This window comes from Coffea arabica, chromosome 3c, assembly GCF_036785885.1.
Source record: "Coffea arabica cultivar ET-39 chromosome 3c, Coffea Arabica ET-39 HiFi, whole genome shotgun sequence".
Classification (NCBI taxonomy): Eukaryota; Viridiplantae; Streptophyta; class Magnoliopsida; order Gentianales; family Rubiaceae; genus Coffea; species Coffea arabica.
Genome location: NC_092314.1, coordinates 6935810 through 6994603, shown reverse-complemented (window position 1 = coordinate 6994603; position 58794 = coordinate 6935810). Strand labels below are relative to the sequence as shown.

Here is a 58794-nt window from a genome sequence, read left to right as displayed (position 1 = left end):
AACCATACCAAGAAGAATTGGGACCAAGGTGGGTCTTAAAGAACCTATTTCGATTGTACATTGTAGGCGGGGGTTTAAATTTTATCTACAGTAAAAATATCTAAGAGTTGTGTCCAAGCACTTTCTTAGTTTAGTAAATTTTGTGTACCTGCTAGCCCCTAATACAAAACGTTTTTAACTTCCCCTTTCCTGTAGCTTAGAATAGATAAATTATACAATAGTTATCGTTTCTGAAAAAAAAAAATTAAACGAGTAGTCTCCACTTTTAAATTAAAGGGTGTACTATTGCACGCATTTGAATTTTACTGCAAGAACAGAGGTTTGAAGCCCTAACCTACAATCAACGAGCCTGCATTTTAAATTTCACCTGGCGGCTAATACACGGTTGATTTCCTGGCATTTTCCTGGCTAGCTGGTTGACACTAACACACACTGGGGGTGAACAGTCCAATGACAAGTCCTTTGTCTTTGAGGAACTGTTCAACGACATGTTAATTCAACAAACTACGGCGTCATGGTCCTTTCTTTATACCTTTCCATTCCACCTAACTTCTAGAATTGGATGGGGGTGGAAAAAGTGCAAAACAATGCAAATGGACTCCGAGCTAAAGAGTGAAGACTAATCAAACACTTGCACCTAAGTTGTTGAAGAAGCCAACAGGTATTGGTGTATTTCTCATCTTTTCCCTTGTATTTTTGCTGACACCAACTTGGTTAAGCAAACAGTTAATTAGGCTTAGATACTCAAAGCTGGTGAGATTACTTACCTGTTTCTGTTTCTAACATATGTACTGAATGAAAGTTTGAGTTAAATGAAATATTCAGTTTTGTGTGAAAAAATAATAATAATTTCGCTCTGTTTGGATTTTAAATTATTTGAGATATTTTTACTGTAACACTTTTTGTGATGTGATGTATGTGAGATAAACAGGTAATTGGAAAGATAAAAAGGTGTATTGAAAATTGTAATGATGATGTAAACAAATAAATTTTGACAAATAATCCTCTATCCAAACAAACATTGATAAAGGGCTAAGCGAGTTAGAAACCAAAATTACTTCGTGGAAGTATTTGAGCTTGATTCAATTTCTTTTTTTCGTAGAAAAGAAAAATAATTACACTCTTCTACATCCAATATGCTTGGCAAGACCTAATTTTCCACCCTGGTTTGATTAGGCGTGCATGGTAGGACTAGGATCCCATAAGATATCCTTGTGGTGCAAGAGGGAAATATTTCTAGTTTTTGGGGCGGAAAAGAAGTGGAAGTAGATGAAGTCAACTTTTTTGACCCCGCGGATAGTTCGACTGGTTCCGTAGTCTAGCAGTTACCAGCAGTTCCGTAATCGATCTTCGTGTGCTACCTCACTGTGTATTTTTATGACAAAACTCTACACAGTTTTAAAAAATTCGTTTAGTGGAAAGGTTGGGATACTCTTAAGTGAAAAAAAAAAAAAAAAAATTCGACTGTTTTTGTGTGCTCTTGAAACTTGAATGGTGTGAAATTGTTTTTCTTTGTGCTTTTATCAACTTGCGTGCAATTCACATCCACTGAAAATATCCCAATGGTCCATCTTCCTCGACCATGCACACTGCCCCAATTGCTACTCCGACTTTTCTAACCAACTTGCAACTGAATGAAGCTCACTGATTTCAATTATTCCAACCACAGATGTTTCAGTTGTACAATCTTGGAATGCTGATGATGAAGATAAGCATGAATGGCTTCTTGGTTTTCTCTTCTTCCTTATCTCTTCGGTTTTTTTTTTTTCCCTGATTTTCACCATTTCCGAAATTACTGCAACTGATAAAATGAACAAATTTCTTAGATAAAATCTTCAGACAAGTTTCGGGATATACACGACCATAAATGTGGCTCATATAACAATCTTTGCGTGTGGGATGGTTAAGATCGATTAATGACAGCTTTCATATGAGGTCTTTTCTATTATGTGCTTTTAAGGGCATAGGATAAACACAAAAAATATAGGGTTTGTAGTCCAAATATAACATTTAAATATTGAGTGTATTTGGATAGTAGATTTTTTTTAAAAAAAAATTTTGAGAAAAATATCGTAGCATTTTTTTAATAAAATATATATAAGATAAAAAAGTGATTGAAAAATATGTTTACGATACAAACAAATAAATTTGTGCAAATAATCTAATATCCAAACTATCATCCACCCCTCAATTGCGTTATCTGTTGCCTACTAAATTTTAACTTTTTTAGACAACTAAACACTAAACTCATCTCTTATCTTAAGCCTTAAGGGGACATACTAGAAGAACGTTTCGTGTAATAGTAATTTAATTTACCCATTTTCTCACACAAAAAGAACTAAAAAAAAAAAAGAAGCTATTACCTTTTGTTGAGAAAAAGGGAATGGAAATAGGGTTATATGTGTTGCATACACCATAATTCTTCTGTCACCACATGCATACAACTGAATACTGAAGCACGTAAACAAGATATTTGCGGCAAGAAATTAAGATATTTTTATGAGTAAATCTTTCTTACATGTTATCTTCGCCTTGATAAAATTTCTTGCAATATAAAATTTCATTTTGTTTTTCTTAATGGCTATGGGTTATTTTTCAAGTTAGGGCTCTCATTATTGCAATGGTAGAAAATCATTATTGTAATATCAGTTCATCATCATTGTATAATGGATGATGGCTACTTAAGAGTTTTGCTTGCAAGTGATTACAAGCAAACATTCGAAAAGCCTGATGTGATTAGAATACAAATCAAAAAGCTTACAAAGCAAAGGCTGCCTTGTCCCACCAGTTAAGTGAAATGATTGAAGCAATCATGATCCATTAGGAGCAAAACCCACTTTTGTCATGTTTTTATAGACCTAATTGATGGTATGAACTTGGAAGGCAAATTTTCTTGACGGAAAGATCTTATTCTAAACTGCATACGACATCTTTAATTTTTAATTAAAACATGGAAAGGAGAGCAAGATTCTTTTGTGGAGCAAGTAAAACTTTTTTATGTTTATCTTAATTAGCTGGCCAGGCTGACTAAATTTTTGGTATGTGAGGAGGAGAAATTTTTAATTGCTACAAGACTTAAATTTAAAAAATTCTATCCTTATTACATCGAAACGAATTAAAATATTGGAGAGGAAGGTGCCCTGGGGGTCACTGGCTGCTCAACAAAATCAAGTAACAACAAACAGAAGTTGTGAAGCATCTCTCAAGTGATTGGATTAAGTTACTTGATGACATCTGCTTAAGCAATCTGTCAAATAATCCACTTATTTTTCCTCAATAATAATAATAAAAAAAAGATATCTATCTTTTTTTTTTTTTTGGGATATACAATATTTTTATCATACCAAATACCAAATACCAAATACAAACCATTAATTGTGGCCGATTTGGCTGAGCAATCTTGCAAAAATACAAATGATGCTTGCCTTTGGGATATCATACCCTTACCTCTTTGCATACATAAAATGTAGTTGATAATTTGGTACATGTAAATCACTTGCGGGCCATATATAGAATTTTTTTTTTTTTGAAGGATATCAAAGTAGATGCAAAAAGATAAGAATGCAAAAGTGTAGGCATTTCTTCCCATGAAGGGCCCTATGAACGTGTTCCCCTTGAGCACCCGCTAGATGATTTCTTTAACTTTTGTGGTATTATTTATCAAAACTTATGCATCATCGAATACATCATATATATATATATGTCTTTTGATTCATATAATTAAGTTAAAACGTGAAATCAAACAGAACCCATTTAATTTTTTTTATGCATTAATTAACTAATTAAGAATGGAATAAATTAGCAGCCCCACCCTTATGATGGGAACATTATCGCCATTCGAATGGAAGTGGTTAATGATGATTGTCTAGTGGAATGTGGATTTCTCTATTTCTAGACATATACACACTAGGTTATGCACTTATGTTTAGTTGGATGTTTCTTATATCCTTTCGTTCACTTTAAAAGCAGAAATTGTTGGCCAAAGAAAATATAAAGGAAGTTAAATTCCAACAATTTAGGCTTTAGCTGTCCTAACACGTCAGTTGTTATTTTTTTTTTCAGTATTTTGATGATGGTGACGGGAGGGATAAATTGGATGGTATAAGAGGAGGAAGTGTAAATGAGAGATCTTGAATATGTATAAAAAAAAAAAAAAAAGAAGATGGTTGAAACTTGAAATTCCATTGGCTACGGATGACACAAAAGTATCGAATTCTTATGACTCTTTAAGGATCCGTTTCATTGGATTCATATTTTTTTTTTTTGGATTTTTCTGTTTTTTGTGAGTGAATCTTAAAAGACAGAAATCCATTGAATCTATCATTTTCTACTATATTTTATGGTCCATATTTTTGGTCTTCCTTGGCCTCTTGTCTTGAATCTTAAAACATAGAAATCCATTTAAAGTCCTTTTCTCTCTTTCTATAGCTTGCTATCTACTTACTTCTGGTAAATGCTAAAAGAACCATAATTTCAACTTACCATATTTCACTTTTCAGAAAGAATTAAACTGATAATTAAGTACTTTTTAGTTGCATCAACTATTCAAACTGATCAGTAAAAACAGGTAATTTTTTCATCAAATGTTGACTTGTCAACATTTATAACCTTTGTTTCCCATCTTTTGAAGCTCCATATTTCTCAGCAATTTCAATCCTATTCTTGCTTCTTTCTTTCCCCTTCCCCATCGGACACCTACTTCTTAGCCTACCAAAGTAAACACTATTTAAGTATTTGTCGAAAAATGAACAGATAAAAAATAAATGATCAAGTATTCTATTAGCAAGATATAAAACAAAAAAAAAAAACCAAAAAGGTTGACACAATGAAATGATTCTTGAATCATGTCTGTAGAAGTACAATAATGAGGAACATCCAACTAATTTTTGTTGTGCAAGAAAAATAGTTTTCTGACAGTAGAGATGTCAGAAGAGATGGGATGGGGATGTCCACTAATGCCCTTTCCTTGTCATCCCGTGAGAAAAGCCAAGAGCCCTTTTGCAGTTCTCAATTTAAATGGATAATAATAATTGGACTGAATTTCATGGCTTGGAAAGTATTCTCCGCTGCAATCCAAACAACAAGATTTGTTACATGGTCCCAATGCCACTCGTCAAAAGTACCATGCTTCTACAGCAAAAATTGACGACGTCCAAGATTCATAGCAAACTTATTTATTAGTGGTTCGAGGCTTAGTTCTGTTTTTAAGGTTCACGGATGATCAGTTTAATTATTAATTGGCTAAATTTGATTGCTTTGTGGATTCCCATTAAATTGTTCATTTAGATCGTTCTTTCGACTCCCACTGAGTATTTAATTTAATTGTGCGTGTGTTATTTTTTCTTGGCTCGAGGGGAAAAAAAAAAAAGAGAAAGAGTAATAAGAAGATTCATTCAAAGAGGAGAAATGGTCAATTCTTTTTACAACAGCTGAAATAAGTGTCCCTCTCAAGACCGTTTGTAGCTATTACTGCAAGATGTACAAAATATGATGTCTTGTCAATAGACTGAACAGCACTAAGACTCTTGACCATGAAAGTATGACATTTATGCTCATGGGTACGTACGATACCACTACAGAAACACGGAAAAATTTAGCACCCGGTTGCCAAATGAAAGGTCAAGTGGTAAACTTTAAAAAAAATTTTGACGGTATCTATTACGCACTTGTTAATATATTTTAAGCACATACTGACGATTAAGAATTCGTTAGATAAATCCAATATCTAATTACAGAAGAAATTATTCATTTATAAGAATTGACAAGTTCTTAATCGTTTATGGTTGATCAGTTACGAATCATAGGATACGATTGATATATCACTTTTTTTTAAAAAAAGATTTTTTTAGCATGAAATTACAACTTATTCGTCATGATAAGATTATTAATGACGAATAAGAAGTCCATAACCGTATAATTAGACTAAACTCACAATCACAATCAGTTCAAATGCACAAACTCAATCCACATTCCACAACGACTTTCAACCGGCCACCACCACCAATATGACAATTTGGTTGGATAAGGAATGAATGATGGCTAAAGCACACCAACAATATATATATATATATATATATATATATATATATATATATATATATATATATATTTTATAGTCTTGCCCAATCACAACCACTTCAGTTAGATTCCATCCAAATGACAATAAGAAGAAAAGCTTTAGATGCCAAAGTGCAATTCAATCATCCCATTCTAAAGTCTGTCAGTATAAAATTCAAATCACCTGTATGACCAAAACCTTCTAATCCCATTAGATTATGGAGCTTAACAAACTTCATTTATTAGCACCTTCTCAAGATTAAACTTACTACACAAAGCACTGAGTTTGAACGATCGATTTTTCTAACGGGTGTCTAACACACCTACATTCTACCCAACCTATCATATATATATATATATATATATATATATATATATATATATACATATACACTAATAATTACTACTTTCTCTTACATTTATACACTTTTCCTAATTTATCTCCTTGCATTTATATATTTTTTCTAATTAATTTTATATTTTTAAAAATTTAACACCTAAAATATATATTAACGAGTGTCCACTTGAAATGGAGCGTTGAATTATTAAATGTCAATCCACTGAGGTGCAAGGTCTTGCTATAATAATTTCATTGATCATCTTGTGCAGGAGTTTGCCATATATTTTATTCTGTCTTTTGTAATTCACTACGAGCCACGTATCGTTTAAGCTTGAGGTCCAGGTGGTGCTATGGACAGTGGATTTCTCTGCTGGAATGGGCTCATTAATGTCGGTTCATCGTTCAAAAATGTGTTTGGACTGAAAACAAGGCGGGCACTTTTTATTTTATTTATTTTTTGGTCAAAAAACATCAAAGGTGTAATTATCGGCGTTGTTTGGCAGGCAAGTTTTTTACTAAGTTTGTCTGCTATAAGTTTTTTAAAAACTTTAATTACAGTAACTTTAAAAAATTTTTCAAAAGTTTTAAACTATACATTTCAAAATATTCAAAAATTTACATACTTGAAAATTTTTTTTAAAAATATCTACAGTAAATTGCAGTAAAATTTTAGACAAACACCAAAAAAACTCACTTGCCAAACGGTAACTAAGTAATATTTATTTATTCAAAATAACTAGATAATATTTAATGGATTTGTCTAATGAGTGCTCAGTGAGTGCACGTTAATACATAATTACATTTTTTAAGAAAATGAAGTTAAATTAAAGAGTAGGCAATAATTATTAGCATATGCATTCACACTATATGTTTTTTATAATTATGTGTACTGACAAATTCTGATAAAAAATACCCTATACTTCGTTGTTTAATAGGATGCTCGTTATGCTTTTGTTAACTATTCGGTATTGCAACAGGCAACCAACAAATTAAATTCTCCCATTTAATGATTCAAAATAAATACTACCAATCAATTCATTTAATACTCCACCAAATACTCAACCGACCCACTTTCTCTTCTTACCTGTTCAAATTAAATACCCATTAAAGCCCTCCACCGACCCCCGCTTCTTCAAACATATACAGCCTTCTTCCACCTGAACATTCACTCTCATTTTTCTCTAAAATCTATCACCAGTAAAAAATTCTCAACAGTTAAAACACAGCTAAATTTCCTACTTCACTTGCACAACAGGTACGCTTCCATCAATTTCCACTATATTTTGCAGCTGATAACTGAATAATTTACTTTCAACATATTTAATCCTTTCATTGTTTTTACGTCTATAATTCTTCAAACATAAAACAGACCTAACTCATAACTAATATGATTCACTGTTTGGTAGATTATTTTGCTTCATTTTACATTCCGTTTCGTTAAACATTTCGTTTTCCATTCACCGAATCCATATACAATTTAATAACCAACAGTTTCATAAACTCTCTACAGTTAGATGGACAATGATATCTTTGTTTCTTGGACACTAACCGTCCACATTACACCCCAAAGACAGAAATTATACAAATACTATTTAGTTACGCCCACTGGCCATAAAACACTTGCTGCTACAGCTTTGCATAAAGATCCCAAACACTATACCTACAAATACAGCGAAACATTCATTGAACAACATTTTGCCCTCGTTGAAGACGTTGGCCTTTTTGAGCTTAAAAATGCTATTTCCATTGCTAAGTGGTTGGAACGCGTCCTTATGTTTGTTTCTCCGCACCCACCAGGTAATTGTAAATTGTTATCATTTACTTACTATCTTACAAAAATCCTATATTTCTGAGTATTTGCTAAAACAATTCTTGTTTTTCCAGATGCTCCTCTTCCTCACTTCATACCTGATATATATGGCCCCCTACCATGCTGTTTCACAATTCGTTTTACAAAAACTCAAACACTGGTACTTCTCTGATAATATAATACAAATTCCTTTTTTCCCTCCACAAATTTCTAACAACCACAACCTAACATATTCTTAACTGAACAGCGATTGCCGCATGATCTTATTCCAATGATACAACACTGCAGACAACCATTCCTAACCATCAAAGGAAAAAATGCACATTGGCTGATTGCCTTGAGAAACTTTCAATTTGCTGAAGGCTGGAATCAATTTGCAGCAGACCATAAACTAACCACAGGTGACATCATTCTATTTAAATATTTAGCAAACATGGAGTTCAACGTAGCCATCTTTAAAAAAAAATTGCCAGCAACAAATATTTCCTTGGACAACACAATTAACCCAAAAACTCCACCCAGATCCATTCTCGCAAATGCATTTTGATAGAACTAACTGTGTTTACCAGCAAGTTATCACAGGCTTATCGGATGACTTCACACAAGATTTAAGTTTTCCGGCATTTTTCCATCACCTCACTGATGATGACGCTTTTCGCCTGGTACCTTTTATCTTTATACAATTACTATGATAAATTATTACCCAAACACCCTAACTTATAATATATTTTCACAGAAACCACCATTTAATATCATCGCTCCAAATTGGCAAAATAACCGTCCTTTCCTCATTCATGTCCACCGACAACAAATACATGCTTACCTGCAATACACAGACATTAATGTTACTCAGCATTGGATTCAATTTCTGGACCAAATTCATGCGGAGCCAAATGAACTCCTGTTCTTCCTGCCAACAACAATGCTCACCTATCAGGTCATCGTGTTTGCTGAAGACGGCATCGAAAAATATGCTGCAGAAGACACGAGGAGGGTACTTCAATCATATCAATTTGAGCCACCACACCCAATCTGATCCACAAACTGTTTTATCTTCCACTTTGATGCACACGCTTCCAGAAACTGTTTTATCTTTGTATTGTATCCACCAATATATATATGTTCTACATTTCTATCTACTATGTAAGGCACAACCAACAAACAATATTTTTGGCTACAGTCCGGACAACCTTTTAATTTCCTTGAGTTCTTGTGGTAGCTTCCCTTGGCACCACGTGGCACCTCCACAGCTGAAGTCTAGCTTCTTTCTTTTTCCTGCCGTTGTTTGTTTCATTGGAGCCTGTTTTGTGAGCTGCAAAGGTTTAGCACTTTTGGTCAAATGCAAGGTACCGTCGAATGCAAGGCATGTCAGAGTCCCTCAATGTATATCATTACCACGTTGCCTGATAACTTTAAAAGTAGATTCTTTTCTGTCAAAAAAAAAAAACCATTACATTGTAGTACTTTGTACTTTTATCATCTATTCACCGTTAGATTTATAGAATGCCCAACATACCTGATGAATATATAATGAATACCCAGAAAACTCCATTTACCGCTCTACTATTTATCCCTGCCCAATTCATGACTGTCTTACTATCAAGCCTGACACCACCCACAATATCTTCGCTATTACCGACATCACTCTCCGTCTATATCAATCGCTATAATATCTAATTTACAAATTCCTGCTTTCACACTCATCATTTCCCAAACCAAACTTCCTTCCCACCACCACACTGCCATTGTTCCTAAGGTAATCGTCGTTCTCCTCTTCTTTCTTGTTTTCCACTCTCCAATCCTTCTGCACTTTTTCATACCATATATCTAAAATTTTTTGTTTCGGCTAATTCTTCTTCAACTATTCCTATATGTTTTTTTATCACCATTCTATGCTATCATATGCACTAACAATTTATAAATTACCGCTTCTTATTTATAGTTTTAATTTCACATCCACTGCAGTTTTAATTAATGCTCCACATTCATAATTTCCATTTTTGGGTGCTCTTGAAACTTGAATGATGTGAAATTGTTTTTCTTTGCGCTTTTATCAACTTGCGTGCAATTCAAATCCACTGAAAATATCCCATCGCTTTTATTCCTGCTACCTGCCTCCATCGCTTTCAATTCTTCTTCCACCCACTCCACTATTTTCTTTCTTATTTTTCAACAGCCACGCATACGCAAACAAACATATAGCAACCCAATATACCACAGAATCCTTTCCCTTACTAAAACAAATTAAATTCTCCCATTAAACGGTTCAAAATAAATACTACCAATCAATTTATTTAATACTCCACCAAATACTCAACCGACCCACTTTCTCTTCTTACCTGTTCAAATTAAATACCCATTAAAGCCCTCCACCGACCCCCGCTTCTTCAAACATATACAGCCTTCTTCCACCTGAACATTCACTTTCATTTTCCTCTAAAATCTATCATCAGTAAAAAATCCTCAACAGTTAAAACACAGCTAAATTTCCTATTTCACTTGCACACCAGGTACGCTTCCATCAATTTCCACTATATTTTGCAGCTGATAACTGAATAATTTACTTTCAACATATTTAATCCTTTCATTGTTTTTACGTCTATAATTTTTCAAACATAAAACAGACCTAACTCATAACTAATATGATTCACTGTTTGGTAGATTATTTTGCTTCATTTTACATTCCGTTTAGTTAAACATTTCGTTTTCCATTCACCGAATCCATATACAATTTAATAACCAACAGTTTCATAAACTCTCTACAGTTAGATGGACAATGATATCTTTGTTTCTTGGACACTAACCGTCCACATTACACCCCAAAGACAGAAATTATACACATACTATTTAGTTACGCCCACTGGCCATAAAACACATGCTGCTACAGCTTTGCATAAAGATCCCAAACACTATACCCAGGGACGGAGCCAGAAATTTATTTTTTGGGGGGCTGAAGTGTATTAAAATTTTTTTTTTGTGACGAAATAAATATATTTAATAAGTAAAATTTAGAATCAATAATTATAAAAATAATAAAAACATATAATTGTACATACCCAAAAATTTGTTATTGATTAACACTTGAAGTATTGGTAGTTGTTGCACTCGAATAACGAAGAGGAGGCAATTGCATTCTGCGAGTCTTCATCCGTTGAAAACGCTGCAATATTTGCTCATTTTCAATTGTTGCAAAAATATCCTTCTCGATGTAATACCTACAAATACAGCGAAGCATTCATTGAACAACATTTTGCCCTCGTTGAAGACGTTGGCCTTCTTGAGCCTAAAAATGCTATTTCCATTGCTAAGTGGTTGGAACGCGTCCTCATGTTTGTTTCTCCGCACCCACCAGGTAATTGTAAATTGTTATCATTTACTTGCTATCTTACAAAAATCCTATATTTCTGAGTATTTGCTAAAACAATTCTTGTTTTTCCAGATGCTCCTCTTCCTCACTTCATACCTGATATATATGGCCCCCTACCATGCTGTTTCACAATTCGTTTTACAAAAACTCAAACACTGGTACTTCTCTGATAATATAATACAAATTCCTTTTTTCTCTCCACAAATTTCTAACAACCACAACCTAACATATTCTTAACTGAACAGCGATTGCCGCATGATCTTATTCCAATGATACAACACTGCAGACAGCCATTCCTAACCATCAATTTGCAGTAGACCATAAACTAACCACAGGTGACATCATTCTATTTAAATATTTAGCAAACATGGAGTTCAACGTAGCCATCTTTAAAAAAAACTGCCAGCAACAAATATTTCCTTGGACAACACAATTAACCCAAAAACTCCACCCAGATCCATTCTCGCAAATGCATTTTGATAGAACTAACTGTGTTTACCAGCAAGTTATCACAGGCTTATCGGATGACTTCACACAAGATTTAAGTTTTCCGGTATTTTTTCATCACCTCACTGATGATGACGCTTTTCGCCTGGTACCTTTTATCTTTATACAATTACTGTGATAAATTATTACCCAAACACCCTAACTTATAATATATTTTGACAGAAATCACCATTTAATATCATCGCTCCAAATTGGCAAAATAACCGTTCTTTCCTCATTCATGTCCACCGACAACAAATACATGCTTACCTGCAATACACAGACATTAATGTTACTCAGCATTGGATTCAATTTCTGGACCAAATTCATGCGGAGCCAAATGAACTCCTGTTCTTCCTGCCAACAACAATGCTCACCTATCAGGTCATCGTGTTTGCTGAAGACGGCATCGAAAAATATGCTGCAGAAGACACGAGGAGGGTACTTCAATCATATCAATTTGAGCCACCACACCCAATCTGATCCACAAACTGTTTTATCTTCCACTTTGATGCACACGCTTCCAGAAACTGTTTTATCTTTGTATTGTTTCCACCTATATATATATGTTCTACATTTCTATCTACTATGTAAGGCACAACCAACAAACAATATTTTTGGCTACAGTCCGGACAACCTTTTAATTTCCTTGAGTTCCTGTGGTAGCTTCCCTTGGCACCACGTGGCACCTCCACAGCTGAAGTCTAGCTTCTTTCTTTTTTCCTGCCGTTGTTTGTTTCATTGGAGCCTGTTTTGTGAGCTGCAAAGGTTTAGCACTTTTGGTCAAATGCAAGGTACCGTCGAATGCAAGGCATGTCAGAGTCCCTCAATGTATATCATTACCACGTTGCCTGATAACTTTAAAAGTAGATTCTTTTCTGTCAAAAAAAAAACCATTACATTGTAGTACTTTGTACTTTTATCATCTATTCACCGTTAGATTTATAGAATGCCCAACATACCTGATGAATATATAATGAATACCCAGAAAACTCCATTTACCGCTGCCCAATTCATGACTGTCTTACTATAAAGCCTGACACCACCCACAATATCTTCGCTATTACCGACATCACTCTCCGTCTATATCAATCGCTATAATATCTAATTTACAAATTCCTGCTTTCACACTCATCATTTCCCAAACCAAACTTCCTTCCCACCACCACACTGCCATTGTTCCTAAGGTAATCGTCGTTCTCCTCTTCTTTCTTGTTTTCCACTCTCCAATCCTTCTGCACTTTTTCATACCATATATCTAAAATTTTTTGTTTCGGCTAATTGTTCTTCAACTATTCCTATATGTTTTTTTATCACCTTTCTATGTTATCATATGCACTAACCATTTATAAATTACCGCTCCTTATTTATAGTTTCAATTTCACATCCACTGCAGTTTTAATTAATGCTCCACATTCATAGTTTCCATTTTTGGGTGCTCTTGAAACTTGAATGATGTGAAATTGTTTTTCTTTGCGCTTTTATCAACTTGCGTGCAATTCAAATCCACTGAAAATATCCCATCGCTTTTATTCCTGCTACCTGCCTCCATCGCTTTCAATTCTTCTTCCACCCACTCCACTATTTTCTTTCTTATTTTTCAACAGCCACGCATACGCAAACAAACATATAGCAACCCAATATACCACAGAATCCTTTCCCTTACTAAAACAAATTAAATTCTCCCATTAAACGGTTCAAAATAAATACTACCAATCAATTCATTTAATACTCCACCAAATACTCAACCGACCCACTTTCTCTTCTTACCTGTTCAAATTAAATACCCATTAAAGCCCTCCACCGACCCCCGCATCTTCAAACATATACAGCCTTCTTCCACCTGAACATTCACTCTCATTTTCCTATAAAATCTATCACCAGTAAAAAATCCTCAACAGTTAAAACACAGCTAAATTTCCTACTTCACTTGCACACCAGGTACGCTTCCATCAATTTCCACTATATTTTGCAGCTGATAACTGAATAATTTACTTTCAACATATTTAATTCTTTCATTGTTTTTACGTCTATAATTCTTCAAACATAAAACAGACCTAACTCATAACTAATATGATTCACTGTTTGGTAGATTATTTTGCTTCATTTTACATTCCGTTTAGTTAAACATTTCGTTTTCCATTCACCGAATCCATATACAATTTAATAACCAACAGTTTCATAAACTCTCTACAGTTAGATGGACAATGATATCTTTGTTTCTTGGACACTAACCGTCCACATTACACCCCAAAGACAGAAATTATACAAATACTATTTAGTTACGCCCGCTGGCCATAAAACACTTGCTGCTACAGCTTTGCATAAAGATCCCAAACACGATACCTACAAATACAGCGAAGCATTCATTGAACAACATTTTGCCCTCGTTGAAGACGTTGGCCTTCTTGAGCTTAAATATGCTATTTCCATTGCTAAGTGGTTGGAACGCGTCCTCATGTTTGTTTCTCCGCACCCACCAGGTAATTGTAAATTGTTATCATTTACTTGCTATCTTACAAAAATCCTATATTTCTGAGTATTTGCTAAAACAATTCTTGTTTTTCCAGATGCTCCTCTTCCTCACTTCATACCTGATATATATGGCCCCCTACCATGCTGTTTCACAATTCGTTTTACAAAAACTCAAACACTGGTACTTCTCTGATAATATAATACAAATTTCTTTTTTCCCTCCACAAATTTCTAACAACCATAACCTAACATATTCGTAACTGAACAGCGATTGCCGCATGATCTTATTCCAATGATACAACACTGCAGACAGCCATTCCTAACCATCAAAGGAAAAAATGCACATTGGCTGATTGCCTTGAGAAACTTTCAATTTGCTGAAGGATGGAATCAATTTGCAGCAGACCATAAACTAACCACAGGTGACATCATTCTATTTAAATATTTAGCAAACATGGAGTTCAACGTAGCCATCTTTAAAAAAAACTGCCAGCAATAAATATTTCCTTGGACAACACAATTAACCCAAAAACTCCACCCAGATCCATTCTCGCAAATGCATTTTGATAGAACTAACTTTGTTTACCAGCAAGTTATCACAGGCTTATCGGATGACTTCACACAAGATTTAAGTTTTCTGTCATTTTTCCATCACCTCACTGATGATGACGCTTTTCGCCTGGTACCTTTTATCTTTATACAATTACAATGATAAATTATTACCCAAACACCCTAACTTATAATATATTTTCACAGAAACCACCATTTAATATCATCGCTCCAAATTGGCAAAATAACCGTCCTTTCCTCATTCATGTCAACCGACAACAAATACATGCTTACCTGCAATACACAAACATTAATGTTACTCAGCATTGGATTCAATTTCTGGACCAAATTCATGCGGAGCCAAATGAACTCCTGTTCTTCCTGCCAACAACAATGCTCACCTATCAGGTCATCGTGTTTGCTGAAGACGGCATCGAAAAATATGCTGCAGAAGACACGAGGAGGGTACTTCAATCATATCAATTTGAGCCACCACACCCAATCTGATCCACAAACTGTTTTATCTTCCACTTTGATGCACACGCTTCTAGAAACTGTTTTATCATTGTATTGTATCCACCTATATATATATGTTCTACATTTCTATCTACTATGTAAGGCACAACCAACAAACAGTATTTTTGGCTACAGTCCGGACAACCTTTTAATTTCCTTGAGTTCCTGTGGTAGCTTCCCTTGGCACCACGTGGCATCTCCACAGCTGAAGTCTAGCTTCTTTCTTTTTTCCTGCCGTTGTTTGTTTCATTGGAGCCTGTTTTGTGAGCTGCAAAGGTTTAGCACTTTTGGTCAAATGCAAGGTACCGTCGAATGCAAGGCATGTCAGAGTCCCTCAATGTATATCATTACCACGTTGCCTGATAACTTTAAAAGTAGATTCTTTTCTGTCAAAAGAAAAAAACATTACATTGTAGTACTTCGTACTTTTATCATCTATTCACCGTTAGATTTATAAGAATGCCCAACATACCTGATGAATATATAATGAATACCCAAAAAACTCCATTTACCGCTCTACTATTTATCCCTGCCCAATTAATGACTGTCTTACTATAAAGCCTGACACCACCCACAATATCTTCGCTATTACCGACATCACTCTCCGTCTATATCAATCGCTATAATATCTAATTTACAAATTCCTGCTTTCACACTCATCATTTCCCAAACCAAACTTCCTTCCCACCACCACACTGCCATTGTTCCTAAGGTAATCGTCGTTCTCCTCTTCTTTCTTGTTTTCCACTCTCCAATCCTTCTGCACTTTTTCATACCATATATCTAAAATTTTTTGTTTCGGCTAATTCTTCTTCAACTATTCCTATATGTTTTTTTATCACCTTTCTATGCTATCATATGCACTAACCATTTATAAATTACCGCTCCTTATTTATAGTTTCAATTTCACATCCACTGCAGTTTTAATTAATGCTCCACATTCATAGTTTCCATTTTTGGGTGCTCTTGAAACTTGAATGATGTGAAATTGTTTTTCTTTGCGCTTTTATCAACTTGCGTGCAATTCAAATCCACTGAAAATATCCCATCGCTTTTATTCCTGCTACCTGCCTCCATCGCTTTCAATTCTTCTTCCACCCACTCCACTATTTTCTTTCTTATTTTTCAACAGCCACGCATACGCAAACAAACATATAGCAACCCAATATACCACAGAATCCTTTCCCTTACTAAAACAAATTAAATTCTCCCATTAAACGGTTCAAAATAAATACTACCAATCAATTCATTTAATACTCCACCAAATACTCAACCGACCCACTTTCTCTTCTTACCTGTTCAAATTAAATACCCATTAAAGCCCTCCACCGACCCCCGCATCTTCAAACATATACAGCCTTCTTCCACCTGAACATTCACTCTCATTTTCCTATAAAATCTATCACCAGTAAAAAATCCTCAACAGTTAAAACACAGCTAAATTTCCTACTTCACTTGCACACCAGGTACGCTTCCATCAATTTCCACTATATTTTGCAGCTGATAACTGAATAATTTACTTTCAACATATTTAATCCTCTCATTGTTTTTACGTCTATAATTCTTCAAACATAAAACAGACCTAACTCATAACTAATATGATTCACTGTTTGGTAGATTATTTTGCTTCATTTTACATTCCGTTTAGTTAAACATTTCGTTTTCCATTCACCGAATCCATATACAATTTAATAACCAACAGTTTCATAAACTCTCTACAGTTAGATGGACAATGATATCTTTGTTTCTTGGACACTAACCGTCCACATTACACCCCAAAGACAGAAATTATACAAATACTATTTAGTTACGCCCGCTGGCCATAAAACACTTGCTGCTACAGCTTTGCATAAAGATCCCAAACACGATACCTACAAATACAGCGAAGCATTCATTGAACAACATTTTGCCCTCATTGAAGACGTTGGCCTTCTTGAGCTTAAATATGCTATTTCCATTGCTAAGTGGCTGGAACGCGTCCTCATGTTTGTTTCTTCGCACCCACCAGGTAATTGTAAATTGTTATCATTTACTTGCTATCTTACAAAAATCCTATATTTCTGAGTATTTGCTAAAACAATTCTTGTTTTTCCAGATGCTCCTCTTCCTCACTTCATACCTGATATATATGGCCCCCTACCATGCTGTTTCACAATTCGTTTTACAAAAACTCAAACACTGGTACTTCTCTGATAATATAATACAAATTCCTTTTTTCCCTCCACAAATTTCTAACAACCATAACCTAACATATTCTTAACTGAACAGCGATTGCCGCATGATCTTATTCCAATGATACAACACTGCAGACAGCCATTCCTAACCATCAAAGGAAAAAATGCACATTGGCTGATTGCCTTGAGAAACTTTCAATTTGCTGAAGGCTGGAATCAATTTGCAGCAGACCATAAACTAACCACAGGTGACATCATTCTATTTAAATATTTAGCAAACATGGAGTTCAACGTAGCCATCTTTAAAAAAAAACTGCCAGCAACAAATATTTCCTTGGACAACACAATTAACCCAAAAACTCCACCCAGATCCATTCTCGCAAATGCATTTTGATAGAACTAACTGTGTTTACCAGCAAGTTATCACAGGCTTATCGGATGACTTCACACAAGATTTAAGTTTTCCGGTATTTTTTCATCACCTCACTGATGATGACGCTTTTCGCCTGGTACCTTTTATCTTTATACAATTACTGTGATAAATTATTACCCAAACACCCTAACTTATAATATATTTTGACAGAAATCACCATTTAATATCATCGCTCCAAATTGGCAAAATAACCGTTCTTTCCTCATTCATGTCCACCGACAACAAATACATGCTTACCTGCAATACACAGACATTAATGTTACTCAGCATTGGATTCAATTTCTGGACCAAATTCATGCGGAGGCAAATGAACTCCTGTTCTTCCTGCCAACAACAATGCTCACCTATCAGGTCATCGTGTTTGCTGAAGACGGCATCGAAAAATATGCTGCAGAAGACACGAGGAGGGTACTTCAATCATATCAATTTGAGCCACCACACCCAATCCGATCCACAAACTGTTTTATCTTCCACTTTGATGCACACGCTTCCAGAAACTGTTTTATCTTTGTCTTGTTTCCACCTATATATATATGTTCTACATTTCTATCTACTATGTAAGGCACAACCAACAAACAATATTTTTGGCTACAGTCCGGACAACCTTTTAATTTCCTTGAGTTCCTGTGGTAGCTTCCCTTGGCACCACGTGGCACCTCCACAGCTGAAGTCTAGCTTCTTTCTTTTTTCCTGCCGTTGTTTGTTTCATTGGAGCCTGTTTTGTGAGCTGCAAAGGTTTAGCACTTTTGGTCAAATGCAAGGTACCGTCGAATGCAAGGCATGTCAGAGTCCCTCAATGTATATCATTACCACGTTGCCTGATAACTTTAAAAGTAGATTCTTTTCTGTCAAAAAAAAAACCATTACATTGTAGTACTTTGTACTTTTATCATCTATTCACCGTTAGATTTATAGAATGCCCAACATACCTGATGAATATATAATGAATACCCAGAAAACTCCATTTACCGCTGCCCAATTCATGACTGTCTTACTATAAAGCCTGACACCACCCACAATATCTTCGCTATTACCGACATCACTCTCCGTCTATATCAATCGCTATAATATCTAATTTACAAATTCCTGCTTTCACACTCATCATTTCCCAAACCAAACTTCCTTCCCACCACCACACTGCCATTGTTCCTAAGGTAATCGTCGTTCTCCTCTTCTTTCTTGTTTTCCACTCTCCAATCCTTCTGCACTTTTTCATACCATATATCTAAAATTTTTTGTTTCGGCTAATTGTTCTTCAACTATTCCTATATGTTTTTTTATCACCTTTCTATGTTATCATATGCACTAACCATTTATAAATTACCGCTCCTTATTTATAGTTTCAATTTCACATCCACTGCAGTTTTAATTAATGCTCCACATTCATAGTTTCCATTTTTGGGTGCTCTTGAAACTTGAATGATGTGAAATTGTTTTTCTTTGCGCTTTTATCAACTTGCGTGCAATTCAAATCCACTGAAAATATCCCATCGCTTTTATTCCTGCTACCTGCCTCCATCGCTTTCAATTCTTCTTCCACCCACTCCACTATTTTCTTTCTTATTTTTCAACAGCCACGCATACGCAAACAAACATATAGCAACCCAATATACCACAGAATCCTTTCCCTTACTAAAACAAATTAAATTCTCCCATTAAACGGTTCAAAATAAATACTACCAATCAATTCATTTAATACTCCACCAAATACTCAACCGACCCACTTTCTCTTCTTACCTGTTCAAATTAAATACCCATTAAAGCCCTCCACCGACCCCCGCATCTTCAAACATATACAGCCTTCTTCCACCTGAACATTCACTCTCATTTTCCTATAAAATCTATCACCAGTAAAAAATCCTCAACAGTTAAAACACAGCTAAATTTCCTACTTCACTTGCACACCAGGTACGCTTCCATCAATTTCCACTATATTTTGCAGCTGATAACTGAATAATTTACTTTCAACATATTTAATTCTTTCATTGTTTTTACGTCTATAATTCTTCAAACATAAAACAGACCTAACTCATAACTAATATGATTCACTGTTTGGTAGATTATTTTGCTTCATTTTACATTCCGTTTAGTTAAACATTTCGTTTTCCATTCACCGAATCCATATACAATTTAATAACCAACAGTTTCATAAACTCTCTACAGTTAGATGGACAATGATATCTTTGTTTCTTGGACACTAACCGTCCACATTACACCCCAAAGACAGAAATTATACAAATACTATTTAGTTACGCCCGCTGGCCATAAAACACTTGCTGCTACAGCTTTGCATAAAGATCCCAAACACGATACCTACAAATACAGCGAAGCATTCATTGAACAACATTTTGCCCTCGTTGAAGACGTTGGCCTTCTTGAGCTTAAATATGCTATTTCCATTGCTAAGTGGTTGGAACGCGTCCTCATGTTTGTTTCTCCGCACCCACCAGGTAATTGTAAATTGTTATCATTTACTTGCTATCTTACAAAAATCCTATATTTCTGAGTATTTGCTAAAACAATTCTTGTTTTTCCAGATGCTCCTCTTCCTCACTTCATACCTGATATATATGGCCCCCTACCATGCTGTTTCACAATTCGTTTTACAAAAACTCAAACACTGGTACTTCTCTGATAATATAATACAAATTTCTTTTTTCCCTCCACAAATTTCTAACAACCATAACCTAACATATTCGTAACTGAACAGCGATTGCCGCATGATCTTATTCCAATGATACAACACTGCAGACAGCCATTCCTAACCATCAAAGGAAAAAATGCACATTGGCTGATTGCCTTGAGAAACTTTCAATTTGCTGAAGGATGGAATCAATTTGCAGCAGACCATAAACTAACCACAGGTGACATCATTCTATTTAAATATTTAGCAAACATGGAGTTCAACGTAGCCATCTTTAAAAAAAACTGCCAGCAATAAATATTTCCTTGGACAACACAATTAACCCAAAAACTCCACCCAGATCCATTCTCGCAAATGCATTTTGATAGAACTAACTTTGTTTACCAGCAAGTTATCACAGGCTTATCGGATGACTTCACACAAGATTTAAGTTTTCTGTCATTTTTCCATCACCTCACTGATGATGACGCTTTTCGCCTGGTACCTTTTATCTTTATACAATTACAATGATAAATTATTACCCAAACACCCTAACTTATAATATATTTTCACAGAAACCACCATTTAATATCATCGCTCCAAATTGGCAAAATAACCGTCCTTTCCTCATTCATGTCAACCGACAACAAATACATGCTTACCTGCAATACACAAACATTAATGTTACTCAGCATTGGATTCAATTTCTGGACCAAATTCATGCGGAGCCAAATGAACTCCTGTTCTTCCTGCCAACAACAATGCTCACCTATCAGGTCATCGTGTTTGCTGAAGACGGCATCGAAAAATATGCTGCAGAAGACACGAGGAGGGTACTTCAATCATATCAATTTGAGCCACCACACCCAATCTGATCCACAAACTGTTTTATCTTCCACTTTGATGCACACGCTTCTAGAAACTGTTTTATCATTGTATTGTATCCACCTATATATATATGTTCTACATTTCTATCTACTATGTAAGGCACAACCAACAAACAGTATTTTTGGCTACAGTCCGGACAACCTTTTAATTTCCTTGAGTTCCTGTGGTAGCTTCCCTTGGCACCACGTGGCATCTCCACAGCTGAAGTCTAGCTTCTTTCTTTTTTCCTGCCGTTGTTTGTTTCATTGGAGCCTGTTTTGTGAGCTGCAAAGGTTTAGCACTTTTGGTCAAATGCAAGGTACCGTCGAATGCAAGGCATGTCAGAGTCCCTCAATGTATATCATTACCACGTTGCCTGATAACTTTAAAAGTAGATTCTTTTCTGTCAAAAGAAAAAAACATTACATTGTAGTACTTCGTACTTTTATCATCTATTCACCGTTAGATTTATAAGAATGCCCAACATACCTGATGAATATATAATGAATACCCAAAAAACTCCATTTACCGCTCTACTATTTATCCCTGCCCAATTAATGACTGTCTTACTATAAAGCCTGACACCACCCACAATATCTTCGCTATTACCGACATCACTCTCCGTCTATATCAATCGCTATAATATCTAATTTACAAATTCCTGCTTTCACACTCATCATTTCCCAAACCAAACTTCCTTCCCACCACCACACTGCCATTGTTCCTAAGGTAATCGTCGTTCTCCTCTTCTTTCTTGTTTTCCACTCTCCAATCCTTCTGCACTTTTTCATACCATATATCTAAAATTTTTTGTTTCGGCTAATTGTTCTTCAACTATTCCTATATGTTTTTTTATCACCTTTCTATGCTATCATATGCACTAACCATTTATAAATTACCGCTCCTTATTTATAGTTTCAATTTCACATCCACTGCAGTTTTAATTAATGCTCCACATTCATAGTTTCCATTTTTGGGTGCTCTTGAAACTTGAATGATGTGAAATTGTTTTTCTTTGCGCTTTTATCAACTTGCGTGCAATTCAAATCCACTGAAAATATCCCATCGCTTTTATTCCTGCTACCTGCCTCCATCGCTTTCAATTCTTCTTCCACCCACTCCACTATTTTCTTTCTTATTTTTCAACAGCCACGCATACGCAAACAAACATATAGCAACCCAATATACCACAGAATCCTTTCCCTTACTAAAACAAATTAAATTCTCCCATTAAACGGTTCAAAATAAATACTACCAATCAATTCATTTAATACTCCACCAAATACTCAACCGACCCACTTTCTCTTCTTACCTGTTCAAATTAAATACCCATTAAAGCCCTCCACCGACCCCCGCATCTTCAAACATATACAGCCTTCTTCCACCTGAACATTCACTCTCATTTTCCTATAAAATCTATCACCAGTAAAAAATCCTCAACAGTTAAAACACAGCTAAATTTCCTACTTCACTTGCACACCAGGTACGCTTCCATCAATTTCCACTATATTTTGCAGCTGATAACTGAATAATTTACTTTCAACATATTTAATCCTCTCATTGTTTTTACGTCTATAATTCTTCAAACATAAAACAGACCTAACTCATAACTAATATGATTCACTGTTTGGTAGATTATTTTGCTTCATTTTACATTCCGTTTAGTTAAACATTTCGTTTTCCATTCACCGAATCCATATACAATTTAATAACCAACAGTTTCATAAACTCTCTACAGTTAGATGGACAATGATATCTTTGTTTCTTGGACACTAACCGTCCACATTACACCCCAAAGACAGAAATTATACAAATACTATTTAGTTACGCCCGCTGGCCATAAAACACTTGCTGCTACAGCTTTGCATAAAGATCCCAAACACGATACCTACAAATACAGCGAAGCATTCATTGAACAACATTTTGCCCTCGTTGAAGACGTTGGCCTTCTTGAGCTTAAATATGCTATTTCCATTGCTAAGTGGTTGGAACGCGTCCTCATGTTTGTTTCTCCGCACCCACCAGGTAATTGTAAATTGTTATCATTTACTTGCTATCTTACAAAAATCCTATATTTCTGAGTATTTGCTAAAACAATTCTTGTTTTTCCAGATGCTCCTCTTCCTCACTTCATACCTGATATATATGGCCCCCTACCATGCTGTTTCACAATTCGTTTTACAAAAACTCAAACACTGGTACTTCTCTGATAATATAATACAAATTTCTTTTTTCCCTCCACAAATTTCTAACAACCATAACCTAACATATTCGTAACTGAACAGCGATTGCCGCATGATCTTATTCCAATGATACAACACTGCAGACAGCCATTCCTAACCATCAAAGGAAAAAATGCACATTGGCTGATTGCCTTGAGAAACTTTCAATTTGCTGAAGGATGGAATCAATTTGCAGCAGACCATAAACTAACCACAGGTGACATCATTCTATTTAAATATTTAGCAAACATGGAGTTCAACGTAGCCATCTTTAAAAAAAACTGCCAGCAATAAATATTTCCTTGGACAACACAATTAACCCAAAAACTCCACCCAGATCCATTCTCGCAAATGCATTTTGATAGAACTAACTTTGTTTACCAGCAAGTTATCACAGGCTTATCGGATGACTTCACACAAGATTTAAGTTTTCTGTCATTTTTCCATCACCTCACTGATGATGACGCTTTTCGCCTGGTACCTTTTATCTTTATACAATTACAATGATAAATTATTACCCAAACACCCTAACTTATAATATATTTTCACAGAAACCACCATTTAATATCATCGCTCCAAATTGGCAAAATAACCGTCCTTTCCTCATTCATGTCAACCGACAACAAATACATGCTTACCTGCAATACACAAACATTAATGTTACTCAGCATTGGATTCAATTTCTGGACCAAATTCATGCGGAGCCAAATGAACTCCTGTTCTTCCTGCCAACAACAATGCTCACCTATCAGGTCATCGTGTTTGCTGAAGACGGCATCGAAAAATATGCTGCAGAAGACACGAGGAGGGTACTTCAATCATATCAATTTGAGCCACCACACCCAATCTGATCCACAAACTGTTTTATCTTCCACTTTGATGCACACGCTTCTAGAAACTGTTTTATCATTGTATTGTATCCACCTATATATATATGTTCTACATTTCTATCTACTATGTAAGGCACAACCAACAAACAGTATTTTTGGCTACAGTCCGGACAACCTTTTAATTTCCTTGAGTTCCTGTGGTAGCTTCCCTTGGCACCACGTGGCATCTCCACAGCTGAAGTCTAGCTTCTTTCTTTTTTCCTGCCGTTGTTTGTTTCATTGGAGCCTGTTTTGTGAGCTGCAAAGGTTTAGCACTTTTGGTCAAATGCAAGGTACCGTCGAATGCAAGGCATGTCAGAGTCCCTCAATGTATATCATTACCACGTTGCCTGATAACTTTAAAAGTAGATTCTTTTCTGTCAAAAGAAAAAAACATTACATTGTAGTACTTCGTACTTTTATCATCTATTCACCGTTAGATTTATAAGAATGCCCAACATACCTGATGAATATATAATGAATACCCAAAAAACTCCATTTACCGCTCTACTATTTATCCCTGCCCAATTAATGACTGTCTTACTATAAAGCCTGACACCACCCACAATATCTTCGCTATTACCGACATCACTCTCCGTCTATATCAATCGCTATAATATCTAATTTACAAATTCCTGCTTTCACACTCATCATTTCCCAAACCAAACTTCCTTCCCACCACCACACTGCCATTGTTCCTAAGGTAATCGTCGTTCTCCTCTTCTTTCTTGTTTTCCACTCTCCAATCCTTCTGCACTTTTTCATACCATATATCTAAAATTTTTTGTTTCGGCTAATTGTTCTTCAACTATTCCTATATGTTTTTTTATCACCTTTCTATGCTATCATATGCACTAACCATTTATAAATTACCGCTCCTTATTTATAGTTTCAATTTCACATCCACTGCAGTTTTAATTAATGCTCCACATTCATAGTTTCCATTTTTGGGTGCTCTTGAAACTTGAATGATGTGAAATTGTTTTTCTTTGCGCTTTTATCAACTTGCGTGCAATTCAAATCCACTGAAAATATCCCATCGCTTTTATTCCTGCTACCTGCCTCCATCGCTTTCAATTCTTCTTCCACCCACTCCACTATTTTCTTTCTTATTTTTCAACAGCCACGCATACGCAAACAAACATATAGCAACCCAATATACCACAGAATCCTTTCCCTTACTAAAACAAATTAAATTCTCCCATTAAACGGTTCAAAATAAATACTACCAATCAATTCATTTAATACTCCACCAAATACTCAACCGACCCACTTTCTCTTCTTACCTGTTCAAATTAAATACCCATTAAAGCCCTCCACCGACCCCCGCATCTTCAAACATATACAGCCTTCTTCCACCTGAACATTCACTCTCATTTTCCTATAAAATCTATCACCAGTAAAAAATCCTCAACAGTTAAAACACAGCTAAATTTCCTACTTCACTTGCACACCAGGTACGCTTCCATCAATTTCCACTATATTTTGCAGCTGATAACTGAATAATTTACTTTCAACATATTTAATCCTCTCATTGTTTTTACGTCTATAATTCTTCAAACATAAAACAGACCTAACTCATAACTAATATGATTCACTGTTTGGTAGATTATTTTGCTTCATTTTACATTCCGTTTAGTTAAACATTTCGTTTTCCATTCACCGAATCCATATACAATTTAATAACCAACAGTTTCATAAACTCTCTACAGTTAGATGGACAATGATATCTTTGTTTCTTGGACACTAACCGTCCACATTACACCCCAAAGACAGAAATTATACAAATACTATTTAGTTACGCCCGCTGGCCATAAAACACTTGCTGCTACAGCTTTGCATAAAGATCCCAAACACGATACCTACAAATACAGCGAAGCATTCATTGAACAACATTTTGCCCTCGTTGAAGACGTTGGCCTTCTTGAGCTTAAATATGCTATTTCCATTGCTAAGTGGCTGGAACGCGTCCTCATGTTTGTTTCTTCGCACCCACCAGGTAATTGTAAATTGTTATCATTTACTTGCTATCTTACAAAAATCCTATATTTCTGAGTATTTGCTAAAACAATTCTTGTTTTTCCAGATGCTCCTCTTCCTCACTTCATACCTGATATATATGGCCCCCTACCATGCTGTTTCACAATTCGTTTTACAAAAACTCAAACACTGGTACTTCTCTGATAATATAATACAAATTCCTTTTTTCCCTCCACAAATTTCTAACAACCATAACCTAACATATTCTTAACTGAACAGCGATTGCCGCATGATCTTATTCCAATGATACAACACTGCAGACAGCCATTCCTAACCATCAAAGGAAAAAATGCACATTGGCTGATTGCCTTGAGAAACTTTCAATTTGCTGAAGGCTGGAATCAATTTGCAGCAGACCATAAACTAACCACAGGTGACATCATTCTATTTAAATATTTAGCAAACATGGAGTTCAACGTAGCCATCTTTAAAAAAAAACTGCCAGCAACAAATATTTCCTTGGACAACACAATTAACCCAAAAACTCCACCCAGATCCATTCTCGCAAATGCATTTTGATAGAACTAACTGTGTTTACCAGCAAGTTATCACAGGCTTATCGGATGACTTCACACAAGATTTAAGTTTTCCGGTATTTTTTCATCACCTCACTGATGATGACGCTTTTCGCCTGGTACCTTTTATCTTTATACAATTACTGTGATAAATTATTACCCAAACACCCTAACTTATAATATATTTTGACAGAAATCACCATTTAATATCATCGCTCCAAATTGGCAAAATAACCGTTCTTTCCTCATTCATGTCCACCGACAACAAATACATGCTTACCTGCAATACACAGACATTAATGTTACTCAGCATTGGATTCAATTTCTGGACCAAATTCATGCGGAGGCAAATGAACTCCTGTTCTTCCTGCCAACAACAATGCTCACCTATCAGGTCATCGTGTTTGCTGAAGACGGCATCGAAAAATATGCTGCAGAAGACACGAGGAGGGTACTTCAATCATATCAATTTGAGCCACCACACCCAATCCGATCCACAAACTGTTTTATCTTCCACTTTGATGCACACGCTTCCAGAAACTGTTTTATCTTTGTCTTGTTTCCACCTATATATATATGTTCTACATTTCTATCTACTATGTAAGGCACAACCAACAAACAATATTTTTGGCTACAGTCCGGACAACCTTTTAATTTCCTTGAGTTCCTGTGGTAGCTTCCCTTGGCACCACGTGGCACCTCCACAGCTGAAGTCTAGCTTCTTTCTTTTTTCCTGCCGTTGTTTGTTTCATTGGAGCCTGTTTTGTGAGCTGCAAAGGTTTAGCACTTTTGGTCAAATGCAAGGTACCGTCGAATGCAAGGCATGTCAGAGTCCCTCAATGTATATCATTACCACGTTGCCTGATAACTTTAAAAGTAGATTCTTTTCTGTCAAAAAAAAAAAACATTACATTGTAGTACTTTGTACTTTTATCATCTATTCACCGTTAGATTTATAGAATGCCCAACATACCTGATGAATATATAATGAATACCCAGAAAACTCCATTTACCGCTCTACTATTTATCCCTGCCCAATTCATGACTGTCTTACTATAAAGCCTGACACCACCCACAATATCTTCGCTATTACCGACATCACTCTCCGTCTATATCAATCGCTATAATATCTAATTTACAAATTCCTGCTTTCACACTCATCATTTCCCAAACCAAACTTCCTTCCCACCACCACACTGCCATTGTTCCTAAGGTAATCGTCGTTCTCCTCTTCTTTCTTGTTTTCCACTCTCCAATCCTTCTGCACTTTTTCATACCATATATCTAAAATTTTTTGTTTCGGCTAATTCTTCTTCAACTATTCCTATATGTTTTTTTATCACCTTTCTATGCTATCATATGCACTAACCATTTATAAATTACCGCTCCTTATTTATAGTTTCAATTTCACATCCACTGCAGTTTTAATTAATGCTCCACATTCATAGTTTCCATTTTTGGGTGCTCTTGAAACTTGAATGATGTGAAATTGTTTTTCTTTGCGCTTTTATCAACTTGCGTGCAATTCAAATCCACTGAAAATATCCCATCGCTTTTATTCCTGCTACCTGCCTCCATCGCTTTCAATTCTTCTTCCACCCACTCCACTATTTTCTTTCTTATTTTTCAACAGCCACGCATACGCAAACAAACATATAGCAACCCAATATACCACAGAATCCTTTCCCTTACTAAAACAAATTAAATTCTCCCATTAAACGGTTCAAAATAAATACTACCAATCAATTCATTTAATACTCCACCAAATACTCAACCGACCCACTTTCTCTTCTTACCTGTTCAAATTAAATACCCATTAAAGCCCTCCACCGACCCCCGCATCTTCAAACATATACAGCCTTCTTCCACCTGAACATTCACTCTCATTTTCCTATAAAATCTATCACCAGTAAAAAATCCTCAACAGTTAAAACACAGCTAAATTTCCTACTTCACTTGCACACCAGGTACGCTTCCATCAATTTCCACTATATTTTGCAGCTGATAACTGAATAATTTACTTTCAACATATTTAATCCTTTCATTGTTTTTACGTCTATAATTCTTCAAACATAAAACAGACCTAACTCATAACTAATATGATTCACTGTTTGGTAGATTATTTTGCTTCATTTTACATTCCGTTTAGTTAAACATTTCGTTTTCCATTCACCGAATCCATATACAATTTAATAACCAACAGTTTCATAAACTCTCTACAGTTAGATGGACAATGATATCTTTGTTTCTTGGACACTAACCGTCCACATTACACCCCAAAGACAGAAATTATACAAATACTATTTAGTTACGCCCACTGGCCATAAAACACTTGCTGCTACAGCTTTGCATAAAGATCCCAAACACGATACCTACAAATACAGCGAAGCATTCATTGAACAACATTTTGCCCTCGTTGAAGACGTTGGCCTTCTTGAGCTTAAATATGCTATTTCCATTGCTAAGTGGCTGGAACGCGTCCTCATGTTTGTTTCTTCGCACCCACCAGGTAATTGTAAATTGTTATCATTTACTTGCTATCTTACAAAAATCCTATATTTCTGAGTATTTGCTAAAACAATTCTTGTTTTTCCAGATGCTCCTCTTCCTCACTTCATACCTGATATATATGGCCCCCTACCATGCTGTTTCACAATTCGTTTTACAAAAACTCAAACACTGGTACTTCTCTGATAATATAATACAAATTCCTTTTTTCCCTCCACAAATTTCTAACAACCATAACCTAACATATTCTTAACTGAACAGCGATTGCCGCATGATCTTATTCCAATGATACAACACTGCAGACAGCCATTCCTAACCATCAAAGGAAAAAATGCACATTGGCTGATTGCCTTGAGAAACTTTCAATTTGCTGAAGGCTGGAATCAATTTGCACCAGACCATAAACTAACCACTGGTGACATCATTCTATTTAAATATTTAGCAAACATGGAGTTCAACGTAGCCATCTTTAAAAAAACTGCCAGCAACAAATATTTCCTTGGACAACACAATTAACCCAAAAACTCCACCCAGATCCATTCTCGCAAATGCATTTTGATAGAACTAACTGTGTTTACCAGCAAGTTATCACAGGCTTATCGGATGACTTCACACAAGATTTAAGTTTTTCGGCATTTTTCCATCACCTCACTGATGATGACGCTTTTCGCCTGGTACCTTTTATCTTTATACAATTACAGTGATAAATTATTACCCAAACACCCTAACTTATAATATATTTTGACAGAAATCACCATTTAATATCATCGCTCCAAATTGGCAAAATAACCGTTCTTTCCTCATTCATGTCCACCGACAACAAATACATGCTTACCTGCAATACACAGACATTAATGTTACTCAGCATTGGATTCAATTTCTGGACCAAATTCATGCGGAGCCAAATGAACTCCTGTTCTTCCTGCCAACAACAATGCTCACCTATCAGGTCATCGTGTTTGCTAAAGACGGCATCGAAAAATATGCTGCAGAAGACACGAGGAGGGTACTTCAATCATATCAATTTGAGCCACCACACCCAATCTGATCCACAAACTGTTTTATCTTCCACTTTGATGCACACGCTTCCAGAAACTGTTTTATCTTTGTATTGTATCCACCTATATATATATGTTCTACATTTCTATCTACTATGTAAGGCACAACCAACAAACAATATTTTTGGCTACAGTCCGGACAACCTTTTAATTTCCTTGAGTTCCTGTGGTAGCTTCCCTTGGCACCACGTGGCACCTCCACAGCTGAAGTCTAGCTTCTTTCTTTTTTCCTGCCGTTGTTTGTTTCATTGGAGCCTGTTTTGTGAGCTGCAAAGGTTTAGCACTTTTGGTCAAATGCAAGGTACCGTCGAATGCAAGGCATGTCAGAGTCCCTCAATGTATATCATTACCACGTTGCCTGATAACTTTAAAAGTAGATTCTTTTCTGTCAAAAAAAAAAAAACCATTACATTGTAGTACTTTGTACTTTTATCATCTATTCACCGTTAGATTTATAGAATGCCCAACATACCTGATGAATATATAATGAATACCCAGAAAACTCCATTTACCGCTCTACTATTTATCCCTGCCCAATTCATGACTGTCTTACTATAAAGCCTGACACCACCCACAATATCTTCGCTATTACTGACATCACTCTCCGTCTATATCAATCGCTATAATATCTAATTTACAAATTCCTGCTTTCACACTCATCATTTCCCAAACCAAACTTCCTTCCCACCACCACACTGCCATTGTTCCTAAGGTAATCGTCGTTCTCCTCTTCTTTCTTGTTTTCCACTCTCCAATCCTTCTGCACTTTTTCATACCATATATCTAAAATTTTTTGTTTCGGCTAATTCTTCTTCAACTATTCCTATATGTTTTTTTATCACCTTTCTATGCTATCATATGCACTAACCATTTATAAATTACCGCTCCTTATTTATAGTTTCAATTTCACATCCACTGCAGTTTTAATTAATGCTCCACATTCATAGTTTCCATTTTTGGGTGCTCTTGAAACTTGAATGATGTGAAATTGTTTTTCTTTGCGCTTTTATCAACTTGCGTGCAATTCAAATCCACCGAAAATATCCCAATGGTCCATCTTCCTCGACCATGCACACTGCCCCAGTTGCTACTCCGACTTTTCTAACCAACTTGCAACTGAATGAAGCTCTCTGGTTTCAATGATTCCAACCACAGATGTTTCAGTTGTACAATCTTGGAATACTGATGATGAAGATAAGCATGAATGGCTTCTTGGTTTTCTCTTCTTCCTTATCTCTTGGGTTTTTTTTTTCTTGATTTTCACCATTTCCGAAATTACTGCAACTGATAAAATGAACAAATTTCTTAGATAAAATCTTCAGACAAGTTTCGGGATATACACGACCATAAATGTGGCTCATATAACAATCTTTGCGTGTGGGATGGTTAAGATCGATTAATGACAGCTTTCATATGAGGTCTTTTCTATTATGTGCTTTTAAGGGCATAGGATAAACACAAAAAATATCGGGTTTGTAGTCCAACTATAACATTTAAATTATTGAGTGTATTTGGATGGTAGATTTTTTTTTAAAAAAAATTTTTGAGAAAAATATCGTAGCATTTTTTTAATAAAATATATGTAAGGTAAAAAAGTGATTGAAAAATATGTTTACGATGCAAACAAATAAATTTGTGCAAATAATCTAATATCCAAACTATCATCCACCCCTCAATTGCGTTATTTTTTGCCTACTAAATTTTAACTTTTTTAGACAACTAAACACTAAACTCATCTCTTATCTTAAGCCTTAAGGGGACATAATAGAAGAACGTTTTGTGTAATAGTAATTTAATTTACCCATTTTCTAATTTTCTCTTTTTTGTGCACATTATCTATCTAGACACAAGAACATATTGCATTTTCACTTCTCACATAAAAAGAACTAAAAAAAAAAAAGAAGAAGCTATTACCTCTTGTTGAGAAAAAGGGAATGGAAATAGGGTTATATGTGTTGCATACACCATAATTCTTCTGTCACCACATGCATACAACTGAATACTGAAGCACGTAAACAAGATATTTGCGGCAAGAAATTAAGATATTTTTATGAGTAAATCTTTCTTACATCGTTATCTTCGCCTTGATAAAATTTCTTGCAATATAAAATTTCATTTTGTTTTTCTTAATGGCTATGGGTTATTTTTCAAGTTGGGGGCTCTCATTATTGCAACGGTAGAAAATCATTATTGTAATATCAGTTCATCATCATTGTATAATGGATGATGGCCACTTAAGAGTTTTGCTTGCAAGTGATTACAAGCAAACATTCGAAAAGCCTGATGTGATTAGAATACAAATCAAAAAGCTTACAAAGCAAAGGCTGCCTTGTCCCATCAGTTAAGTGAAATGATTGAAGCAATCATGATCCATTAGTAGCAAAACCCACTTTTGTCATGTTTTCATAGACCTAATTGATGGTATGAACTTGGAAGGCAAATTTTCTTGACGGAAAGGCCTTATTCTAAACTGCATACGACATCTTTAATTTTTAATTAAAACATAGAAAGGAGATCGAGCAAGATTCTTTTGTGGAGCAAGTAATTCTTTTTTAGTTTATCTTAATTAGTTGGCCAGGCTGACTACATTATTCTAAAAGAATTAATGAAAGGAAAAATTACGGATTAGTTTCATGACTCGTTTTTTAGGGTTTCGCTAATTCTCAAAAAACACGAGGATTTTTTTTTTTTTGGTATGTGAAGAGGAGAAATTTTTAATTGCTACAAGACTTAAATTTCAAAAATTCTATCCTTATTACCTCGAAACGAATTAAAATATTGGAGAGGAAGGGGCCATGGGGGTCACTGGCTGCTCAACAAAATCAAGTAACAACAAACAGAAGTTGTGAAGCATCTCTCAAGTGATTGGATTAAGTTACTTGATGACATCTGCTTAAGCAATCTGTCAAATAATCCACTTATTTTCCTCAATAATAATAATATAAAAAGATATCTATCTTTTTTTTTTTTTGGGATATACAATATTTTTATCATACCAAATACCAAATACAAACCATTAATTGTGGCCGATTTGGCTGAGCAATCTTGCAAAAATACAAATAATACTTGCCTTTGGGATATCATACCCTTACCTCTTTGCATACATAAAATGTAGTTGATAATTTGGTACATGTAAATCACTTGCGGGCCATATATAGAATTTTTTTTTTTAGGATATCAAAGTAGATGCAAAAAGATAAGAATGCAAAAGTGTAGGCATTTCTTCCAATGAAGTCACTCTCTAAAACATTAATCTTTGGGCCCTATGAACGTGTTCCCTTCCCCTTGAGCAGCCGCTAGATGATTTCTTTAACTTTTGTGGTATTATTTATCAAAACTTATGCATCATCGAATACATCATATATGTCTTTTGATTCATATAATTAAGTTAAAACGTGAAATCAAACAGAACCCATTTAATTAATTTTATGCATTAATTAACTAAGAATGGAATAAATTAGCAGCCCCACCCTTATGATGGGAACATTATCGCCATTTGAATGGAAGTGGTTAATGATGATTGTCTAGTGGAATGTGGATTTCTATTTCTAGACATACACTAGGTTATGCACTTATGTTTAGTTGGATGTTTCTTGTATCCTTTCGTTCACTTTAAAAGCAGAAATTGTTGGCCAAAGAAAATATAAAGGAAGTTAAATTCCAACAATTTAGGCTTTAGCTGTCCTAACACGTCAGTTGTTATTCCTTTTTTCAGTATTTTGATGATGGTGGTGGGAGGGATGAATTGGATGGTATAAGAGGAGGAAGTGTAAATGAGAGATCTAGAATATGTATATATATATATAAAAAAAAAAAGACGATGGTTGAAACTTGAAATTCCATTGGCGACGGATGACACAAAAGTATCGAATTCTTATGACTCTTTAAGGATCCTTTTTATTGGATTCATTTGTTTTTTTTTTTTTTGGGTTTTTCTTTTTTTTTGTGAGTGAATCTTAAAAGACAGAAATCCATTGAATCTATCATTTTCTACTATATTTTATGGTCCATATTTTTGGCCTTCCTTGGCCTCTTGTCTTGAATCTTAAAAGATAGAAATCCATTTAAAGTCCTTTTCTCTCTTTCTAGAGCTTGCTATCTACTTACTTGTGGTAAATGCTAAAAGAACCATACCATATTTCACTTTTCAGAAAGAATTAAACTGATAATTAAGTACTTCTTAGTTGCATCAACTATTCAAACTGATCAGTAAAAACAGGTAATTTTTTCATCAAATGTTGACTTGTCAATGATCAAGACATGTACAACTCTAATAATGAACTAAATAATTTCAAGAAGACGTTGTGATCCAGTAACTTCAATCCTATTCTTGCTTCTTTCTTTTGAAGCTCCATATTTCTCAGCAATTTCAATCCTATTCTTGCTTCTTTCTTTCCCCTTCCCCATCATCGGACACCTCCTTCTTAGCCTACCAAAGTAAACACTATTTAAGTATTTGTCGAAAAATGAACAGATAAAAAATAAATGATCAAGTATTCTATTAGCAAGATATAAAACAAAAAAAAAAACCAAAACGGTTGACACAATGAAATGATTCTTGAATCATGTATGTAGAAGTCCAATAATTTTTGTTGTGCAAGAAAATAGTTTTCTGACAGTAGAGATGTCAGAAGAGATGGGATGGGGATCTCCACTAATGCCTTTCCTTGTCATCCCGTGAGAAAAGCCAAGAGCCCTTTTGCAGTTCTCAATTTAAATGGATAATAATAATTGGACTGAATTTCATGGCTTGGAAAGTAATCTCCGCTGCAATCCAAACAACAAGATTTGTTACATGGTCCCAATGCCACTCGTAAAAAGTACCATGCTTCTACAGCAAAAATTGACAACCTCCAAGATTCATAGCAAACTTATTAGTGGTTCGAGGCTTAGCTCTGGGTTTAAGGTCTATATGTGGTCGGTTCAATTATCAATTGGCTGAATTCAATTGTTGTGTGAGTTTCCTTTAGATTGTTCATTTGGACCGTTCTTTCGATTCTCGCTAAATATTTAATCTAATTATGTGCGTATTGTTTCTCCGAAAAAAAGAGAAGGAGTAATAAGAAGATTCATTCAAAGAGGAGAAATGGTCAATTCTTTTTACAACAGCTGAAATAAGTGTCTCTCTCAAGACCGTTTGTAGCTATTACTGCAAGATGTACAAAATATGATGTCTTGTCAATAGACTGAACAGCACTAAGACTCTTGGCCACGAAAGTATGACATTTATGCTCATGGGTACGATACCACTACAGAAACACGGAAAAATTTAGCACCCTGTTGCCAAAAGAAAGGTAAAGCGGTAAACTTTAAAAAAAATTTTAACGGTGTCTGTTGCGCACTTGTTAATATATTTTAAGTACATACTAACGATTGGAAATTCGTTAGATAAATCCAACATCTAATTACAGAAGAAAATATCCATTTATAAGAATTGGCAAGTTCTCAATCATTTATGGTTGATTAGTTAAAATCACATGATACGATTGATATATCACATTTTTTTTTAAAAAAAAAAGATTTTTTTAGCATGAAATTACAACTTATTCGTCATGATAAGATTATTAATGACGAATGAGAAGTCCATAACCGTATAATTAGACTAAACTCACAATCACAATCAGTTCAAATGCACAAACTCAATCCACATTCCACAACGACTTTCAACCGGCCACCACCACCAATATGACAATTTGGTTGGATAAGGAATGAATGATGGCTAAAGCCCACCAACAAAATTTTTTTTTAATTTTTTTTTATAGTCTTGCCAATCACAACCACTTCAGTTAGATTCCATCCAAATGACAATAAGAAGAAAAGCTTTAGATGCCAAAGTGCAATTCAATCATCCCATTCTAAAGTCTGTCGGTATAAAATTCAAATCACCTGTATGACCAAAACCTTCTAATCCCATTAGATTATGGAGCTTAACAAACTTCATTTATTAGCACCTTCTCAAGATTAAACTTACCACACAAAGCGCTGAGTTTGAACGATCGATTTTTCTAACGGGTGTCTGACACACCTACATTCTACCCAACCTATCATATATATATATATATATATATATATACACTAATAATTACTACTTTCTCTTACATTTATACACTTTCCTTGATTAATCTCCTTGCATTTATTTAATTTTTTCTAATTAATTTTATATTTTCAAAAATTTAACACCTAAAATATATATTAACGAGTGTCCACTTGAAATGGAGCGTTGAATTATTAAATGTCAATCCACTGAGGTGTGCAAGGTCTTGCTATAATAATTTCATTGATCATCTTGTGTAGGAGTTTGCCATATATTTTGTTCTGTCTTTTGTAATTTCATTGCGGGCCACGTATTGTTTAAGCTTGAGGTCCAGGTGGTGCTATGGATAGTGGATTTCTCTGCTGGAATGGGCTCATTGATTTCGGTACACAAATTCATCGTTCCAAAATGTGTTTGGACTAAAAACTCCGCGCGCACTTTTTATTTTTATTTTTATTTTGTCAAAAAACAATGAAGGTGTAAATGATGTTACGGTAACTAAGTAAATTTTTTTTTTATACAAAATAACTGGATAATATTTAATGGATTTGTCTAGTGAGTGCTCAGTGAGTACACGTTAATACATAATTGCATGTTTTTCTGAAAAAAAATAAAGTTAAATTGAAAAAGTATATGAAAGCGTAGGCAATAATTATTAGCATATGCATTCACACGATATGTTTTTTATAATTATGTGTACGGACAAATTCTGATAAAAAAATACCCCCTGCTTCATTGTTTAATAGGATGCTCGTTATGCTTTTGTTAACTATTTGGTATTGCAACACGCAACCAACAAGGGGTGGTGGCGCAGTTGGCTAGCGCGTAGGTCTCATAGCTAGAGAGTAATCCTGAGGTCGAGAGTTCGAGCCTCTCTCACCCCAATTGTTTTGTGGATCTTTCAATTTGTATAATTTCATTTTTTCTAAAAGAAAGATGCTTGTGAAGGAGAAGAAACATGTGAACTTCTCTTCCTTGTCCGTACAATGTCTAGAGCACAATACTAGGAAGATTATTCAATTCAAATTTTTAGCAGAAGCTCCATGCCATGTTCATAGTTTTTAACCAGAAAGCGAAAGGCCTTTCTTTGTTTGATAAGTAAGAATTTCCTACAAAACAGAGTAGATTTTCCTACAATTGCATACAAGCTATTCAAAATTTAAGAATCCTGAAAATTGCAAGAAAGGATTTACAGGTATTTTTTATGACAATTGAAGAATCAGATTCAGTGTGTGGTCTGAAACCAACTTCCCAAGCAATGCCAAAACTAAAAATAAGAAACTTGAACACACTCTACCTTTAGCAAAAACAGAGTTTCCTTGCATGGTTAAATTATCAGAGTAACTGGAGCTAATCCAACATTTCAGTCATCAAAGAAAACTATATACATATCTAGAGCAAATTGCAAGTTTACAAGAGTAAGAGTGATCAGTGCCAATCAAGCCCCCCAAGTGTGGTGGAACCCATCCCTTCCCATACTTCAGCACAACCTACTTCTTCATTATCAACACCTTCCATACTGTCGTCCCACCAGCCACCCCCATTTGCATCTGTTATGAACAGTTAAAAAAGAATATGAGTGATCTTTTCCAGATGGACTGAGTTAAAATTTCATGGAAACTGGAAATGCAGTTTACTCCTACTCAATTATAGCTGAAGACTACTTGGAAGTTAGACATACAATGATTGAACAGAAGTTTTGGCTTCTCATGGTTTGCCAAGCTCTTCCTTCTTCCTCCTCTCTGTGTCACTGAATCATCTCCAAGGACTGCCACAAGCTTTTTAGCTGGTTTCTGATAATCACCTTACATTTTACAAAATGGAAGCGGCTCAGATTCTGACTTTAGTAAAGATGCTTGTGACACAAATCTCCCAGAAATGTAAGGTATTGCACTCGTGTTCTGAAACCCACAACTAAAGTTGAAAAATTAAGATCTTCCATCAAACAAAGGGACACTCAAAAGAGCAGCAGTTAAATGTAAAATCTTAACAAGGTGAGCCTTGACCTGATCCTAAATATTTGCCTGCTCTAAAATCACAAAGTATCATCCTGCAATTTCAGACCTTTTAGAAGAAGATTAGTAGTTAATTTGCCACCTTTCGGTGTAGACAGTGCCATATACAGCATGAAAAGCAAATCCCTATCCCTCTCTGACACACAAGAAATGTAACAGACAGCATAGACATTCGCATATTTACCTGGCCAACCTTTTATGGTCAGTAAGCAGTCTCCTAGTTTGACGCATTAAATAAAAAATTCTCCAATCTAAGTGAATTTTGCAGCATTAGAACCATGATTATTAAAAGAAATTTAAGTTTGCATTATATACCTAATTCTTGACGAGCACTGCATAAATTGCTTAAACCTAGTTGGAACTACAAAAAGTGCCCAAAAGGCTCGGAAACTGAAAGAAGTTGGTTTGACTCAATATACTCAGAAAATGTATTACTTTGCATGTTGAAATACCATCAATGGAATACAACAATATTATAGCTCCCTATAACAATATAAGATCAAGTAATCTTTAGAAGCAAAAGGAACCATAGATGGCTTGCATTCACTAATGAAACGAGTAAAAACAAACCTCTCTTTCTTTTTCCCAATTCCTGTGTCTCATATTCACCTGTGGTGGCACTCATAAGCTTGTTACTACCTAAAGAATTTACACTTTTTGTCTCTGCTGTAGAGTGCTTAAATTGTTCAAGGACAATATCAACAGCGAAATCCTTCTCCCAATTGCTCATTTCCTTCTTGCTTGTTTCTCCTTTTAGGGGCTTCACATCCTTATAACTGACTGGGGACAGAAATGGCCTCTCTTTCCCCTGCGACAATAATCCATTTGGGTTAAATTGCCAAAATAACTTTTCTTGTCAGGTTAAAGAAAATGAAGCTTCATATCAATATCAAGGCAATCAATGTGTAAAACAACAAAGAAATGGACGGCATCAGCTTCTTATATTAAAAACTTTTCTACCTTTCTGTTCACCCAATTTTGCTTAACACTATCCTACCCTCCCCCTTAAAGAAATAAACCCCTTGCACGATTGCCATCAAATGGTTAATATTTCAGTAGGGTCCAGATGAAATCATTAATCAATCTAATGAATTAAATCAGCCAGCAATTAGAGGCCAGCTACAATCAAGTTCAAGTCATGTCCACTATTTTCTCTGCAAAGAACCAAACCAAGAAAACAAAACCATTTTCAGATACAAGACATTTTTGTTAAACCTCGGATGCTGTGTCTTTCAGGGCTCAATTAAGTAAACAAAAGCCAACAGGCTACCATACTCCCCATCTGTCACCAAAATCCCACAAAAATTCAATCTTTAACTAAAACTTTCCAAGTAATAAACCCAAGACAGAACATCATAAAACACGAAAATTTCTACAATTTCCTTTTCCCTTGTTTGCATTTCTGAAGAATGAAGAAGAATTATATTAATAATTACTCACCTGAGCGGATCCGGGTAGGACAGAGCTTTTATGCAGCTTTCGATTCAAGAATTCGGAGAGTGAAACTTGCGAGCCCTTTTCATTGCTAGCTTTAATCTCAACAGTTTTCTTAAAATCGCTAGACCTGGTAATTATTAACAAGACGATCAAATTAGCAGATTGAACAAATTAGCAGAAATAACAAAAAATTCAAATGCAGGATTGCTTTTTCTGCAAATTCGTGTTTCGTGTTGTTTAAGGATTTCACAGTTGCCTGTTTGATGAACGAAAGATGAACGTTGAATGTATGGATCGCTGGCCCGGTGGCCTAATGGAAGATTTTTTTGGGTTCATATCTTTCTTTCTATCTATGATGATTATGATAGTTATCTGTTGTAATTCTCAGTTTGTTGGTGCTAGCTTGGGGTTTGGAAACCGAGCAGTCATTGGGTTTCCCGTTTCTTGGCGGCAAAAATTGAAAAATTTGGTGAAGGGGGCAATTTTATGCTTTTGAGACTAGGATGTGTTTGGTCAGTAGGATTGAAGGGAAAATTTCTGACGTCTTGGAAGTTGGAAGAGTCTGAAAGAACCCGTTTGGATTGCATTTTTTGGTGAGTTTTTGGGGAAAAAAAATTATTGTAATGTATTTTTTTTTAAAATGATGTATATGAGTTAAAAAAGTTATTAAAAATTATGTAAAAAAAATCACTAAAATGTAAAAAAAATTTCTCTAAAAAATTACAAACCAAACGGAGTCTAAGGAGGAAGAGTCTTGTCATACAAATTGCATAGTTTCATAGACAGTAACTCCGAGATTAGCCGGAAGAGTTTATAAATTAATACAGATCTTTGGTATCATCTTCGATATTAAGATATATCATAAGACCAATAAGTTGATTTGAAATCTCGCTATCAACTGATAGACCTAAAAAAAGTAAACTTTCTCAATAAGTTGGTTGATTAATGTATAGGTATATTTCTTAGAAACCGTACATGCACATTTTGGTGCACACGGCTCAAAAAAAATTTTGAAAAAAAAAAAGAATCAACGTAGAGGACCCAGTTTAATTTAGCGGAAACAAACTACAAAGTGATAGTTATTTTGATAATTATAATAATATTCACCAATCTAGTGTTGATATTTTGTGTAGTATAACAATACAATGCTAGAATAATTTGAGATAATTCGGAAATTTTCTCATATTTTCAATAAAAGATCAATCTTCTTTTTTTTTTTGGTCCTAGGGAAGGCATGTAGCCTACCAAAAAATCATCATCAATCTGGGGATAGCAACTCCCATTACATCTGTAGCCAATAGTAACTTGATCTCTTAGGAGGTGTTTTAAATTTCTCAATTGCAGGCTGGAAGTTCAAATGAAACCTCCTTTTGCCAGGAAATCTGCACAGCCATTTCCCCCTCTCCTTGTGATGTGGTTCATCCTGCAGTCATATTCTCTTGCCTTCAGTTGTCTGATCTTCTGTAAAAGGTTGGTGTGAGGGCTTATAGTTGGGTTTTGTTCCACCAGATGCAAGGCAGCTAAAGAGTCTGATTCAGCCAATACCTTCTTTATGTCCTACTTCCCAAGCTAGCTTCAATCCACAGTACAGGGACCGAAGTTCTGCTACCGTGTTACTTGCAATTGTTACATTAGCCGAGAAATCTCCCCTTCAAAAGCTTATTTCATCTTGTAGTAGTCCATAGCTCTTGCATGGCCTGGATTCTCTGCTGATGCACCATCTACATTGAGTTTGACCCCTCCTGTTGGGGGTATACTCTAGCTGATCATTCTCATTTCCTTGTCAAAACTTGTGGTGTCCTTTTCCACCGCATTTTGTGCTTGAATGGCTTGCTATAGTAGATTATCAGCTGTTATCCTCAAATTTCCCTCGCAGTCTCTTCCCTGACAGTCATCATTTCTTGCTGCCCATGCATGGTGTATGATAAGTTGAAAGTTCAGCTACTAATCCACATTTTCTATCCTGCCAATCTGTTTTTCACTCAAAGTTCCAAGTGATCAATCCCACTAGGTCTTTGTTCCAGAAATCTCTCCAATGAGTTGGATGTACCATCCTTTTCCATGTCTCAAATATCTATTGACAATCTCTGAGGACATGGAGTGCTGTCTCTATTTCCCCTTGATAGATACTATCCATTGCCAATCTGTTTTGTTTCCAAATCTTTTCCCATGCTTTGCATTCTTCTAATGTACTCAGTTCTTGAATTCCCCAGTCATATGCTGGTCTAGTAGAAAACTGCCCATTTGGTTCGTGCACCCGTGTTTGAATGTCTGGTTTGTTTGGAGAATTGTGAACACGCATTGCTCTAAACTTAACAACACAAGCTATTACTTCAACAAATACTCCCTTAAGAATTCCCCATTTCCATCTAGTTTCTTCCTCCCAGTACACTCCTGCTTTCCTGTTCAATTCCTCTTCAGGGATGTTGCAAGTAGGTAGTTACTTCTCTCAAGGGTTCACTTTTGAGCCAGATATCAGTTCAGAACTTGATCTTTTGCCCATTTCCTATCCTCCACTGCAACCCCTATACTCTGCTTTTTCCTGAAATCTGCAATGATTCCCTGCTGCCCATATTTTGCATGAATCTCCTTAGCCTAGAGTTGGTTCCTCTGTTTGATAGTTCCCCATCTCAGCTTTGCAAGCACAGCTTTATTCACCACTTTCAGCTTTTTAACTCGCAATCCTCTTCTTAGCTTCGGTTGAGTGACTCTATTCCATCCTTGATCCTACATGGTGTATCCTCCTTTTAACGTCTTTGTGTCTTTCCATAGGAAGTTATATCAAATGTCGAGCTAATTTAAATTATTACGTGATGTCGTCTGATTATAATTTAAATTAACTGAACACTTGACATCGCTTGAAAATCTTATTTGAACCAGTAACATGCCTTGCGCAATTGCTGGTGACATGCCCTAAACCTAAAATTATAGATTAATTAACCTCTTTTCCTTCTGAATTTGTTGTTATTACTAAAAAGGAAAGTAGTAGAATAAAGAGAAACACACACACGAGTATACACACAACATTATTATATATTCTTTTTTAAAAAAAAAAAAAAAAAAACTTCTTCTTTTCAAAAAAAAAAAAAAAAAAAAGTGTGCTGACCAAAAGTCTTCCATTCTTGTCTTTATTCACGTTTATCTCCCAAATTAGGGCAGAATGAATATTAGCTTCACTAAGTTGATGTACAGGTGGGGGTTCTTGCTCACAGTTTCCACAGCTTAAACAAATATCAGAAATTCACACAGTGCACACACTCAATCAATCAGCATGGAAACCAAATCAAAACCAGAGCCACGTCAAGAACCTCATCATCATCATCCGGCCAAAAAAACCAAAATCAATCACCCAATGGAGGAAGAAGAGCAACATCCGTCTGCTTCTACTTCCAATCAGGATCAGGAATCATCTTCCGAATCAATGACTTTCCCAGACTTCCCTCATGAAATTCTGGTTGAGATCCTTTCAAGGCTCCCGGTCAAATCCCTTGTTAAATTCAAGTGTGTATCAAAAAGCTGGCTTTCTTTGACCTCAAACCCCCATTTCATCAAAGCCCATCTCAGGATTTCAGCAAACAAGGATGATTTTAGGCACCATGGTCTTATTTTTACTGTTCTCCCTCCAAATTCCCACTCCCACCTCAAGCAGTGTTCTCTTCGTTCTGCATTAAATGTGGAAATGAGCAGTATTCAGGTAATTGACATTGATTATCCGATGAAGAGTCCTCACAAGTCAGTTTGGGTTGTGGGTTCTTGTGATGGATTGGTTTGCATTGCTATTGAAGAAAATGATTTGTTCCTGTGGAACCCCGCTATTAGAAAATACAAGAAATTGCCTGATTTGGCGATTAGATTGAAGCATGGTTGTTATATAATTTTCGGTTTTGGGTATGATATGTTGAATGATGATTACAAAGTAGTTGCTATATTCTGTGTTTTCCGTGGTGGTAATGACTATGAGACTGAGGTTAGAGTATACAGTCTCAAACATGATTCGTGGATGAGGATTGAGAATTTTAAGGGTGGTGTTCCACTGGATGATTCTGGGAAATATGCAAATGGGAAGCTCCATTGGGCTGCCAGTCGTGGTTTTGATTCGAACCACAGTTGGAAAATTGTGAGCCTTGATTTGGGGAATGAGTCTTATGGAGAAGTTGAGCGGCCAGAGTACGGGGATGGTGTGTATGATTGGACTTTTGGAGTACTCGGAGGCTGCCTGACTGTGCTTTGTGATTATGAGTGGACTCGTGTGGATGTGTGGGTTATGAAGGAGTATGGAGTTAGAGATTCTTGGAGTAAAGTGGTTTCTGTGCCCTATTTAGATGATCCTGAAAAATCTAGGTATTCCTTTCCTGTTTGCTTGTTAAAGAATGGTGAAATTCTGCTCGTCTTAGGTTCGGGTTTGGTTCTGTACAATCCACAGAGCAATACATTCAAGTATCGTCAGATAAATGGAGTTGAAGAAGTGAATATGTATGCTGAGAGCTTGGTTTCCCCTCTATTCATTGAGGAGAGTAGCCGCGTTATTATGAGTAAGGCTGCAGAAATAAGGGGAGAGAGCTAATGATCATCTTTTCTGCCACTTGCCGGTGAGGATCTCCTCCCTCCCTTGCTTCTGACTTTCCTGTAACAACTCAATTTTTGGTTCTGACTGTAAATTGTGTATCACATATCTGGAATATGCTAAGTTGGATGGTGTTATTCTGAATACTTTTGTTTGCAAGAGGACGTTTATTGCAGAAAGTACGTATTGACTGAGATTTTCTTGTTACTTTTAAACAATTTCAGAGGTCAGACAGCCTATAGTTTGGTGTTTGTTCCTTTTGGTTTTATAACTTTAGATCTATCTGGTTTCAGCTTTTGAAACTGCCTTGTTCTAGTTCTTTGATAGTCCTTCATTTGTTCATTTTCTAAAAGTAGTTGGGTGGAAGAAAAATTTTATTTAATGGTTCTGGTAGCTTAGGTGATAGTTGAGGACACTTTGGAGGAATAGTTCATCAGGATGTAAAAGAAGCCTTAAAGTTTAGCAATATCTCTTTCACCTTATCCAACTAGTTTTTCCGGCATTGCTATTTTTTGCTTTTCAAAACAGTCCAAATGTGTGAGGCTTTTAATGTCATTTTACGGAAGAATCCTAGAATAAGTAGCTAGTGGTGTTAGTTATGATGAACTTGATAATCAGCCTTCTGTATCTCCAACTCGTTTCATATTACAGTTTAATACTACCCATCTGTTCCCTAAATTAATTATATTTCCAGATACTGCAATTGCATATTACTGAGCTCTAATCAAAGTTCATATTATCATCCTTTTGCCATCAACTTTTAGTAGCTTGTTGCAAATAGTTATGATGAAGAACCTGTCAAAGTAGAACTGTTAAAAAGCGCAAAATGTCACTTATTCACATTGTCCGTTGGTTCTCTGAAGACAAACTTTGGTGGTTATAACTTAACCTTTGATGCTTGATCCTTTCATTTCCATGGAGAGGCCAGGCCTAACAAAGTACTTCACTATTTTCAAGAATCATTTGAAGAAAGTTTCTATACATTGTATATGATAGTTGACCAAAATAGAGTAGTTAGCTACTGTTTTCAAGAATCATCTGGTTGTTTTTAGTTGGACTGCTGTCTCATCTGTGGTATACTCAATTTAGTTCACCCAAATAGTCCATAAAGAGTATGTGCAAGTTAAAATCAATTTGCCAATCACAAATCATTAGATTTGAAGAGGCGGGTGTGGTAGAAAAAGAAAAATTGTGCCTCTAAATCTTTCAGAAGTGCTTCAAACCCAAAACAAAGCACTTCTGATGTAGAAAAAGAAAAACTGTGCCCCCAAATCTTTCAGAAGTGCTTCGAACCCAAACCAAAGCACTTCTGATTTTCTTTCTTCATGGAACCTACAACGTGGCTTGGGTCTTATGCTTCATGACATTTTACCCTTCACATCATTTGATTTAAAAAATCCATCTTTTAGGAAGGTCTACTCACTGTACCATTTTCAATTATGGAGGCCCTTTTAAGAGCAATTTTTGGGGCAGCATGCCTGAATTCCTTTTAGCAAAATCAACACTTAAGTAGCTGACCTATCCTTGCCCTTTAGCAATTTAGCAATAGTGTAGCGCAAAATGAAGCCTTTCTTATGGGAAATTATATGAAGCAAATGTAATGGCACGTCCTTAATGAGCTTTAAGGACAAATTACCAGTGCATTTTGTTTAAAAGATGGCTGCCAATGGTTCCTAATGATTCTCCAAAGTCTTATGCCTTTAACTGCTGCTTCTTGCCCTGTTTCATAATGAAGTATGGGTGCCATTACCTTGAAGTATCAGATATTTATCTATTTTTAGGCTAGAATTAAGATGTTTAATGAAGTATTAATTTAAAATTAAGACTAAGACGGGCTCCTTTCCCTTTTCCTTTTGTGGTTATTTTTTGCTAGTTATAACAGGACTGGTAGGAAGATTTTGTTTTACTCTACGTCATAAGTTTACTGATTTTTCTACCCTATCAAATAGTTAGTAGCTGTAGAACCATTGACTGTGATTAAAGCTTACCAAACCTTAACCACATGAGTAGAATTAGCTATGGCACTAGTTGATACGTTTTTGCAGTAAAGCAACTGTGTTTATGCTCTTTGATCGTTTTTTCTTTTGTTTGATTGATTTTTCGTTTTCTAAGTTGAATACACCTCCTAGACATCAACCTTGGCAAGATGTTTAATTGAAGAGGCTTTAGTTGGCAGGAGTCCCCAATGGCAGCCTTGACAATAGCACTTCAGCTTGAGTTGAATAACCTTCTTGGCCTTTACACTGCAAAAGATAGAATTTAGTTCTTCTGAGTGCCATTTTCTCAATCCTCAATGATATTGTATTGTTGCTCAATGAGGAATATGCAGCTTTACTCAATTACATCGTTGACTACTGAATGTAGCTTGATCAACCAGCAACCTGAAATCATTTCAATTTGATAATCTTTCAACTTGCAGCGACATGTGGTATAGTATGAATTATCAAATGGTTAGTGAAGAAACTTTTTTTTTATACAGGGTGCTGGGAAGTTGAAGCTAATGCTGGTTGAGTTTGTTTTATCTATTTCAACAAAATGCAGGGAGCATCAGAACCACAAGAGAACTAGGCAATATAAGCTTGTTCTCAGTTTCCACCCTATGCAGGCTAGGGAAGTTTCTTATTGCAATATGTTGTATGTAAGGGATATGTATGAGATGCAAATGACTGTAACCATATTCTCTTTGATTTGGAGCATATTTTGGAAATGATGCATTTGATTCTGACTGGGATTGGGAGGGTATTGGGGGGGGGGGGGTTAGTGCTGGTTTCTTTTATATATGCTGGCTCTTGTTTCTTGTGATTCATCAAGATATTTCTGTTTATTATTTCATTAAGATGAATCCTGTCATCAATCAAATAAACCACATTTGTCCAATATGACAAGAAAGGGGAAAAAAAGTCTGGCCAAATCAAGGACAAGCAGGAAACTACAGAATTAAGTTGATAAAAGAGAAAAATTACATGTGGAAATCAGGTGAGTTTGGGTTAATGTCAATCGTGGGCTGAGCTAAACATGACCTTGGTTTATGTTTAATTTGGTTCAACTGACAAGTGTGATCGAAATATAGATTGAGCTTGTGAAAATGGACCCTGCAAACAACATCAAGTGAATGATTTCTTATATGCCCTTTAAATGGTCTGTAGTTCAGTACTAGTTCTCGTTTATCCCTTGATGATTCGAAACCGTGACTTATCAGTTATAAGTGAAGATGACCTTAATTAAATATTAGTTAAGCGTATTGCTTTAGTTTTAGACATTATGAACTAAAGTTACATGTATGTTTCACAACATCTATATAGCATATTTTAAGACAAGAAAGAGAGTCCCGTGGAGAAATGCGGAAATTAGTTTGGTTTAAAATCAAATGCACTTTCATTTTCTTTTTAAATGAGGATTAATACCATTTCCAGGATTCCAGCATGACAGTTGACAACTATGGAGAATCATTGTCAAGAAGAATGATGTACAAAGGATTAGTCCATAAATTTACGTTATGGACTTTGGATCACTTCATTTGGCTTGCATCCAATGCTTAAGAAGCATATCAATTTTACATGACACTGTACCATAACTTTGGCGTCGTCTTACAGAAACATGTTTTAGAGCGGCGGCAGCCAAGATTCCAACAACAGTGGTGAAGTATCAACAATCGTCAGATTATGAAGAATTGTGTATAAACTATTTTGTCCGAATCCCCTTTTGGAGCTTCTTCATAGATCATAATGCCGAAAGCATTTCCTCCAAAGCCTTATTTTATCCATGCCTGTCTCAATAAGTTGTCAGTTCAAAAACTGTGGATATACAGCCGGCCTGTGCTGCTGCCTGGATTATTAGCCATCATCCATATCCTTCCACCAACATAAGATGCGTTTTTGCATCCATTGCATGTAAACTTGTGGATGGCAAAACGACATACAAAAAGTTAACACTCATACAAACTAATAGAGATAATCTATGAACTTTGGAAAAAAAAAAATAGGATGTACTTTTTGTCAAAATCCAAAACTAAGCTAAGTTTTTGTCAAAATCATGAAAAATGCGTGTTGGGGATAGACCTTGGCTGCTAAGTATAGCTAGCAAAGCAATATTTGTAAAGGGAGAGAGAGCAAATGTAGGATTAACGATTAATCGGCCATTATTTTGCAAGCCTAAGTATAATCCATACCCTAAAGCAAAGGATAAATCCGTATGAGAAGGCTAGGTTAATTAACTTTAAAAACTCTAAAATTACTATCCATCCCTTAATTAGACATACTTGGTCCAGTAAAGTAAAGAACTGGACAAAATATATACCGTCTTTTCGTGAAAATCGATTTTCTGCAATCAATGAAACAATGGAATCTACCTTTGCCATGCGATACAAACAGAAGGATCCTCCGCACAAACTGGTCGAACAGGCAAGCCCGCTTGGGAGAAACTCGTATTCTCTTCCCTCCATGCACCAAAGAATCCCAGCCCTGCCTTTAAATTTCCATCATCATCTAGTCATTTCTAACACCCCACCCCACCCCCCCCCCCCCCCCCGGGGGCTATAAGTTTCAAACCTAACGTCAAGTGAAGTAGGGAAGGAGAAGAATCAATGGAGGAGCTACCAGCACCCCTTGAATTACTACCCCATCTCCCTAATGAACTCATCATTCTTGAAATCCTTCCAAGACTCCCAGTCAAGTCACTTTTGAAATTCAGGTGCGTTTCGAAATCATGGCTTTCTTCAATCTCAACCCCACATTTCATCAAAGCCCATCTCGAAAAATCATCCCAAAACAAAGATCACAGTCACCACAGCCTCATTGCACGCTCTTCTGCACCACATTTAGCTTTCAAGAACTGCTCTGTTCAGTCTTTGCTGCAACAGCCAGTTACTCATGCAACTAATGTTAATTATCCCGTTGCAAATACCTCTAGTTCAATCTCTGTTGTGGGTTCTTGCAATGGGTTGATTTGCATTGTTGTAAACTGTGAACAAATTCATATATGGAATCCATCCACGACAAAATCAAAGACGTTGAATGACTCAGATTTTATAAGGGAGAAGCATTGCTACACTATTTATGGTTTTGGATATGATGAGATGAATGATGATTACAATGTAGTGGCGATTATAAACCCTCTTAATCGTGTGAAGATTGAGACTAAGGTTTACAGCCTAAAGAGTGATAAATGGAGGAGGATTGATGATTTTCCCGGTTTTTTCCCTTTCTACAGTTGGGGGAAGTATGTAGAAGGAAAGCTACACTGGCCTGGTTTCAGAGGTAACCAAGACAGGGCTGTTGTTTCTTTTGATTTAGCTCAAGCTAAATATGGAGAATTGAAGCTTCCAATCAATGGAGATGGAGCTTCGTTTCCGCTACTCGGAGTACTAGGGAGGTGCCTTTGTGCAATGTACGAGTATCAGTGGTCTAGTGTGGATCTATGGATGATGAAGGAGTATGGAGTGATGGAATCTTGGATCAAGATGCTTACTTTTCCAAGTTTTGGGATTCGAGGCCATGTCCCATTGTGCATTTCAAGAAATGGTGAAGTTTTAATCCAATTTGAATCTACTCTCAAGTTGTACAATTTGCAAGGTGATTCAGTCGGAAATCCTAAGATCATGAACATGGATGAATGCTGCGATGCAATCTACTACGTTGAGAGCCTGGTTTCTGCAAATGCTAATGATAAAGAAGACAGGCAACATGGATAGCAAAGGCAAAAGAGGCAAAAAAGGAAATTTCTGGGTTTATTTCCAGTGTAATGCCAAGTACTATTAATTGTTTACCTCTTCTATTTCAGTCTTCTGGCAATAGAACAGTTATCTTGCTCTATAGAACAAATTTTTAAAAAAATTTGATCAAGATGAATTCTGTCATCAAACAATTAGTAAACCAAAATTGGCAAGACGAAGATAAAAATTAACCAAAATTAGGAGGTAATACATAATTATTGAATTAGATATAACTAGAGAAAACTTGCATGTGCAAATGTTTGGTGGTTTGTACTTCAAATTAGTTTGGGCTGAGCGATCTTGGTTTATGTTTAATTTGCGCAACTAATAACTATGATCAAACCTTGGATTTGGTTTGGTGAAAATGGACCCTGAAAGGTTTGTTAATACCACCATTTTCTTTATCACCCAACCCAACCTTCTTCCTTGTTAATACTTAATACAACTATGATTGTTGTGGAAAAGGAAAAAGATATTGTGATGAATAAGTAATATTAGTTACTTACTTTTAATTAGCTTTTTTTTTTTTTTAGAAAAAATATGGTCATGTTCTGTTGCCAAACTACAAGGGTAGAATTGTTGCCAAAGTGCAAGAGAACAATCAAACTTTTTTTTTCCTTGTAATTTCAAGGAAACTCCAAGTTTTACTATTGTATCCAGACTAATGTCCCTATCACTTGAGTTGAATTTTAGCAATTGATGTTCTCAAGTTACAGAGCTAGAAAAAATTTTAGATAGGTAACTATAGGTTTGACTCTGTTGGCACACAAAAATGTGTGTACAGCGGAAGCAATTCTAACACATAAAAATATACGGGAAGAGGAGGAAAACAAATATTCAATAATTTAATTAACTCAAAACCCAACAATAATATATATCAAGTCGTAGCTTTTCGCTCACAACAACTCACAAGTCTCAACTATGAGATTTTCTCTCAAACTTACTCTCAAAACTCAACTCAACTCTTTTAAGCTTAACCTAGCTCCACTGTTGATATATATAGAAAGACCCGACACCAAACCTAAACCAACTAGTACTTGGACTAGTATTCTTGACTGACTTAAACCACTTGTAGAAAGGAAAGTTGCAAAACCAAATACTAGTAGGACTAGACAATCTACGCTGCAAGGAACCTGCAATTGCCAACCAAATCAGCTTCGGTTTGGGACTCTTGGACAACCAACAAAGAAATAAAGAAAGACATACTTAGCATGGGCTATGGTCCCGTGCAACTTCCATAACTATAATTTTTACAGTCATCCAAACTAAGTAAATAACCGATAATTAAATTACTAAATTAGCTAGGTTTAACTTCCTTCATTGTCTCCCTTAAACCAAGCTCTTGATATTGTCATCTCCAATGTCATCACGAGTTTGAATTTCCATAAAAAATTCAATCGCTGTATAGATGATGTGGAACTCCAACTTGCAATTGATGTCCAATTTCACTTACACGTGCGGTAGTGGACGAAACTTGTACTTTTCAAACAGTTTTTTTGTTTGATCACTCTTGTCAAAAAATTCAATCATACTCACCTAGACTCCATTAGATACTCCATTATTTAATTCATCCATATCACCAAGAAAATCTCCCAAAAGCAAAAAATCATAGTTGCTGTTACCAATGTTTTTAACATCACCATGTTTTTCCTTTACTTTTTTCACACTAACAACTGCATCAACTTTAACAGTATCACAAATTTCAATTAATTTGTCCACCTCACAATTGATCTCAATCAAGCCCATTATTTGATTTTTCTCTTCAAAAAATTCATCAATCTCGACAAAATTAACAATTTCTACTTTGCTATGATCTTCAGGCACATCTTTAACTTCATCAATGACTTCACCTTTTTTCTCAACCGCACATGAGATTTCTTCTTGAATAACAAATTTTTCATCTTCATGTGCATTCATAACTTTTACAATTTCTTCTTTCTTTGTCTCATCAAAATATTCTTTTTCTTCTTCATCACAAATTTCTTCTCCACCATGGCCATAAAATTTTATTAAAAATTTCCAAGCCTCCTTTGATGTCTTTACATGTATGAATTTTTTCACTACATGTAATTGGGCTTGGGTACTGAGATAGTAGAGTGCCTTGTAATTCAACTGTCTATTCCCCTCTATTTGTTTAACTGCATCGATTGATAATTCTATACCTGTTATAGGTTCCATGAATCCCTTTTGGGTAATATTCCAAACTCCAATATCTTTGAAAAAATCCTTCATCATCGACCTCCAGGTCTCAAATTTACTTTTACCATCAAAGACAAAAGCAGGACAATGTTGTAAATAATGCAGAAACATACTTTAATTTCATGAACAAGCTCCAAGCCCCAATTTTGTGGACAAGCCCCAGGATCAAACCCTACAGCTCTGATACCACTTGTTGGCACAAACAATAACACACACGGTAGAAGTAATTTTAACACATAAAAATATGTGAAAAGAAGAGGAAAACAAATACTCAATAATTTAATTAACTCAAAACCCAACAATAATATATATCAAGTCATAATTTTTCGCTCACGACAATTCACAAATCTCAACTATGAGATTTTCTCTCAAACTTACTCTCAAAACTCAACTCAACTCTTCTAAACTTAACCTAGCTCCACTGTTGATATATATAGAAAGACCCGAGGCCAAACCTAAACCAACTAGTACTTGGACTAGTATTCTTGACTGACTTAAACGACTTGTAGAAAGGAAAGTTGCAAAACCAAATACTAAGAGGACTAGACAACCTATGCTACAAGGAACCAGCAATTGCCAACCAAATCAGCTTCGGTTTGGGACAAAGAAATAAAGAAAGACTTACTTAGCATGGGCTATGATCCCGTGCAACTTCCATAACTAAATTTTTACAATCATCCAAACTAAGTAACTAAATGATAATTAAATTACTAAATTAGCTTGGTTTAATTTCCTTCAGACTCTCAAACCTTCTCATTTCCCACTCCTTTAAACCAAAAAATTTCTTTCACAATAGATAACGGAAAGGAAGAACCCAAATGTTTAGGAAAACTCTTATAGTCTTATTCCAGAAAGCCCTGTAGAACCCTGTCCTTGCCACCCCTATTTTCATATAAGCACCAAATTTCGTTTATGAAAACTACTGTTATGATATGAGCCTAAGCAATCAACACAGTTACACATGTAATACTTTGACAGTATAATTTGTATTCTACTTTTATCAAACTGCAGCTTGTGCATTTGAAGAAGACAGAGATGGAAAAATTCAGAAACCTATGCGGTTTGAAATCCATTGACAGCCCATCTAATGCAAAATCTCAAAAAATAAAAAATAAAAAATCAACTGGCTTCAAATCATCCTATCTACCCATCTTTCTGCAATAATGTGAATTAAACAAAAAGAAAAGGAATTAAACAAAAAGAAAAGGAGAGAATCAAAGCCATGCAAAGTATAATGCCCAAGAACCAAAAGCTCATAAAAAATACAAGGATGGCACGATCAACAACCCCACTATTTCATCCGCCCCATCCCGGTGGCACTGGAACTAGATTCCACCAAGAGACGTGTAAGGCCAATAAGCGAAGCTACAGAAAGTACATCGTGTGGATGTTGACTAATAACTAATTAAGTTAATCATCTTTCTCTTTTCTTTGGTTAAACATGAGATATTACGTCATATGAAATTATGAATGCTGAAGTCTTTTTTTTTTTTTTTTTTCTTCTTCTTGTGAAGGATGAATGCTGAAGTCTTTAGTTACTGATCTTTCTCTTTTCTTGAGTTAGGCCAGTTGTGACTTTTATGGCCATGATCCAAGGAGGATCCAATCATACTGAAAAAGCCTATAGTCGGAATATATAATGCCTAATAATGGGACAAAGACATATGTGCCTATATTGTTGTGTCATTGCTGGGGTAAAATATGAAGAATAAATCATTCCTCCTGAAAAAAAGTATATAAGGAGAATGTGAATACATCATGGTAAATAAGAAATAAAGGTGGTGTATGGATTCGAGTTTTCTATCAGCAAGTTTTTATGTTTTTTGTGAACATATTTTTCAATCACATTTTCACTTCATATGCATCAAATTATTATAATATATTTTTGTATAAAAACTCTAAAAATAACAATCCAAACTGTATTGTTAACATTTTTGAGATGGAACTAACAATCAAGGGCACACACTACGCTGTTGGGAAAAATGCGTGTAATATTGTTGCAATGGTTTTGACTGATAGTTATGTATTTGCGCTCTCTAATTAACAAGAAGGTTAAAGAAATTTTACATGGTATTCTTGTTTATGTTTTGTGTTTGTTTTCAATATAGTATATTTATTGGATCGGTACTTTTTACAAATTTGCTGGAAAATTTACAAAAGTGTGATGGCTAATTAATTAATTTAGAAAATGTGCGAGCTAATTGCTTACCCTTTTTTTTTATTTGTGTGTATTTTTGTTCTAGTTTTCTACAAAAATAAGCATGCAAAAAAGCAATTACCTTTGTTCTCTTTGTACTGCCACTTTCCTCTTGTTTTCTGCTTTTGTAGTAAGGAAAAGAATTATGCTATGGACTTAGATCACCTAAGTAGTCTCCAACACGAAAATAAAGGATGAATTCATGGTACCATGTAGGTGTATAATTTGTCTTCAGTTTGAACTTAAACGTGGGTGGCAGCATTTCCAAGTTTCCAACCGGACAAATATACATGGAGAATCAGAATTGATTAATGAAAAAACATCAACAATCGTTCACATTAATTACAAGAATGGTGTATAAAATAAAGAGAAAATGTCAATTTTCATCCCTAAACTTTTAGCCATGGACAAATTTCATTCTCAAACTTTCTAGCACAACACATTTTGCATCCGAACTATCAATTTTTGACCAATTTCATCCTCAAATGAGAAATTAATCAATTTAAGCCGTTCTCTTTCATGCAACACTTTTTATTTATTAGGCTCATGTTCATCACGTGCCTAATTTCTGTTCAAATAAATTGATTAATTTTTCATTTGAGAATGAAATTGGTTAAAAATTGGTAGTTTAGATACTAAATGTGTTACGCTAGAAAGTTTGAAGATGAAATGTGTTCATGACCCAAAGTTTAGGAATAAAAACTAGCATTTTCCCTAAAATAAAATCCAAATCTTAATCACCTGTCTAGATTCACCATCAAGTATTTTCATGCTTTTCGACTTCCCATCGTTCACCATCAATGTTTCTTGGCAAACTCTTGAAACAAGGATACCACCCATTAAATTGTTCAATTAGTAATAACCACCAACCCATTTGATCTCAATAATCAACCAGGATCCAACTACGAACCCCACTATGATACTAGTTTGTTGGGATCCAAGCGCGGAATAAACGACTATTGAAATATCAAGTACACAACAATTAAATGACAAACAAATCATAAGTTTTGAAAGATTAACGATACATAAGATTTCGTGTGATTCGACTCCATCATTGAAGCCACATCCACGGAAAGAAATTTATTCTTTATTGTAAAAAAAAACTATATACAAGAATACAACTTGAACTCAAGTTCAATTCTTAAATACCATTTTTCATCGTCCAAAAACCCTCTCTCACCTCCCATGTCGCCCCTATGTGCTCTTAAGTCACTTTGTAGTATGCCAACCCTACCTATTTATAAGTTACATTACTTGATCAACATCCAAATAATAACAGGGAAAAGTTACATTACTTGATCAGCATGCAAGTAATAACAAGAAATACCTGCTAATTCCTAATCTCATACGGAGTAGAAAATAATTTCTAATTCCTAAACTTATACAAATAGGAAATTCCTTACCAACTATTTCAAGTATGAAATAACTAAAATCAATTAAAAAACTAATTACTTCCACACAAAATAAGAAGCATGTTTAAAAGAAATTAAACCAATTTTTTAACACATATTACTTAGGAGTTAGGACACCGCAATAAATTTGCCTTCATAATCCATACTTACGATTCTATCCTATTAATATTTACCTTCAAAAGCCATTCTTACGACTCTATCCTTATCTCAATCCATCTGTCAATATTAATGGATTTTCTTTTATTTTTGCTTCTAGTGATATGTCATACTTTTGTACCCGTTTGTCGATATTAGCTATACTTAGTATTAAGAACTAATAAATTAGTTGGTAGGGATAATGACGTGACCTAAGATCTTAGATATGACGCTCAAATCTTCCCTTTTACCCCCTCTCTTTGTAAGACTTGGATTACGGTCCGTTTGTTTCGGGTGAAAATATTTTCTTGGGTGAAAATATTTTCCTAATTTTCCTAGTATAAATAGGAGGACTCGAATCCAAGACCTCTTCCTTATACTCCCTCTCCCGTACCACCCAACCCAGGAAAATATTTTCCTAATTTTCCTAGTATAAATAGGAGGACTCGAATCCAAGACCTCTTCCTTATACTCCCTCTCCCGTACCACCCAACCCAACCCTCCCCCTAGTATATTCAAAATAAAAAAAAACCCCACTCTGCTCATCGTATGCTAGTAATTAATTATGTATAACAGGGACATTCTTTTCTAGAAAAACTTTCAGCAGTGAGAGTGCAACAAGATATATGTCGCAATAAGCATTGCATGTGATTGATATTTGACACTAAATGACCAGCAATTTGTTTATTGCTTAAGGAAATATTTTTATTCATATATACATTTCTCCAAGATTTTTTAAAATTAAAAAATGAAATAAATTTTCTTATTTTGTATGGGAAGAAGTATGTAGTTATAATGTGTAGAAAGTAAAGATAGAGATAAAATTGAAAATATTTCAAAAGTTAAACAAATACCGGAAAAATGAAGTAAGAAAATATTTTCAATAAGCTAACTAAACACCTGAAAATGATAAAAGGGAAATGCTTTTCATGAAAAATTACTTTCATGGAAGAAAAATATTTTCCTTCCAACCAAACATACCCTTAAAAGGCTTCAGTTTTCCCCATTTGAGAATATTCTAGTCCTGAAGTTGATACTTTTTAAGTAAGGCGACAGTAATTATTTCACTGTCCAAAATGGGGGGTATAGACTCTAATGGAAGAATCGTATTCGGGAACAACAAGTATATTTCCAAATTACTATCAAAAGACCTGGCCCGTACGGTAGCAGTTTAATGTCTTCATCGTTCCATATACAGCCCCGCCAGCTGGCCAACCACCGAACTTGGGAGAAACACGCATTCTCTTCCCCTCAGCCACAGAAGAAAAAAATTCCACACCGCTTTTAAATTTCCATCCTCAGCTGGTTGGCTGAGGCCTAAAAATCTAAAGCCTGTATCAAAGAAAGGAAGGAGAAGAAGAAATGGAGCAGCCACCAGCAGCACGTGAATTACCGCCCCATCTCCCTGATGAACTCGTCGTTCTTGAAATTCTCCCGAGACTCCCTGTCAAGTCACTCTTGAGATTCAGATGCGTTTCGAAATCATGGCTTTCTTTGATCTCAACACCACATTTCATCAGAGTCCATCTCGAAAAATCATCCCAAAACAAAGATTACAGCCACCTCAGCCTCATTGCACATACTTCTGCCCCGCGTTTTGCTTTCAAGAATTGCTCTGTTCAGTCTTTACTGCAAGAACCGGTTACTCGTGCAGCTAATATTGATTATCCTGTTGAAAAGGCTCCTAGTTCAATCTCTATTGTGGGTTCTTGCAATGGGTTGGTTTGCATTGTTGTAGACTGTGAACAAATTTATATATGGAATCCATCAACGAGAAAATCGAACAAATTGAAAGATTCAGGTTTTATAAGAAAGCAGCATTGCTATACTATTTACGGTTTTGGATATGATGAGATCAATGATGATTACAACGTAGTGGCAATTTTACGGGCTCTTAATCATGTGAAGATTGAGACGAAGGTTTATAGCCTAAAGAGTGACAAGTGGAGAAGGATTGAGGACATTCCTGGCTGTTTCCCTTTTTATAGTTGGGGGAAGTATGTTGATAGAAAGTTACACTGGCCAGGCTATAGTGGTAAGCAAGACAGGGCTGTTGTTTCTTTTGATTTAGCTCAAGCTAAATACGGAGAATTGAAGCTTCCAACTAATGGAGAGGGAGCGTCCTTTCCGGTACTTGGAGTATTAGGGAGGTGCCTTTCTGTAACTTATGAGTATCAGAGGT

General features: G+C 35.4%; 5 protein-coding genes, 2 long non-coding RNA genes and 1 other non-coding gene across 14 annotated transcripts in view; 7 read left to right on the top strand and 1 right to left on the bottom strand.

The window, feature by feature from the left end:
- Window positions 1–7868: 7868 nt before the first annotated feature.
- Window positions 7869–9617, top strand: LOC113735485 (uncharacterized). Of its 2 annotated transcripts, XR_011841539.1 has the most exons (4): window positions 7869–8194; window positions 8282–8367; window positions 8455–8869; window positions 8944–9617. It is a non-coding gene; the product is annotated as an uncharacterized lncRNA (long non-coding RNA). The 2 variants fall into 2 exon arrangements; XR_011841538.1 differs by having other exon boundaries at window positions 7871–8194; window positions 8455–9617.
- Window positions 9618–11452: 1835 nt separating this feature from the next.
- Window positions 11453–11881, top strand: LOC113735475 (uncharacterized). Its single transcript, XR_011841844.1, has 3 exons — window positions 11453–11559; window positions 11647–11732; window positions 11820–11881. It is a non-coding gene; the product is annotated as an uncharacterized lncRNA (long non-coding RNA).
- A 74-nt stretch (window positions 11882–11955) lies between these two features.
- LOC113735480 (uncharacterized) lies at window positions 11956–31428 on the top strand. Of its 5 annotated transcripts, none has more exons than XR_011841535.1 (14): window positions 11956–12169; window positions 12244–14543; window positions 14631–14716; window positions 14804–17608; window positions 17696–17781; window positions 17869–20657; window positions 20745–20830; window positions 20918–23722; window positions 23810–23895; window positions 23983–26787; window positions 26875–26960; window positions 27048–29852; window positions 29940–30025; window positions 30113–31428. XR_011841535.1 is itself a non-coding variant. In XM_072082121.1 (3 exons), the coding sequence occupies exons 1-3, from the start codon at window positions 29570–29572 to the stop codon at window positions 30365–30367; spliced, it is 624 nt and encodes a 207-aa protein (XP_071938222.1). In that variant the 5' UTR covers window positions 28129–29569; the 3' UTR covers window positions 30368–31428. The 5 variants fall into 5 exon arrangements, 1 of the variants encoding a protein (XP_071938222.1); XR_011841537.1 differs by having other exon boundaries at window positions 11956–14543; window positions 17869–18283; window positions 18358–20657; XR_011841536.1 differs by having other exon boundaries at window positions 11956–14543; window positions 27048–27462; window positions 27537–29852.
- Window positions 31429–37742: 6314 nt separating this feature from the next.
- On the top strand, window positions 37743–37827 carry TRNAM-CAU (transfer RNA methionine (anticodon CAU)). The gene is given in 2 exon segments: window positions 37743–37780; window positions 37792–37827. It is a non-coding gene; the product is annotated as a tRNA-Met (tRNA).
- A 384-nt stretch (window positions 37828–38211) lies between these two features.
- Window positions 38212–40940, bottom strand: LOC113733684 (uncharacterized). The gene is made up of 5 exons (XM_027259885.2): window positions 40652–40940; window positions 40399–40522; window positions 39529–39766; window positions 38625–38747; window positions 38212–38493 (listed from the first exon to the last, which is right to left on the bottom strand). Exons 1-5 carry the CDS (start codon window positions 40729–40731, stop codon window positions 38372–38374), a joined length of 687 nt encoding a protein of 228 aa, XP_027115686.1. The 5' UTR covers window positions 40732–40940; the 3' UTR covers window positions 38212–38371.
- A 2586-nt stretch (window positions 40941–43526) lies between these two features.
- LOC113734432 (F-box/kelch-repeat protein At3g23880) lies at window positions 43527–47666 on the top strand. Its single transcript, XM_027260977.2, has 2 exons — window positions 43527–44984; window positions 47439–47666. The coding sequence occupies exon 1, from the start codon at window positions 43667–43669 to the stop codon at window positions 44957–44959; it is 1293 nt and encodes a 430-aa protein (XP_027116778.2). The 5' UTR covers window positions 43527–43666; the 3' UTR covers window positions 44960–44984; window positions 47439–47666.
- Window positions 47667–49485: 1819 nt separating this feature from the next.
- Window positions 49486–50772, top strand: LOC113733741 (F-box/kelch-repeat protein At3g23880-like). The gene has a single exon (XM_027259927.2). The coding sequence runs from the start codon at window positions 49542–49544 to the stop codon at window positions 50646–50648; it is 1107 nt and encodes a 368-aa protein (XP_027115728.2). The 5' UTR covers window positions 49486–49541; the 3' UTR covers window positions 50649–50772.
- Window positions 50773–57722: 6950 nt separating this feature from the next.
- The window catches only part of LOC113734914 (F-box/kelch-repeat protein At3g23880-like), a 2826-nt gene continuing 1754 nt past the window's right edge, over window positions 57723–58794 (top strand). For both annotated transcript variants that reach the window (XM_072082118.1, XM_072082119.1), the window contains exon 1: window positions 57723–58794. This exon is cut by the window's right edge and continues 304 nt beyond it. In XM_072082118.1, the coding sequence (XP_071938219.1) occupies window positions 57975–58794 (820 nt within the window). In that variant the 5' untranslated portion in view covers window positions 57723–57974.

Bases quoted from the DNA above. Each gene is read 5' to 3' on its own strand.
- LOC113735480 (XM_072082121.1), top strand. From the start codon at position 29,570: ATGGACAATGATATCTTTGTTTCTTGGACACTAACCGTCCACATTACA. The intron at 29,853-29,939 runs GTAATTGTAAAT...TTGTTTTTCCAG, and splicing joins TGTTTCTTCGCACCCACCAG to ATGCTCCTCTTCCTCACTTC. The intron at 30,026-30,112 runs GTACTTCTCTGA...TTAACTGAACAG, and splicing joins TTACAAAAACTCAAACACTG to CGATTGCCGCATGATCTTAT.
- LOC113733684 (XM_027259885.2), bottom strand. From the start codon at position 40,731: ATGAACCCAAAAAAATCTTCCATTAGGCCACCGGGCCAGCGATCCATA. The intron at 40,523-40,651 runs GCAACTGTGAAA...AATAATTACCAG, and splicing joins ATCTTTCGTTCATCAAACAG to GTCTAGCGATTTTAAGAAAA. The intron at 38,748-39,528 runs GTTTGTTTTTAC...GTAAAATGTAAG, and splicing joins ATTGGGAAAAAGAAAGAGAG to GTGATTATCAGAAACCAGCT.
- LOC113734432 (XM_027260977.2), top strand. From the start codon at position 43,667: ATGGAAACCAAATCAAAACCAGAGCCACGTCAAGAACCTCATCATCAT.
- LOC113733741 (XM_027259927.2), top strand. From the start codon at position 49,542: ATGGAGGAGCTACCAGCACCCCTTGAATTACTACCCCATCTCCCTAAT.